The following is a 72,089-nucleotide window of genomic DNA, read 5'->3' on the forward strand; positions in this document are numbered from 1 at the left end:
TGGAACTAGACCTGCCCTTCATGACGATGTCCACAACTGCCGTATTGTCCGTGAGAAATAGTACCGTGCAGTTCCTCCACTGCTCGCCCCATGCCACTGCTGCCCCCACTAAGGGATATACCTCAAACAAGGCGGAACATGAAGAGAAACCTGGAATGGATGCGACCTCCGGCGGCCAAGGACCAGCGAACCAGTGGTTGCCGTGCAGCGCGGCAAAGCCGACTGACGATGAGGCATCAGTGTGGACCACTGGAGACTGGCTCGAGACTACCGGGATGAATAGTGACACGCCATTCCAGTGTGTCAAAAACCTGTCCCACATCATCAGGTCGGCCATAGCCTCTGGACCTAACCGTACCATCTCGTTCTGTGCGCGGGCCTGTGGGAGCAGCGCCAAAAGCCTAGAGATGAAGGACCTGCCTTGGGGAATGATGCGCATGGCAAAATTGAGCATGCCTAACAGGGATTGCAGGTCCGCTCTGGAAGCTACTCTCACTTGAGCCCACCTATGCACGGCCTGCCTAATCCTATCTAATTTATCAGGTGGGAGACTCGCCTGCAGGCGTACTGTGTCTAAACGTATCCCTAAAAAGGTGATGGTGGTGTCAGGGCCTTCTACTTTGTGAGAAGCTATTGGCACATTTAGGTCTGAAAATACTGTCTGCAAGCGCTGTAGGTCCTGAGGCTGCCGTGTCGAGGGCTCGACCAGAAGGAAGTCGTCCAGGTAATGCGTGACATGGCTGACCCTGAAGACGTCTGATAAGACACAATGCAACGCGCTAGCCAACTGATCAAAGAGCCATGGACTTGACTTGGACCCGAAGGTCAGTTTGCTGGCAAAGTAGTACAGCCCTTGCCACTTTATCCCATGCCACTGCCAGAGTTCCGGTTGGATGGGGAGCAGTTTAAAGGCGTCTGTGATATCCGCCTTGGATAACCAGGCCCCTCTCCCGAACTTGAGTATGACCTCAATCGCCTCATCAATAGAGGCGTACCTCATGGAGAATTCTTCCGAGGGGATCAGAGAATTCAGACTGGGGACTGATAAGGAATGTGGGGCCGACAAATCGTACACCAATCTTTTTTTATTGGAAAATTTGCCTGTCACCACCCCGACCGGGTTAACCCTCCAGCAATCAAACGGAGGCTGCCGCACTGGGCCAATCACATAAGCCTTATCCAGCTCGATTTGGATTAATTGGGTGACCGTCTCGGGATCTCGGATAGCCGACGCCAAGTTCCCGCACTCGTGCGGGGCTTGCGGAAGAGCCAGCAAGCCTGTGTGGAAGCCGTACCGCAGACCGTTGAGCACGTATAGTACCCAAGCTGAATCTGGATGACCGGCTAAGAAACAGGCGAGGAGATCCACATTAACCACGCTTAGTCATGCGTGATTCCCCCCTTTTTGCGTGCAAGCGACGCGGGGGTGAGCCCTGAAACACTGGGTACATAAGTGCAACAACCTGCATTGATTGTAATGGCATATGGCATAATTGAAATTATTGCATAAAGGTGACTTACCAAGGTATTTCACCGGGCGCCCCAACTTGTCATTGGACGCGGAAGCCCTGCCCGCCGGCTGGATGGGGAGAACGCCTGACACGGAAGGCGCGGCTGTGCTGCCGCTCTCCGAGCACCATCCGGCCGTGTGGGCGTAGGAACCGCAACCAGCGCAAGCCGGGGCTTTGAGGCCCGCAAAGTGGCGGCAAAATAACTCGGTATCCATCCGAGACCAGTCTACGACATGTTTGCACTGAGCGAGTGTGGCCGCAGCCTTTGCCGAGAAGGAGCGGTGGTACTCATAGAAGGCGGTGCCTCCATATTTATACCCTAGATCGACGACCTTGAATAAATATAGGTCAAGCTCCTCCCTCCTAAGGGGGCTAGCAGAGCACACCACGTCTCGGTAAAGGCTGAATGCCAACACAAATTCGGCAACATTGAGTTTCCTGTTGAGCCTTACGTCCCTAGACTTGAGCACAACAGAGACCTCTCCGCAGGAAATAGTCTTATTGTCCGGGGCTTCGTGTGCCGGCACGAGCAGGGACGCTAAATTAATGTCTTTCCCTTCCAGAATATCCTGCCGGATATTGGGAGGAACAAAATGGGAAGGAGCTATGGTTGCGGAAAGGCTGGACCCACCCGGCGCTGCGGATGCTGATGAGCTGGCGACAGACCCTGTCTGCAACACTGTGTTGAACGCTGCAGGCTGGCCCTCGACAGTCTCCAGTCTAGCCTGCATATCTGACACCGCTGTACCCATGGTGTTGACCGCAGCATGCAGCTCCGTTAGGGAAGTCAGAATGGCACTGAGGGACCCCTCATCTCGGCTAGGAGCCGCGGGTTGTGAAGTCAGAAGGTGGTGAAGTTCCGCCTTCCTCGCGGCGGCCGGGAACGGTATCCCCCTTCTTGATAATTCTGCCGTCAGCCTAGGGACGGTCCACAACCTTATCGGCAACTCTGCCGATCTCACGGACTGCTGCTCCCCGCTGTCCCGAGAAGATAAGGAACCCTCCGGAAGAAACTCCTGAGACATCTCCCTACTAAAAGAAATTCAAACTCAAGTAACCACATCAATGCTAATCGCTACCTACTGGCCGGTCCAGACCGGCTCTGCCCCCGGGGGGACCTAGTGTCTGTGGCCAAGGGCCGACGGCACCCACGGTCGTGACCAGAAGCGCTGACAGGTCTGCCGCCTGGTCGGGCAGGGATTCTGAAGTCCGTAGTCAATGAGCAGGTTTGAGTATCGTAGTATTTGTGACCGTAGCCGGGATACGCGACTCCGCTGTTAACTGCCCGACTGTATATATATATATATATATATATATTTTTTTTTTTTATATATTTTTTATTTTATTTTTTTCGTGGCGTGACTGGGACCCGCTGGAAGACTGAGGCCTGGCCGGCCTAGCCTGTGACCGTGAAGTTGCATACCCAGGCAGTGTCTGGGCTGCGTATGTGGCCCCACCTCCCGCAGCTATCCCCCCCCCGTGCCTGTGGTCAACGGGAGTGCGGCCGAGTCCGTGCTTGTGACCGCCTCGCACCTGCAGCCCCGAGGGGTCCCTGCATCGTAGTAGCGTTACCGGAATCCCTCCTACTGCCGTGGTAGTATAGCTGACTGGTATGCGTATAATCGTGAGGTTACTGCGTGCCGTAGTGGCCGGCCTTGATAATGAGTCTGTAGTCGTAACAGATTTTTGCCTGCAGTCGTGGCAGGGCTTTAGAGCGGGTCTGTAGTCGTGACAGACTGATGCCTGCAGTCGTGGCAGGACTTTATAACGTGTCTGTAGTCGTGACAGACTGATGCCTGCAGTCGTGGCAGGGCTTTATAACAGGTCTGTAGTCGTGACAGACTGATGCCTGCAGTCGTGGCAGGACTTTATAACGTGTCTGTAGTCGTGACAGACTGAAGCCTGCAGTCGTGGCAGGGCTTTATAACGGGTCTGTAGTCGTGACAGACTGTTGCCTGCAGTCGTGGCAGGGCTTTATAACGGGTCTGTAGTCGTGACAGACTGTTGCCTGCAGTCGTGGCAGGGCTTTATAACGGGTCTGTAGTCGTGACAGACTGTTGCCTGCAGTCGTGGCAGGGCTTTAGAGCGGGTCTGTAGACGTGACAGACTGATTCCTGCAGTCGTGGCAGGGCTTTATAAGGAGTCTGTAGTCGTGACAGACCTGGCAAAGCAACATTCCTCTCTGTACAAAATTATTTTAATTAATTTTTATTTTATTTTTTTTCCCTTCCCCCCCAAAGGCCACGACTGTAGGCGCCCCCCTGTAATAGATGCGCCAGCGGCTGGACATAGTAGTCCACCATCCCCCGACCCCCAAGCCTACGTAGGAGAAAAGAGGGGTTCCGCCCATGCATGCCCCACCCCTGACTCACCTGGCGGCCATGACAGCCACAAACCCCACAGTGTCGTAAGTATAGCCAACCACCTGTGGACCTGGATAAACAAGGACAGACATGTGGGTGAGCGCACGCTGGCTGGGTGACCCTTCACTCATGCCGCCGCTCCCTAGCTAACCACCGGACTATGGCGACTGCGCTTTAACCAACCTCCTGCCTCATCGTACGGCCTTACGGACGGCCCGGCTGCGTGCGCAAGTGCAGTGGCCAGCCCCCCCCCCCCCCCTCCTTGAAGCCCACCATGTATTTGCACTTCAACACATCTTCCAAATATATTAAACACACTTTTTTTTTTTTTTCTCCCCTGCCCTGTTACCTAGCCACTGCCTGAGCAAGTGATGCCTGTGCTTGGACTGCAATACCAGTGTGGGCCTGTAGGTGTCGCCCACTGACAAGCCAGGAGCTGCTGGAGCGCAGCAAGTCAGTGAGCTGTGCTGTGGAGCCGACGGCCGGCGTGAACGGACGCAGCTGCGCCACAGGTGAGGGGTGCCCGCCTGGAGCGGGACGGGGTGCCTGTATGGGGGTGCCTAGAGCGGGAGTGTGCAAGTCAGCACGAGTATACACATGGAGAAAAACGGGACATGTCACTGGGGGTGCCGGAAGCGATCGGGAGCGCCACATGTATATACAGTAGTCGCCAGCGCGGCTGGGGACCGGCAGCACGCTCGGCAGCCCCACATGTTAATACATCGTAAGACGGGTGTGCGACCACCCTGCCTACCTAGTCCCGTAGCGACGAGCCCGACGCAACCGATCACCCGATCCTCCAGTGACGCACGCACGCACTTCTCTGGCACCAACCCACAAGCCGATTTGAAAGTGTTCAAACCGACAAGTGGGGGCAGGAGGGCCAGGTTTAAATAGTGCACGCCCCGCCTCCTCCTCACACAAATCCGGCACTCTCAATTGCCTACCACTATATTCGATATAGTGCTATATATTCGTATTTCGAATATTCGTAATCTTCTAAAACAAGAATATATAGCAATATAGCGAATATTCAAGAAAAAACTAATGTAGAACAATTTAGCTAATATAGTGCTATAATCTTTTTTTTTTTAATAGTTGTAATTTTTTTCCAATCTGAACTTCAGATGAGAAAAAAATTATTAGATAAACTATTAGACAAAGAAGATTATAGCACTATATTAGCTAAATTGCTCTATATTAATTTTTTTTCTGAATATTCGCTATATTGCTATATATTCTTGTTTTTTAATATTATGAATATTCTAAAAAACGAATATATTAGTTTTTTAGAATATTCAGCCTTTTTTTTAAAATCTGTTTAATTGTTCCACTTTGGCATACTCCTCCCCGACAAGAGTCCCTGTCACCATGGGAATGCCTGGGGGTTAGAATATACCATCGGATCTGAGTTTTCACGATCTCATTGATTCTCATTACGAAAATTCACATCACGTAAGTTCTCATTACAAAAATTTGCATTACGAAAATTCGCATTACGAAAATTCGCAATCAACACTACTCCTAAAGTCTAAGATATTGCAGCCTTCTCATTGGCCCTCAAGCTAGAAGCAGGGAAGGATCATGTTTACTGATTTAAAATAAATCTTGAATATTTGAAATTACGAATATATATCACTATATTCTAAATATTCGCGAATTCTCGAAGTGCCGATAAAAATTTTCAATTCAAATATTGAATCAACACTAGTTATAATGCCACCAGCAGCACTAAATACACACTCAGACAAAACGCTGGCGACAGGGCAGGCCAGCACCTCCGAGGCATAGAGCGCAAGTTCGTGCCACGTGTCCAGCTTGGACACCCAGTAGTTGTAAGGCACTGAGGGATTATTTAGAACGCTGACACGGTCTGCTATGTATTTCTTCACCATCTTCCAAAACTTTTCCCTCCTTGTACCACTAGGCCGCGCTTCAGGGTGAGGTTGCTGGCGGGGTGTCATGAAAGTGTCCCATGCCTTGGAGAGTGTTGCCCTGCCTTTGTTAGAGCTGCTGTGTGTTCCCCTTGTCTCCCTTCCTCGGTTGCCTAAGGAAGTACGGACTCTGCCGCCAGCGTTGTCAGATGGAAAATTTTGGAGCAATTTTCCAACAAGGACCTTCTGGTATTGCACCATTTTGCTCGTCCTCTCCACCAGAGGAATGAGAGATGAGAAGTTCTCTTTGTAGCGGGGGTCGAGAAGGGTGAACAACCAGTAATCGGTGTTATCTAAAATGCGTATAACACGAGGGTCGCTGGAAAGGCAGCCTAACATAAATTCAGCCATATGTGCCAGAGTACCAACAGGCAAGACATCAATGTCGACATCAGGATGACTCTCCATCTCCTCCTCCTCCTCTTCTGCCCATCCATGCTGAACAGATGGAATTAAAGTTCCATGGGTACTACCCTCTGTAGCAAAGGCAACTGTCTCCAGCTCCTACTCCTCCTCTCCATGGTCCAATTCGCACTGAGAAGATGAACCGAGGGTGGGCTGGCTATCACCCTGTGTAGCGTCCTCCCCCATTTTCTCGTCTGCCACATTCAGAGCGTCGTCCTTAATTGTGAGCATCGGTCGTTTGAGTAGACACAGCAGTTGGATAGTTACGCTGATAATAGCGTTATCGCCACTAACCATATATGTGGATTCATCAAAGTTTTTTAAAACCTCACACAGGTCTGACATCAATGCCCACTCCTCGCTTGTGAATAGTGTCAGTTGACTCGAAAGGCGACGACCATGTTGCAGCTGGTATTCCACAACTGCCCTCTGCTGTTCACAAAGCCTGGCCAACATGTGGAACATAGAGTTCCAGTGCACACAACAGTCGGTTAGCTTGAAGCCGCAAGCACTGCTGCAGCGTTGACAGACCGGCTAAAGCTGTGGACGACTTGCGGAAATGTGCACATACGCGACGCGCCTTCACTAGTAGCTCTGGCAAATTGGGGTAGGTTTTGATAAACTGCTAAAATACTAAGTATAAGACGTGGGCTAGGCATGGGATGTGTGTCAGGTTGCCGAGCTCCAAAGCCGCCACGAAGTTAGGGCCATTGTCAGACACAACCATGCCTGGTTGTAGGTTGAGTGGCGAGAGCCACAGCTTGGTCTGGTCCCTTTATACCCTGCCAAAGCTCTGCGGCGATGTGCTGTTTGTCCCCTAAGCAGATCAACTTCAGCGCAGCCTGTGGACGCTTACCCACAGCAGTGCTACACTGCTTCCAGCTAGCGACTGATGGATGACTGCTGCTGGAAGTGGAGGAGGAAGAGGCAGAAGAGGAGGAGAAGTGGGGGTTGGAGCCAGTAACATATATGCTGGCAGAGACCCTGATGGACGTAGGGCCCGCAATCCTGGGCATGGGTAGCACCTGTGCCATCCCAGGGTACGACTCACTCCCGGCCTCCACAACATTCACCCAGTGTGCGGTCAGGGAAATTTAGCATCCCTGGCCACCAGCACCAGTCCATGTGTCCGTGGTTAAGTGGACCTTCCCAGTAACTGCGTTGGTCAGGGCATGGGTGATGTTCTGGGACACATGCTGATCTAAGGCGGGCACGGCACACCGTGAAAAATAGTGGCAGCCGGGGATTGCGTACCGAGGGATAGCTGCCGACATCAGGCCTCAGTGTCCACAAGCCTAAATGGCAATATTTCCAGGGCCAGTAATTTCTAAAGTTGCGCATTTAGTGCTATGGCCTGTGGGTGGCTGGGTATTTGCGTTTGCATTCAAATCACTGTGTTATGGACATTTGGATGCTGCGCTGGGACAGGGAAGTGGATGTTGTTGCTGCTGGTTCATGTGAAGGCCTAGGTGCAGGGCGAGGGACATCCGGGCCTGCGCCTTTGACAGGGGATTGGCCAGCAGTGCGTAACACAGGGGAAGAGGAGGCAGTGGTGTGACCCGCAGACCCAGATTGTGGACCCAGGCATTCGGCCCACTTCTTAGGGTGCTTGGATGCCATGTGGCGGATCATGCTGGTGGTGGTGAGGTTGCTAGTGTTCACGCCCCGGCTCATTTTGGTACAGCCCAGGTTGCAAACTACAACTTTTTTGGGGTCTGCAATTTCCTCAAAAAACCACCATACTGTGGAACACCTACCCCTTGGCAAGATAGATTTAAGCATGGGGGTGCTCCGTGTAACGGTTGTGGGCCTGTTTGGTGTCGGCCAACTTCTCCCTTTTGCAACTCCACTGCCTCTTCCAGCCTGTTGCGGTGCTGCGGATCCCTCCCCCTCTGTACTGCTGTCCTCGCTCGGCTTTTCACCTTCCCATGTTGGGTCAGTGACCTCCGTGTCCACCACCTCCTCTTCCACTTCTTCACTCTGCTCATCCTCCTGACTTGACCTAACCACAACCTCAGTCATTGGTAACGGTGTCTCATCATCATCCACCTCGTGAACGAATGATTGCCGTTCACCACCGTCATCTTCTTGATACTGTGAAGGCTCAGGAGGTTGGGAATCAGGGCACAATATCTCAGGTCCCTCTTCAAGCGTGCTGGGCGCGAGGGCCAAATGTAATAATGGCGCTGGATAGAGCTCCTCAGAATATCCGAGTGTGGGATCACTCGTTTGGCAGGCCTCTCCATGGTGGGAGGAAGGATGATCAGAGAGAGGATTCGGTTGACCAGACTCTTGGCTACAGAGACTGGACTTGGTGGAGGAGAGAATGGTGCTTAACCGACTGGAAGCATTATCTTCAGCAATCCAACCGACCAACTGTTCACACTGGTCCGACTTGGACAGTGTTGTCCTGCGCCGCTCAGCTAAGTTGGACATAAAGATGGGTACAGTGGATGTCTTTTTTTTTTCTGGTGCACTGGCAGCAGGCAGTTTCATTGCGCCCAGAGCCACGGCCTCTGCGTGCACCATCAGCATCACGCCCACTTCACCGTCCCTTAGTGCTCGCCTTCTTCATATTAATGATTTTGTCCCTAGATGTGACGCAGATTGTTCTACAGTTCGCTAAAGACACTGTTTTCAGATGCAGGACAGTATATGTCACAGAAACACACAGAATATAGACACTAGATTAGGCCCAGATTTTTGGAATTTGAAATACAAACTCAGTTTTCGGATGGCATACTGTAAATGTCACAGAAACACACAAAATATGAACACTAGATTAGGCCCAGATTATTGGAATCTGCGGTACAGACACTGTTTTCTGATGTAGTTTATATTTATATTTTTCCCTATATCTGGGCCTGACAACCACCCAATGTATTGAAACGCAGATCACACAATTCATGGATTACACCGTTGGCAGCAAAAATGTGGATTATGGGAAATAAATTATTGTTTTCACTAATATTCTTCCTATCTCTGCCCCTGACACACAGAAGGTATTGCTGCACAGATGTCACAAGTCACTGCAGACACCTTCTATATAGCAAAAGAATCGCTATTTCAAAAAGTATAACTTTGCACAATTAAATTGCTGCCAACCACACACAATAGTCCTTAAAAGGACTTTTGGGTCTTTGAAACATTTAAAAATTGAATAAATTGCAATCACAAACTCCCTACACTATTAGTCCCTTCCTAAGCGCAGCTCTCCCTGACTCGTAATGAGCCGAACCCGCGTCATCAGGTGCTATATAGCACCCGATGAAGCGTTCCGGCCAGTCAATCACTGTAATGCCAGCGGCCAACATGGCTACTGGTATTACAGTGATGGCAGCACTTACCTGCACGTTTATTGGCTGCTTAGGCCGAGTACCTCCATGTGCTGAGCATAGCGATGCTCGAGCCAAACAAGTATTTGGCCGAGCATGTTCCCTCATCACTAGTCTGTTTTTGTTTATAAGGGGTGATTCTATGAGGTCATACTGAGGTTAGTACTGTACTTGAGGTTATATTGAGGTCATTCTATCATGTCACAGGTCATTTTAGGAGGTCAAACTACGGACATTCTATGAGGTCAATAAGGTCATACTTAGGTCATTCAATGAGATCATACTGAGTTCTTTATCTGAGGTTATAATAAGGTCATCATATAATGTCATGTTAAGTTCAACAATTGAAGTTGGTATGAGGCCATTCAAAGAGGTCATTTTATGAGCTCATATAGAGGTTATTATAATAACGAGGGTGGCTGTGAGGAGAAGCAGGGAGCTGTAGACACTTCCAGCTCCATTCATAATCCCTGCGGTGCATATGGTCTTCCTCCTATCCTCCTGGAGGTCCAGGTTGCAGGCTGTCCTCGTGGCACACCCTGCCATGGTAATGGTCACTGTGGGATAATACAAGACACAGCAGAATTAGATCCAGAAGATCCAGCAGTAACCTAACCAGTAGAATCCAGTGACCACCCAACATTTCTCCACAGAACTGAACCCCAGGACACATCCACTGATAAGTCTCACCATAGTACTATACCTGCACCATTCATTGAGGACAAACTCTGTGGGTGCCATGTGATTGCTCCTCTTTATTGATAATTGGGCGGGAAAGGAGGCATGACTCCAGGGTAAAAAGAGGGAAGAGGCCAAAGGAAAGGATGGCCCATACAATAGTAATAGTGACATCCACAGATCTCCCATAAGAGTGTGTCCTCCACAAATCCCCTATAAGAGCATGTCCTTCACAGATCCCCCATAACTGTGTCATCCACAGATCCCCCATAACAGCGTGTCACCCACAGATCCCCCATAATAGCGTGTCATCCACAGATCCCCCATAATGGTGTGTCCTCCACAGATTCCCCATAAGAGCGTGTCATCCACAGGTCCCCCATAATGGTATGTCCTCCACAGATCCCACATAACGGTGTGTCCTCCACAGATTCCCCATAACGGTGTGTCCTCCACAATAGCGTGTCATCCACAGATCCCCCATTATGGTGTGTCCTCCACAAATGCCCTATAAGAGTGTGTCATCCACAGATCCACCATAACGGTGTGTCCTCCACAGATCCCCCATAACGGTGTGTCCTCCACAGATTTCCCATAACGGTGTGTCCTCCACAGATCCCCCATAACGGTGTGTCTTCCACAGATCCCCCATAACGGTGTGTCTTCCACAGATCCCCCATAACGGTGTGTCCTCCACAGATCCCCCATAATGGTGTTTCCTCCACAGATTCCCCATAACGGTGTATCCACAGATCCCCCATAACGGTGTGTCTTCCACAGATCCCCCATAACAGTGTCCTCCACAGATCCCCCATAACGGTGTGTCCTCCACAGATACCCCATAATGGTGTGTCCTCCACAGATCCCCCATAATGGTGTGTCCTCCACAGATTCCCCATAACGGTGTGTCCACAGATCCCCCATAACGGTGTGTCTTCCACAGATCCCCCATAAGAGTGTCCTCCACAGATCCCCCATAATGGTGTGTCCTCCACAGATCCCCCATAATGGTGTGCCCTCCACAGATCCCCCATAATGGTGTTTCCTCCACAGATTCCCCATAACGGTGTGTCCACAGATCCGCCATAATGGTGTGTCCTCCACAGATTCCCCATAACGGTGTGTCCACAGATCCCCCATAACGGTGTGTCTTCCACAGATCCCCCATAACAGTGTCCTCCACAGATCCCCCATAACGGTGTGTCCTCCACAGATCCCCCATAACGGTGTGTCCTCCACAGATCCCCATAATGGTGTGCCCTCCACAGATCCCCCATAATGGTGTTTCCTCCACAGATTTCCTATAACGGTGTGTCCACAGATCCCCCATAACGGTGTGTCCTCCACAGATCCCCCATAACTGTGTGTCCACAGATCCCCTATAACAGTGTGTCCTCCACAGATCCCCCATAACAGTGTCATGTACTCACCATTGTTATTCAGCTGCAGGGTGTAGGAGAAGCAGTGGTCCTCCTTGCCTCTGCATTGTACAGGTAAGTAGTCTTGACAAGACCCTCGGTTGACCTGGAGACATCCTGGGCAGGTGATGTTGTTCTTGGGGGCTTCAGGAAATCCTGATAATTCAGAGATGCGGAAGAGGCGTTACAACATAGGAAAATGGAGGAGACACTTAAGAAGATCTGTCATCAGCCTGTGATCGTGTCCTGATGTCCAGACTAAGAAATTCACTGAAACCCTTTGTACTGGGAACCCAAACTTCTTCATGTGACCCCAGGAGCAGATCCCGGGTGCTCGGTATGTTTGATTTTATAGTCATGTATGTTCACATTTTACTGACTAAGGCCAAAGTGTCTCCCGACAGTCCTTGGCCAATGTCCCAGGTGTCCCCTGCCTTCACACATGTTGGATTTCACATGGACTTCAGAGCAGATTCTGAGAAGAATCAGAATTTCAGACATGTGAAGCGGAAATCTTTCATGAGCACTACTTATTATAAGTGGAAACTCTGAGGATTAACCCCACTGAATAAAGATGGAAACCGGCAGCATATTCTCAGCAGAAAACTGACAGTAGGCCTCGGATATCTGCTGTGAGTCTTATAAGTTGAAAGGAATCTCATCCCTTACATTATTGTCTTGGGGAGTGCCTCTTCCCTTGCAGCGCAGAACCAGGACCGAGTGTGACTGACTCAGTACACGATTATAATAAAATATGAACCGGACTGTGAACATGACCTTACCAGACCTGCACTATAGTGGTGAGTCAATGAGACTGGAATTTCTGGCTGCGGCCAGCAGAGGGCAGCGTCCCTCTTCAGCTGACTCACTGGGTAAGATTCACATTTCTAGGAATCGATGGAGTGAAGAATTTTTAATTTCTATTTTGAAGTCAAATTAGGAAGGAAAATGAGGTAAGTAGACTGTGTACCTGTTGGCTACATACTGCAATGTGTGCACTGTATGACATTAAGCGGTACTATTTGGCTTTACTTGGGTAACGTAGCATGCATTATGGATCAGGGTATGTGCCATCATGCTCCAGTTCTGATGCTCATGCCATTGCAGGAGCTTTCAATGGTGGACAGAGGTCGGCTTTGGCTCTCTGCTCTGTGGTTATACAACCCCAGCAACCTGTGATCCCCTGCGTGTTCTGACACTTTTCGATCAACCAGTAGGGACTTTTTCAGTAATTTGCTCTACTGCATCTCTTCTGTGGGATCTGTCCAGACGGGCTAGCCTTCACCCCCACACATCAGTGGGCACCCATGACCCCATACCCAGTTGTTCCAACTTATACCAGAACTCTCCACAAGTATGGCCATTTTTGAGTTGTTCTGACCCATCTGAGAAGACAATTTGACTCTAGTCAGAGTCACACTATTGGAGAACTCTTTAGCACACAGGTTTACTTACTTTTCTCGCTGCACTGTGGATGTTTATCAGATGTTCTCAATAAAGGACATGAACGGTACAAATATGAGTGTGTTATCAGCTGAGTTACATAATCAATCCGGAAATCCAGGTCATTCCACCGGGTTCATGATTATTGAACATCTCATTCCAGACCCATCTAAATAGAACAGTCGATGTGTGCCCACTTTACCAACTAACCGGTCTGACTCAGGACTAGTCCTAAGGGTGTTATCCGATTCCTGGCAATTCCCTTGATTTTGACCCTTGAACCCCCTTAGGTTATATTATCTCTTTCACTTGACTGGAGCAGATCTAGCAGGAAGACATGGAGACGTGACCACTTATGACCACTTGTCACCGAGCTCTTTTGAATAACCCATCCAATGTCTATTTCTTGTTGGATGCTAAAATGTCAAATCCATTATTTATTAGGGAGGGGGTGGAAATAATTAACTATTCTGTGTTTAAATGGGCAGCAGCCTGTAGTCCCCAGCACTCACCTGCAGGGGTGTCCGGGGTGCACAGATCTGAATTACAGCACACACTTCTTGTCACTATTTTGCTATCTGGGGTTCTCAGTACAACCACCTCTGTACAATCTTCTGAATATCCACAGCCCCTCACAAAGGTCAATGGGGAAACTGCAAATTATAAAGAAGAGGAGACTGTTATAAGGCTCTATTCATACTTACTGTAAATGACCAGGGCTGAGTACTTATGGGTGACATCTGGGCCTCACACTATTGAAGCATCTATGGATGAGCTGCGCATTGTTATGGGAACTTCTGTGGAACTTCTTCTTAGACACCTCTGTCATTAACCCTCTCCAGACTCCTCTGTCCACTCCAGAGTCATCTGTGCCTTACAGACGCCTCTGTCAACTTCAAAAAACCTATATCAGGTCCAGATTCCTCTGTCCCCCTCCAGACTCTTGTCACTCCACTATTCCCTCCATGCTTCTCTGTTCCCTCCAGTTTCCTCTGTCTGCCTATAGACATCTCTGTCCCCTCCAGACTTCCCATTCCCCTTCCGACACCTTTTTACCTCTGTCCCCTCCAGACCTCTGATTTTGCCAACACTCATCTTATGTGTATGACCAGCCTCTATACCCCACCAGTCTCTTCTTTGCCCTCCTGATTTCTCTGTTCCCTTCTAGACTCCTATATCCTCTCCAGATACATCTATTTCCTCTGCAGACTTTTCTATCCTTTGTCCCTCCTCTGTCTCATCCAAATCTCTCTAAACCCTTAAGATCTCTTTTTATCCCTTTAGAGACTTCTGTTTCCCTCCAGATTGCCCTGTCCTCTCCAGACTTTTCTGATTTCTCCAGACCCTAGGTCACCTCCAGACTCCTCTGTCATCTCCAAACAGCTATGTCAGCTCCAGATACCTCTGTGCCCTCCAGAATCCTCTGTTCCCTCCAGATTCATCTGTCTCCTAGACATTTCTACCCCCTCCAGACTCCCTATTCCTCTTCCATGCTCCTTTGGACCTCCTCTTCTTCCTTCAGACACCCATTTCCCTCCTCTGTCCCCTCCAGATCTCTGGTTTTGCCATCACTCATCCTATGTGTATGACCAGCTTTGGAGTAATTAACCGGAACTGTTGACTCTTTCATGCATTGTCTACTCACTGGTTCCTATATACTGGAGAATTGTCTGGATTTGAGGACTTGTAGAATCTGTAAAAAGTAACAACAAAACGTCATCAGAAGCTACAGAGAATAAACAAGATGTTAGTACTATGAAGTGCAAACCCTAGACTTGGGGTATTTGCAATTGTCTTATATGCATTGCACTATTATGTTTTGTTCTGCTGTTCATTCCAGCAAGAGGTAGTAATGAGGTGATGGTTGGTAGTGGTTGGCAGGAGTGGGGTTAACCACCCTGTTCCTCCCCTCTTGGTGGTAGTGGGCTGGTCCTTCTTCCTGTCAGGAGGGGGAGTTCCAGAGTCGAGTGTGCAGGAAGGAAGCACATTCTGGAGCTCCTACTCCAAAAGCCTGTTACGTTACTCCTGTAAGACCCTTTCTCCAGGAGTATTGTCAGTGCCAAGAGACAGCTTTCCCAAAAGCTACAGCGGATAAAGTCAGCAGAGTGACCAGCAAGATTCAGCTGCGCAGACCCTGCTGCCAGTGAGGGAAAACAGGTCAGACACCCATCATCTAGAACAATCGCCAGACCATACTAACTGAAAAAACCTGTTCTACAGTGGACACCTATCTCCACAAGTGCCTGCAAGTGTCATTAAACTGGTACACAACCAGCCACCATACCTCCTCACCTGGTACCACAAGTTATATTTTACACTTTGTAAAGAGAGAATTTTCAATGTTCACTTCTGGCCTGATTCTTCTTACCACCTTTCCACTGCATTGATCCACAGGGAGCAACGGCCTGAGGGAGTACATCAGCATCTCATCAGGGCCACTACCACTCCCACCCTCTGCACCAGCTCCTCAGGGGTTCGCTGCAGAAGCAGCAATGTACCCTGTAGTTCAGAGCATTTTCTCTCTACACATTATTATGGATCATGGTCCATTGCCGGTGTTCCATTATTTTTTGCTACCCGTGAAATTTTGCTACCCTCATCACTTCCTGTTGTGACGTAGCCGCACCGGAATGTTTGGAAGGAGGTGTGTCTCGCCGCTCGCCACCAGAGTGGCTGAGAAGGAGGCGTGTCAGCGCAGGCGCACAACGATGGGGTAGGCAAATTTCACACTTAGAGTTGCTGTGAACGCGTCGAGGGTAGGTAAAAATTATGGGCCACTGCGCATGCGCGCCAAGCAGTGGCCCATAATTTTTTCCTACCCTTGGCGCCTTTACAGCAACTAAGTGTGAAATTTGCCTACCCCATCGTTGTGCGCCTGCACCGACACACCTCCTTCTCAGCCACTCTGGTGGCTAGCAGCAAGACACACCTCCTTCCAAACCTTCCGAGGCGTCTACATCACAACAGGAAGTGACGAGGGTAGCAAAAAAGAACTGAACACCGGCCCTACAAATTTCTTGAAATGCATTTAGTCTGAATCACCGAACTTTCCAAAAGATTTCATTCAAGTATTGATTCTATCTGAACCAAATATGCTCCAATCGCCCTGGAAATGGACATATGACACTCTATGGTCTCCTAAGACTCAAATATTTTATCTCAAAACTGAGACCCACACGTAATACTCAACTGGAAAAGAGATGTTCAAGCCAGTTCTCCTTCCAAAAGAAAGCTGTCCCCATATTACACTTCTCAAAACATGCAGGTCAGTTCTCTTTTCAAAAGAAATAAAACTGAGAGTCTCAAGAAACAGAATGCTCTGGTTAGCTGAGTGGCCTTTCTCATTAGGGAGACCACCTAATATACACGGGTGGCTCTGTCTTCTAGCCTCCCCTCTCCTGCGGACGCCGCTTCGGCCGGTAGCTGGCGTGCGTGCGTGCTTTCGGGGAAGCTGGTTTTTTTCCCCCTGGAGGCACCGGTACTTACAGGTGTGACGTCACACAGGAACTGTTCTTGGACTAACTCTCACCAGCTTCCCCACACGCACGCCAGCTACCGGCCAGAGCGGCGTGCGCAGGAGAGGGGAGGCTAGAAGACAGAGCAACTGGATTAACACAACCACGGAAGGAATAAGGATCTTACCTGCATTAGACTACCAATGAAAGTCGGGAACACGCTAATTGATTATGAAAAAAGGAGATTAGGTGGTCACTTGGACCTTAGCGTGACTTTGCAGCCTCTCTGACTAGTGATAAAACTAAATCTTTATTGATCACTGCATTAAAAAACATAAACTTCTTGGGAACTTGAAATTTAAAACTCTCAGGAATTATTGGATCAGGGACGTGAACGCTTCTACTTGTACTTGTGTTCACATGTCAGACTCTGCCGACCATGAGGGGTTAACCACCCTCTAAGTCTCCAAATTCTCTCTCTATATATATGCATATGTATATTGCACTCACTGCATTGCATACCCCATTTTGGGGTCCCTGCCTACCATTCCTGACCTAAAACTTAGAATCCTGTATCCCTACATGTTTCGCCGAGAAATTCGGCGTCTTCAGGGGATACTATACAGGTTCTATGTTGGGAGCGGGGTCTGGGCTTTTAAACCCTCGGTTAGCTGGGATATACCGTTCAGCCAATCACTCTATCCTTAGAATAGACTGACATCATGCCCACCAATAGGTTATCCTGTCTGGATATGCATCATCACGTCATCAGCGGCGACGTCATCCTATTGCGCCGTGAGCCGCCTACGACATCATCCGTCGCCAGGGACGTCATCCATTATGCGCCGCGCATGCGTCAGTGCCGGCACTCAAAAAAACCTATTGATGGGCATGATGTCAGTCTATTCTAAGGATAGAGTGATTGGCTGAACGGTATATCCCAGCTAACCGAGGGTTTAAAAGCCCAGACCCCGCTCCCAACATAAAACCTGTATAGTATCCCCTGAAGACGCCAAATTTTTCGGCGAAACATGTAGGGATACAGGATTCTAAGTTTTAGGTCAGGAATGGTAGGCAGGGACCCCAAAATGGGGTATGCAATGCAATGAGTGCAATATACATATGCATATATATATATAGAGAGAGAATTTGGAGACTTAGAGGGTGGTTAACCCCTCATGGTCGGCAGAGTCTAACACACATACAAGTAGAAGCGTTCACGTCCCTGATCCAATAATTCCTAATAGGAAAGAGCACAACCCAGGCCACCACAAAGGCCACTCGACTAACTATAGAATTTTTCTCTTGAGACACTCAGAGTTGATTTGCTAATCTCTGCTGTTATTTGAAGGTAAAATCTAAAGCCATATTGAGGAGTCAATTTTCATCTTTGCTATGCAATCCTATTCTATTTTATGTACGTCATAGTGTAGAAGACTTACTTATCTCATACTGGACCAAACTAGACATGCAAACATTTGAGTCTATAGGACAGGTCACTGATTCCCCAGAGCAGAATCTTCCAGAGAAGTCTGTACATTCAGTGCAATGTAATGTGTCACCTGGGAAGAGACAGAGACAGTTAATCAATACACACAATGCAAACAAAATAGAATTCTGCTGTTTTGAACGTAATGCATAAAACACTCAATGACAAAAAAAATCCTGCACTCGGAAGGAGCTGTTAGAAGGAGACTTTCTAAGTGTGCAAGTAATGAAGATCTCAGCAAGTGACTACAATATTGGAGGAGAGGAGAAGTTTATTGGAGAGTGGAGGCTCCAGATAAGATATGGCCTCTAGCCTGGTTACAAGATAAGATACGGCCTCTAGCCTGGATACAAGATGACATAAGGCCTCTAGCCTGGATACAAGATGAGATATGGCCTCTAACCTGGATTCAAGATGAGATACGGCCTCTAGCATGGATACAAGATGACATAAGGCCTCTAGCCTTGATACAAGATGAGATATGGCCTCTAACCTGGATTCAAGATGAGATACAGCCTCTAGCCTGGATACAAGATGAGATACGGCCTCTAGCCTGGATACAAGATGACATAAGGCCTCTAGCCTGGATACAAGATGAGATATGGCCTCTAACCTGGATTCAAGATGAGATACGGCCTCTAGCATGGATACAAGATGACATAAGGCCTCTAGCCTTGATACAAGATGAGATATGGCCTCTAACCTGGATTCAAGATGAGATACAGCCTCTAGCCTGGATACAAGATGAGATACGGCCTCTAGCCTGGATGCAAGATGACATAAGGCCTCTAGCCTGGATACAAGATGAGATATGGCCTCTAACCTGGATTCAAGATGAGATACGGCCTCTAGCCTGGATACAAGATGAGATATGGCCTCTAGCCTGGATACAAGATGAGATATGGCCTCTAGCCTGGATACAAGATGAGATATGGCCTCTAGCCTGGATACAAGATGAGATATGGCCCTTAGCCTGGGTACAAGATGAGATACAGCCTCTAGCCTGGATACAAGATGAGATACGGCCTCTAGCCTGGATACAAGATGATATACGACCTCTAGTCTGGATACAAGATGAGATAAACCTTCTGCTAAGGAAGTGTTTTAATCTGGAGGAGACATTCCTGGGAAACCCTTGCTGTTTGTGAGCAAGCATCAGCTAGGTCAGAATGGCCTAGATAGTGGCAATTCATGGAAATGACCACCCTGCTTCTCTCAGTCCAATGATGTGCCCTCTATTAAAGTCTGTCAGCCGGGCACAATGTCTTCCAGTGTGTCATAAAGGTATGTCTAGCACTCAATGATCTTTTACCAAGAGGTACACTACCCAAAAGTGGCCTCTGACAGCCCTTTTATAATGCAGTGAGCATTTTTATGCCCTCTTGTGGCAAAACCCAGTGTCTAATCAGACCTCCCCTATAATAATTTACATATCTGCATGAGACATAACCGCAGGATGGGTTCTCCAGCAATCTGACATTTCTCTCCGGGTGCAGATTTTTTATTTATTTTTGTCAGAGTGGATGGTGGCAGAGCCTTACAATGATGTGAGTTCTGTTGATAAATGTTGGGGAATTTGTCTCATAAATAAATTATTACACATATGGTGACCTGACTAGACACAAAGTGATATCAGTAGACACATAGTGACATCACTGGACACATAGAGGACAGGAGGCAGGAAAAACAGTGCACTGCACTAGAGTACTTCAATGGTAAGTGTTTATTGATCGAACCATAAAAAACATTAAAAAAATATGTATGCGTCTCGGTCAGATACCTTCATCAGGCTTCAAAGTAGGACATAGTTATAGCAGGCCAATGTATCCTAAGAAGGAGAAAACAGGAAAAACACACAAAAATGCAGTAGATCCAACTGGTGCACGTGAATAGGGATGTAGCCGATGATACCAGGAAGACCTATAATTATCTAAAAGAAAAGATATGCAAAATTATACCCCGTCACTTGAGCAGTAGCATATACACTCACCTAAAGAATTATTAGGAACACCTGTTCTATTTCTCATGAATGCAATTATCTAGTCAACCAATCACATGGCAGTTGCTTCAATGCATTTAGGGGGGTGGTCCTGGTCAAGACAATCTCCTGAACTCCAAACTGAATGTCAGAATGGGAAAGAAAGGTGATTTAAGCAATTTTGAGCGTGGCATTGTTGTTGGTGCCAGACGGGCCGGTCTGAGTATTTCACAATCTGCTCAGTTACTGGGATTTTCACGCACAACCATTTCTAGCGTTTACAAAGAATGGTGTGAAAAGGGAAAAACATCCAGTATGCGTCAGTCCTGTGGGCAAAAATGCCTTGTGGATGCTAGAGGTCAGAGGAGAATGGGCCGACTGATTCGAGCTGATAGAAGAGCAACGTTGACTGAAATAACCACTCGTTACAACCGAGGTAAGCAGCAAAGCATTTGTGAAGCCACAACACGCACAACATTGAGGCGGATGGGCTACAACAGCAGAAGACCCCACCGGGTACCACTCATCGCCACTACAAATAGGAAAAAGAGGCTACAATTTGCACGAGCTCACCAAAATTGGACTGTTGAAGCCTGGGAAAATGTTGCTTGGTCTGATGAGTCTCGATTTCTGTTGAGACATTCAAATGGTAGAGTCCGAATTTGGCGTAAACAGAATGAGAACATGTATCCATCCTCTGATGGCTACTTCCAGCAGGATAATGCACCATGTCACAAAGCTCCAATCATTTCACATTGGTTTCTTGAACATGACAATGAGTTCACTGTACTAAAATGGCCCCACAGTCACCAGATCTCAACCCAATAGAACATCTTTGGGATGTGGTGGAACGGGAGCTTCGTGCCCTGGATGTGCATCCCTCAAATCTCCATCAACTGCAAGATGCTATCCTATCAATATGGGCCAACATTTCTAAAGAATGCTATCAGCACCTTGTGGAATCAATGCCACGTAGAATTAAGGCAGTTCTGAAGGCAAAAGGGGGTCCAACACCGTATTAGTATGGTGGTCCTAATAATTCTTTAGGTGAGTGTATATGTACATCCGTAATGGATGTAAAAAACCATGAATGAAACATCCCTTTCCTTTCATTGTCAACGTTTGATGGTCTCAATCATCTCATTAAGACCATCAGGAAATAAAGTATAGGTAAGGGATACACTAAAAGCATTGTGACCTAAAACTGGCACTTTCGCCCTATGGAATACCTAATGCCTACTGTCCATTCCTCTCCCACCAGGAAATGTAATCATAGGTTCATCACTGCATACAACTCCTCCCATAGGTTGGTGAAGGTATACCAAACAGACACTGGCATCTATTGATGGGTGACCCTGTTCTTAAATTATTATTGGCATCTCCTGTGGTAACTTTTAGAAGAGCAATACATCTAAAAGGCTTACTAGCACCGAGCGCTCTCAGAGCCTGTCCCACCACTGCCTCCATCCCTTCTAGCCAACCTTTGGGTCGTTATAAATGTAGCAGCCTCCGGTGTGCCTGTTGTGAGACCATCATTCATGGGACTACTTCCTACTCCTCCCAGTCCACTCTATTAGACACCACTTGTCAGGCTCCAGTAGCTTTGTGATTTACCTCCTCTCCTGCAGGTTTGGGCTTAAGTATATAGGACGCACCGCACAATCCATCCGCACCAGATTAAACAAGTTACGGTCGGGGCTCCGCTCCCACAGTGTATCTAGACACGTTGTTCTGTGGCATGACAAGGATCCTAGAGATCTTAGACTAATAGTATCCTGTACCTCACGGTTTAATTTCTTAGCTAATAAGGAATCTTTTAGTTTTTTTTAGTTTTCAAGTCTTAATAAGACGATTGAGATCAGATGTTGAGAATGGAAGGAAAGGGATGTGTCATTCATGTTTTTTTACATCCATTACGGATGTACATATATATGCTACTGCTCAGGTGACCGGGTATCATTTTGCATATCTTTTCTTTTAGATAATGATATGTCTGCCTGGTATCATCGGCTACATCCCTATTTACTTGCACCAATTGGATCTACTACTATCCCTTCTTGGGATACGTTAGTCTGTTATATCATCTTGGTAAGACCCTTCTGGTGTATTAGACCAGCTTTGGGGCTATTATTCACTTGCCGCATCTTTGGTGTCTATGCTCTCCATAGTAACTCTTGGCTCTTTCGGGCACTATCCATTATGCTGGATTCTCAGTGTTTATTGTGACTAATCAAAAGAACCCCCAGAGACCTGGAGTGGCTGAGATGCTGTGATATGGCTCGACCATGGACCTGGCCTATACGTCAAACTGTCGCTGAGGCAGGTTCTCGACTGAAGTACCTGAAACCACAAGTCCCTTGTAACTGTTAGCGCCCATAATCGCAGCTTCACATTGACTGGAGCAGAAATGGCCTTGTGGATGCTACAATTTCAGTTTTTGAGGCGACTATATCTTATCACCGAGTCTCCTGCTTCGGTTAAACTGATCTTTTGTTTCCATGGCTATCACCAGCATGGTGTACTGGCAGGTCACCTTACCAGGGCTCATTTGATGGCCTGGCTCTTTGTCTCTCTTCTGACCCGGCAAAGTAACCTTCCCCTACATATAGCAACCTCAAGCCCTTGACTTTTGTGATATCACATCTTTTTATTATCCTCTGGATCAACTTGCAGGATAACAGGCTGAACTGGATGGACGGAGGTTTTTTTCAGCCTTATAAACTATGTTACTATGTTACTATACTGATCCTCACCTTTATGCACTCACTTACTGCCCAGAGCTGTTACAGGTCTCTGTTTTGGTGATTGCTATTACCCCCCCCCCCCCCCCCCCCCCGCTTCTTTACTATTTTCTTCCCTCCTTTTTTCTTCCAATCGTATGATTGGACATATGGTTGATGTCTATATCCGGTTGCAACGGTATATATCTACCTCTTTTATGTTGTACTTCGAAGCCTGATGAAGGGGGCTGACCACCACCAAAACACATACCTATTTTTTTATGTTCTTTATGTGTTTTTAGCAATAAACTCTTATCTTTAAAGTAGTCCGGTGCAGTGCACTGTTTTCCCTGCCTCCGTTGGAGCTCTCCTGTCCTTTTCCGGCCTCTCCAATGCAGTGTCCGGGTCACAGTGCAGGAGCATGGTCTCTCCTCCTGGCGTGGGAGAGTGTCGCTATGTCCTAGTGTTGTTTTGCACAACACAGCCTGGTAAGGTGTACTCAACGAGGAGAAAACACCAGGCAGCGCCCCCACTCTTGTTTTTATCTATAGACACATGGTGACATCACTAGAAACAAAGTGAGATCTCTAGACACATTGTGACATCAGTAGACACACGGTGCTATTACTACACACAAGATGACTACACACATGGGGACATCACTAGACATATGGTGACATCACATCACTAGACTCACTGTGCTATTACTACACACAAGATGACTACACACATGGTGACATCACATCACTAGACTCACTGTGCTATTACTACACACAAAAGGACTACACACATCGTGACATCACTAGACATATGGTGACATCACATCACTAGACACACTGTGCTATTATTACACACAATATGACATCTCTAGACACATGGTGACATCCCTAGACACACGGTGCTATTACTACACATAAGATGACTACACACATGGTGACATCACATCACTAGACACACTGTGCTATTACTACACCCAAGATGACTACACACATTGTGACATCACTAGACTCACTGTGCTATTACTACACACAAAATGACTACACACATGGTGACATCACTAGACATATGGTGACATCACATAACTAGACTCACTGTGCTATTACTACACACAAAATGACTACACACATGGTGACATGCCTAGACACACGGTGCTATTACTACACATAAGATGACTACACACATGGTGACATCACATCACTAGACACACTGTGCTATTACTACACCCAAGATGACTACACACATTGTGACATCACTAGACTCACTGTGCTATTACCACACACAAAATGACTACACACATGGTGACATCACTAGACATATGGTGACATCACATAACTAGACTCACTGTGCTATTACTACACACAAAATGACTACACACATGGTGACATCACTAGACATATGGTGACATCACATCACTAGACACACTGTGCTATTACTACATACAAAATGACTACACACATGGTGACATCACTAGATACATGGTGATATCACATCACTAGACACACTGTGCTATTACTGCACACAAGATGACTACACACATGGTGACATCACTAGACATATGGTGACATCACATAACTAGACTAACTGTGCTATTACTACACACAAGATGACTACACACATGGTGACATCACTATACATATGGTGACATCACATCACTAGACACACTGTGCTATTACTACACACAAGATGACTACAAACATAGTGACATCACTAGACATATGGTGACATCACATCACTAGACACACTGTGCTATTAATACACACAAGATGACTACACACATGGTAACATCACTAGATACATGGTGACATCACATCACTAGACACACTGTGCTATTACTACACACAAGATGATTACACACATGGTGACATCACTAGATACATGGTGATATCACATCACTAGACACACTGTGCTATTACTACACACAAGATGACATCTCTAGACACATGGTGATGTCTCTAGAAATATGGTAACATCACTGGACATATGGTGACATCACATCACTAGACTCACTGTGCTATTACTACACACAAAATGACTACACACATGGTGACATCACATTACTAGACTCACTGTGCTATTACTACACACAAAATGACTACACACATGGTGACATCACATTACTAGACTCACTGTGCTATTACTACACACAAGATGACTACACACATGGTGACATCACTAGACATATGGTGACATTACATCACTAGACACACTTAGCTATTACTACACACGAGATGACTACAGACATGGTGACATCACTAGACATATGGTGATGTCTCTAGAAATATGGTGACATCACTAGATATATGGTGACATCACATCACTAGACACACTTAGCTATTACTACACAGGAGATGACTACACACATGGTGACATCACTAGACATATGGTGACATCACATCACTAGACACACTGTGCTATTACTACACACAAGATGACATCTCTAGACACATGGTGACATCACATCACTAGACACACTGTGCTATTACTACACAAAAGATGACATGTCTAGACACATGGTGACATCACATCACTAGACACACTGTGCTATTACTACACACAAGATGACATCTCTAGACACATGGTGACATCACATCACTAGACACACTGTGCTATTACTACACAAAAGATGACATGTCTAGACACATGGTGACATCACATCACTAGACACACTGTGCTATTACTACACACAAGATGACATCTCTAGACACATGGTGATGTCTCTAGAAATATGGTAACATCACTGGACATATGGTGACATCACATCACTAGACTCACTGTGCTATTACTACACACAAAATGACTACACACATGGTGACATCACATTACTAGACTCACTGTGCTATTACTACACACAAGATGACTACACACATGGTGACATCACTAGACATATGGTGACATTACATCACTAGACACACTTAGCTATTACTACACACGAGATGACTACACACATGGTGACATCACTAGACATATGGTGATGTCTCTAGAAATATGGTGACATCACTAGATATATGGTGACATCACATCACTAGACACACTTAGCTATTACTACACAGGAGATGACTACACACATGGTGACATCACTAGACATATGGTGACATCACATCACTAGACACACTGTGCTATTACTACACACAAGATGACATCTCTAGACACATGGTGACATCACATCACTAGACACACTGTGCTATTACTACACAAAAGATGACATGTCTAGACACATGGTGACATCACATCACTAGACACACTGTGCTATTAATACACACAAGATGATTACACACATGGTGACATCACTAGATACATGGTGATATCACATCACTAGACACACTGTGCTATTACTACACACAAGATGATTACACACATGGTGACATCACATCACTAGACACACTGTGCTATTACTACACACAAGATGACATCTCTAGACACATGGTGATGTCTCTAGAAATATGGTAACATCACTGGACATATGGTGACATCACATCACTAGACTCACTGTGCTATTACTACACACAAAATGACTACACACATGGTGACATCACATTACTAGACTCACTGTGCTATTACTACACACAAGATGACTACACACATGGTGACATCACTAGACATATGGTGACATTACATCACTAGACACACTTAGCTATTACTACACACGAGATGACTACACACATGGTGACATCACTAGACATATGGTGATGTCTCTAGAAATATGGTGACATCACTAGATATATGGTGACATCACATCACTAGACACACTTAGCTATTACTACACAGGAGATGACTACACACATGGTGACATCACTAGACATATGGTGACATCACATCACTAGACACACTGTGCTATTACTACACACAAGATGACATCTCTAGACACATGGTGACATCACATCACTAGACACACTGTGCTATTACTACACAAAAGATGACATGTCTAGACACATGGTGACATCACATCACTAGACACACTGTGCTATTAATACACACAAGATGACATCTCTAGACACATGGTGACATCACATCACTAGACACACTGTGCTATTACTACACAAAAGATGACATGTCTAGACACATGGTGACATCACATCACTAGACACACTGTGCTATTAATACACACAAGATGATTACACACATGGTGACATCACTAGATACATGGTGATATCACATCACTAGACACACTGTGCTATTACTACACACAAGATGACATCTCTAGACACATGGTGATGTCTCTAGAAATATGGTAACATCACTGGACATATGGTGACATCACATCACTAGACTCACTGTGCTATTACTACACACAAAATGACTACACACATGGTGACATCACATTACTAGACTCACTGTGCTATTACTACACACAAGATGACTACACACATGGTGACATCACTAGACATATGGTGACATTACATCACTAGACACACTGTGCTATTACTACACCCAAGATGACTACACACATGGTGACATCACTAGACATATGGTGATGTCTCTAGAAATATGGTGACATCACTAGATATATGGTGACATCACATCACTAGACACACTTAGCTATTACTACACAGGAGATGACTACACACATGGTGACATCACTAGACATATGGTGACATCACATCACTAGACACACTGTGCTATTACTACACACAAGATGACATCTCTAGACACATGGTGACATCACATCACTAGACACACTGTGCTATTACTACACAAAAGATGACATCTCTAGACACATGGTGACATCACATCACTAGACACACTGTGCTATTACTACACAAAAGATGACATGTCTAGACACATGGTGACATCACATCACTAGACACACTGTGCTATTAATACACACAAGATGATTACACACATGGTGACATCACTAGATACATGGTGATATCACATCACTAGACACACTGTGCTATTACTACACACAAGATGACATCTCTAGACACATGGTGATGTCTCTAGAAATATGGTAACATCACTGGACATATGGTGACATCACATCACTAGACTCACTGTGCTATTACTACACACAAAATGACTACACACATGGTGACATCACATTACTAGACTCACTGTGCTATTACTACACACAAGATGACTACACACATGGTGACATCACTAGACATATGGTGACATTACATCACTAGACACACTTAGCTATTACTACACACGAGATGACTACACACATGGTGACATCACTAGACATATGGTGATGTCTCTAGAAATATGGTGACATCACTAGATATATGGTGACATCACATCACTAGACACACTTAGCTATTACTACACAGGAGATGACTACACACATGGTGACATCACTAGACATATGGTGACATCACATCACTAGACACACTGTGCTATTACTACACACAAGATGACATGTCTAGACACATGGTGACATCACATCACTAGACACACTGTGCTATTACTACACACAAGATGACATCTCTAGACACATGGTGACATCACATCACTAGACACACTGTGCTATTACTACACAAAAGATGACATCTCTAGACACATGGTGACATCACATCACTAGACACACTGTGCTATTACTACACACAAGATGACATCTCTAGACACATGGTGACATCACATCACTAGACACACTGTGCTATTACTACACAAAAGATGACATGTCTAGACACATGGTGACATCACATCACTAGACAAACTGTGCTATTACTACACACAAGATGACATGTCTAGACACATGGTGACATCACATCACTAGACAAACTGTGCTATTACTACACACAAGATGACATCTCTAGACACATGGTGATGTCGCTAGAAATATGGTAACATCACTGGACACACAGTGACATCACCATACAATGTGACATTACTGGATATATGGTGACATCTGTAGACTCATAGCGATATTCCTAGACTCTTGTTGCCATTTCTAAATATACGGTGACATCACAAGAAACATTCACATTACTACACACAAGGTGACATCAGTAAACACAAATTTACATCACTAGACACAAGATGACATTAATAGACCCATGTTGTGATATACAGTCAGGTCCATAAATATTGGGACATTGACACAATTGTAACATTTTTGGCTCTGTACGCCACCACAATGGATTTGAGATGAAACAAACAAGATGTGCTTTACCTGCAGACTGTCAGCTGTAATTTGAGGGTATTTACATCCAAATCAGGTGAACGGTGTAGGAATTACAACAGTTTGCATATGTTCCTCCCACTTGTTAAGGGACCAAAAGTAATGGGACACTTGGCTTCTCAGCTGTTCCATGGCCAGGTGTGTGTTATTCCCTAAAAGGTCCAGAGTTCATTTCCAGTCTGCTATTTGCATTTGGAATCTGTTGCTGTCAACTCTCAAGATGAGATCCAAAGAGCTGTCACTGTCAGTGAAGCCATCATTAGGCTGAAAAAACACAGCAAACAAATCAGAGAGATAGCAAAAATGTTAGGCCTGGCCAAAACAACTGTTTGGAACATTCTAAAAAAGAAGGAACGCAGCGGTGAGCTCAGCAACACCAAAAGTCACAGAAGACCACGGAAAACAACTGTGGTGGATGACCGAAGAATTATTTCCCTGGTGAAGAAAACACCCTTCACAACAGTTGGCCAGATCAAGAACACTCTCCAGGAGGTATGTGTATGTGTGTCAAAGTCAACAATCAAGAGAAGACTTCACCAGAGTGAATACAGAGGGTTCACCACAAGATGTAAACCATTGGTGAGCCTCAAAAACAGGAAGGCCAGATTAGAGTTTGCCAAACGACATCATAAAAAGCCTTCACAGTTCTGTAACAACATCCTATGGATAGATGAGACCAAGATCAACTTGTACCAGAGTGATGGGAAGAGAAGAGTATGGAGAAGGAAAGGAACTGCTCATGATCCTAAGCATACCACCTCATCAGTGAAGCATGGTGGTGGTAGTGTCATGGCGTGGGCATGTATGGCTGCCAATGGAACTGCTTCTCTTGTATTCATTGATGATGTGACTGCTGACAAAAGCAGCAGGATGAATTCTGAAGTGTTTCGGGCAATATTATCTGCTCATATTCAGCCAAATGCTTCAGAACTCATTGGACGGCGCTTCACAGTGCAGATGGACAATGACCCAAAGCATACTGCAAAAGCAATCAAAGAGTTTTTTAAAGGAAAGAAGTGGAATATTATGCAATGGCCAAGTCAATCACTTTACCTGAATCCGATTGATCATGCAATTCACTTGCTGAAGACAAAACTGAAGGGAAAATGCCCCAAGAACAAGCAGGAACTGAAGACAGTTGCAGTAGAGGCCTGGCAGAGCATCACCAGGGATGAAACCCAGCGTCTGGTGATGTCTATGCGTTCCAGACTTCAGGCTGTAATTGACTGCAAAGGATTTGCAACCAAGTATTAAAAAGTGAAAGTTTGATTTATGATTATTGTTCTGTCCCATTACTTTTGGTTCCTTAACAAGTGGGAGGCACATATGCAAACTGTTGTAATTCCTGCACCGTTCACCTGATTTGGATGTAAATGCCCTCAAATTAAAGCTGACAGTCTGCAGGTAAAGCACATCTTGTTCGTTTCATTTTAAATTCATTGTGGTGGTGTATAGAGCCAAAAATGTTAGAATTGTGTCCATGTCCCAATATTTATGGACCTGACTGTATATGAGGTCTTCTGCTGTCCCACTGAGGTCCTCACCACCAAATAATTAGCGGAAGGGTAAAGCCACAAACTGGTGTTGACCTCGGGGAGGATAGCCTTTTTGGTCAGTAGCACTATAAATTAGGCAATAATTAAACCTTCAGTGTCCCTGGTTCTGATGATCTAGACCCTAAAACTGTCCCATTTACACATAGAAATATACAATACATTGTAAAGAAACAATATCAGTAATCCACACTATGTATGAGGACATATCTGCACTATGGTTGTCCATCACTGATGACTGCTGGACTACCACTGCTACATGTCAATCAAATGCAGAGATCCTAAATCGTTCCCAGTACTGGGACTAATATCCCCTGAGAAAGAAATTCACCTAATCATATTGTAAGTCCTACAGGAACCAACACTGACCTGCAGAGATGAGGAGCGCCAGGACACAGAGCAGGCAGGTAGTGGACATGACAGCTCAGGCACAGATTGCTGACACCAGAGATGACAAAAAATACCAAAGAGCAGAAGTGAGATCCTTCCTGGGGAAGTAAAGTGACAATTGTGAGAGAGTCTATGAGAATCCTCACAAGATGTGACAGGTTAATGAGAGGTAAACCAGTTTCTTCATGGTGGGGCATGTTACTGGTAAGTTCTCGATGGATGACGTGTAGGAGTCTCAGGTAGCTATTTATACTTATGAGTTACTCGCTGAGGAGTGGATTATTGAGAAAGCTTCTGCTGACAAACACTGACTTACACTCATTGTGCATTGTGACAAGCACAAGGCGGGAAACAGCATAGTGCAGGCGTCAAGATGGTGGCGTACCCATGAAATGTATCATCAGCATGAAGACCTCATGGCCAGCATGCCTCGTAAATCTTAAGGACTGAAGTTACCACTAGAAATAAGCAAAACTGTTGAGATTTGTTTTGGTTCACACAATTTTTGAAAAAGTTCGGTTCGGCCGAACCAAAGTTGCTCCAATTGTCCTGTCTGTTGGTATATAACCCCCTCTGGCCTAGGACTTTTTAGGAAAACTTGTTTTCTCTTTTATTTATATTTTTTTATGACATTTTCCCTCTCCCCAAGCTCTGGAACACAATAATAGCAGTAGTAAATGATGTCTGAGTGACATGAACATACATAGCTCTGGGGAAACAAACATTTGGCAGTGTCATCACACAGCGTGTTTAGTATCACACCGCACCAGCACGTGTCTCATGTTTTTTCATATTCCAAAGCTTTCAAAAATTGTCCCTTATTGGAGGCAGATGATGTTTAAACACACGCAGTGTTATGGGATACAAAACATTAAAAAGTGGCTTGGGGGACCAAGCGTCCAAAAATTAGGCCTTGACAGGGTCAGAATGCTGCCCGTACAACACACAGACGGGTTGTCAGAAGAAAAAGTGGCTGGTTGTGAACTAGCCTAAAAAAATATTTAATTGGGAGCAGCAGCCGTGCAGTGTGGATGTGGAAAGGGTACGGATATAGTGGCAGCAGCAGCAGAATAGCATGGAACATACAAGGCTGTATACAAGGAAAACGTTGGTATTGCTGTAGTAATCACATATATATATATATATATACACTGCTCAAAAAAATAAAGGGAACACAAAAATAACACATCCTAGATCTGAATTAATTAAATATTCTTCTTAAATACTTTGTTCTTTACATAGTTGAATGTGCTGACAACAAAATCACACAAAAAAAAAAAAATGGAAATCAAATTTTTCAACCCATGAAGGTTTGGATTTGGAGTCACACTCAAAATTAAAGTGGAAAAACACACTACAGAATGATCCAACTTTGATGTAATGTCCTTAAAACAAGTCAAAATGAGGCTCAGTAGTGTGTGTGGCTTCCACGTGCCTGTATGACCTCCCTACAACGCCTGTGCATGCTCCTGATGAGGTGGCGGACGGTCTCCTGAGGGATCTCCTCCCAGACCTGGACTAAAGCATCTGCCAACTCCTGGACAGTCTGTGGTGCAACGTGACGTTGGTGGATAGAGCGAGACATGATGTCCCAGATGTGCTCAATTGGATTGAGGTCTGGGGAACGGGCGGGCCAGTCCATAGCATCAATGCCTTCGTCTTGCAGGAACTGCTGACACACTCCAGCCACATGAGGTCTAGCATTGTCTTGCATTAGGAGAAACCCAGGGCCAACCGCACCAGCATATGGTGTCACAAGGGGTCTGAGGATCTTATCTCGGTACCTAATGGCAGTCAGGCTACCTCTGGCGAGCACATGGAGGGCTGTGCAGCCCTCCAAAGAAATGCCACCCCACACCATTACTGACCCAATGCCAAACCGGTCATGCTGGAGGATGTTGCAGGCAGCAGAACGTTCTCCACGGCGTCTCCAGACTCTGTCACGTCTGTCACATGTGCTCAGTGTGAGCACAGGGCGCAAGTGGCGAATTTCCGAATCTTGGTGTTCTCTGGCAAATGCCAAACGTCCTGCACGGTGTTGGGCTGTAAGCTCAACCCCCACCTGTGGACGTCGGGCCCTCATATCACCCTCATGGAGTCTGTTTCTGACTGTTTGAGCAGACACATGCACATTTGTGGCCTGCTGGAGGTCATTTTGCAGGGCTCTGGCAGTGCTCCTCCTGTTCCTCCTTGCACAAAGACGGAGGTAGCGGTCCTGCTGCTGGGTTGTTGCCCTCCTACGGCCTCCTCCACGTCTCCTGATGTACTGGCCTGTCTCCTGGTAGCTCCTCCATGCTCTGGACACTACGCTGACAGACACAGCAAACCTTCTTGCCACATCTCGCATTGATGTGCCATCCTGGATAAGCTGCACTACCTGAGCCACTTGTGTGGGTTGTAGACTCAGTCTCATGCTACCACTAGAGTGAAAGCACCGCCAGCATTCAAAAGTGACCAAAACATCAGCCAGGAAGCATAGGAACTGAGAAGTGGTCTGTGGTCACCACCTGCAGAACCACTCCTTTATTGGGGGTGTCTTGCTAATTGCCTATAATTTCCACCTGTTGTCTATCCCATTTGCACAACAGCATGTGAAATTGATTGTCACTCAGTGTTGCTTCCTAAGTGGACAGTTTTATTTCACAGAAGTGTGATTGACTTGGAGTTACATTGTGTTGTTTAAGTGTTCCCTTTATTTTTTTGAGCAGTGTATATATACAGCTTATTAAAATTTTGAACCCCCCCAAAAAAAAATGTAAATTAAACTAACAATTGAGGCTAGACCCTCAATTTCACCTTATTGCACAAACTGGTGGATGTCTGCCACACCTTGGGTATTGCTGCAGTAATCATATATATGCTGCTTAATTATATTGAACCCTACAAAAAAAAAAAAAAGGATTTCTGTGAAAATGGGGGGATAGAAATATTTGCTTTTAGGTAGCTGCTTTTGAGGTGCACATGACCGACAGACAGACAAGTCGAGCACCGAGTGATCAGCTCGGCGCTCAAGGCAGACCTAGGAGCAGGGAGCCTCCCAGCTAGCAAAGCCACCCTGGGAACGAGGCCAAAGATAGATCCTCGCTCCCAAAGCTAAGCAGCAGGTCTGCGGCTGATGGGAGATCGAGTTCACCTTTGACGCCCCGTGACAGTACCCCCTCTTTTACGAGGGGCCACCGGACCCAAGACTTCAGGCGATGGCCTTTCAGGGTGTTCTAAATGAAATTTTCTAACAAGTCTAGGAGCATGAACCTCCCTGGCGGGTACCCAAGATCTCTCTTCGGGTCCATACCCCTTCCAGTAAATCAGGTACTGTAAGGAATTACGCACTCTCCTGACATCCACTATCTTAGACACCACATACTCGACAGCATCACTAACAAGAACCGGCGGAGGCGAAGCTTTCAACGGTACAACAGGTTCAAAATATTTTTAAGTAGAGATTTATGAAATACATTATGGATGTGGAACAACTCGGGCAGCTCGAACTTAAACGATACAGGATTAATCACCACTGTGATCTTATACGGTCCAATAAAACGAGGAGCTAAATTTAGAAGCTACCTTTAGAGATAGATTCTTGGAGGACAACCATACTTTATCCCCAACCTGAAAGTTCACCCCCTTGGAACGTCTTCTATCAGCCTTGAGTTTGAGAACTTTGAGCCTTTTCTAGGTTCGATTGAACCCGGGCCCAAACTGTGCACAGTTCGGAGGAGAGTTTATCTGCTTCAGGGTTAGAGGTGGAGACGGACGACCCAGAATGAAAACGGGGATGAAAACCATGGTTACAAAAGAAAGGGGAGACCCCAGCAGAGGAATTGACACGGTTATTCAAACAAATTCAGCCAACGGAAGGAATTTGACCCATAATTGCTGGTCATCAGCAACATACAACCTCAAGAATTGTTCCACAGACTGATTAAGGCTACTTTCACACTAGCGTTCGGAGCGGGTCCATCTGATGTTTCATCAGACGGATCCGTTCCTATAATGCAGACGTTTGTATCCGTTCAGAACGGATCCGTCTGCATTATAACTTAGAAAAATTTCTAAGTGTGAAAGTAGTCTGAACGGATCCGTCCAGACTTTACATTGAAAGTCAATGGGGGCGGATCCGTTTGAAGATTAAGCCATATTGTGTCATCTTCAAACGGATCCGTCCCCATTGACTTACATTGTAAGTCTGGACGGATCCGCTTGCCTCCGCACGGCCAGGCAGACACCCGAACGCTGCAAGCAGCGTTCAGGTGTCCGCTCGCTGAGCGGAGTGGAGGCTGAACGCTGGCAGACTGATGCATTCTCAGCGGATCCGCGTCCACTGAGAATGCATTAGGGCTGGACGGTTGCGTTTGGGGCCGCTTGTGAGCCCCTTCAAGCGGAGCTCACGAGCGGACACCCGAACGCAGGTGTGAAAGTAGCCTAAGGCGTTCAGTCTGCCCATTACTCTCAGGATGGTAGGCGGAAGAAAAAGACAATGAAATTTTACATCTTTGACAGAAGGCCCTCCAGAATTTGAACACAAACTGCACACCCCTGTCAGAAACAATATTTTCCGGGATGCCATGTAAACGAACAATCTCTCTCACAAAAATAGATGCCAGGGTTTTAGCATTCGGAAGTTTAGACAGGGGAATGAAATGAACCATCTTGCTAAACCTATCGACCACTACCCAAACCACAGTCTTACCCTCCGCCAGCGGTAGGTCAGTTATAAAGTCCTTCGAGATATGGGACCAGGGTCTACTGGGAATGGGTAGGGGTCGTAGGTTACCAGCAGGGCGAGTCCTAGGTGTCTTAGACCTGGCACAAACCTCACAGGCTGACCAGGGCCACCAATAAGATCTAGAAACCAGATCCTTAGTGCCCTCAATACCCGGATGTCCACAAAAGGCAGAATCGTGACACTCCCCCAACAGCTGGAGACGAAATTGTACGGGAACAAACAACTTATCTGTTGGGGTGGATGCCGGTGCCAGATGTTGTTCAGCCTTAATGCGAGCCGAGATATCCTGGGTTAGAGCCACTAAGAAGATGTTTGCTGGTAGGATGGATTTAGGCGGTGCCTCAGTGGGTTGAAAAGCATGGAAGCTCCGAGATAATGCGTCTGCCTTCACCTTTTTACTTCCCGGCATGAACATAATGGAGAAATCAAAATGGGTAAAAAACAGATCCCAGCGGGCTTGCCGGGGATTCAACCTCTTAGCAGACTTGAGAAACATTAGGTTTTTATAGTCAGTGACAACAGTTACCCGATGCCTTGCCCCCTCCAAAAAATACCTCCACTCCTCAAATGCCCATTTAATAGCCAGCAGCTCCCTATTCCCTATGTCGTAGTTTCTCTCCGTGGGAGAGAATTTCCTGGAGAAGAAGGCACACGGTCTCAGGTTAGTGAGGCTAGAAGGACCTTGTGAAAGGACTGCTCCTGCGCCGTCCTCGGACGCATCCACCTCCACAATAAAGGGTCTCTCCTGATCAGGCTGGATCAGAATAGGAGCGCTACTAAATGCCTTTTTTAATGTTTTAAATGAAGAAATGGCTTTAGTAGACCAATTCTCAAAATCCGCCCCTTTCTTAGTAAGGTCGGTCAATGGTTTAGCAATTACAGAAAAATTCATGATAAATTTACGATAGTAATTAGCGAAACCCAAAAACCGTTGTAAGGCCTTTAGGGAAGAAGGCCTTACCCATTCCTTAATTGCCAAAACCTTACCAGGATCCATCTTAACCACCTCAGCTCCCCTAGCTTAAACCCCCTTAATGACAGACCACTTTTTACAATTCTGCACTGCACTACTTTCACAGTTTATTGCTCGGTCATACAACTTACCACCCAAATGAATTTTACCTCCTTTTCTTCTCACTATTAGAGCTTTCATTTGGTGGTATTTCATTGCTGCTGACATTTTTACTTTTTTTGTTATTAATCGAAATTGACCGAATTTTTTGCAAAAAAATGAAATTTTTCACTTTCAGTTGTAAAATTTTTCAAATAAAACTACATTTCAATATAGATTTTTCTCTAAATTTATTGTTCTACATGTCTTTGATAAAAAAAATTGTTTGCAGCCTAGGTGGGCAAAGGGGCCCACATTCCAAAGAGCACCTTTAGGATTTCACAGGGCATTTTTTTACACATTTTGATTTCAAACTACTTCTCACGCATTAGGGCCCCTAAAATGTCGGGGCAGTATAACTACCCCACAAGTGACCCCATTTTGGAAAGAAGACACCCCAAGGTAATTCGTGATGGGCATAGAGAGTTTATGGAAGTTTTTATTTTTTGTCACAAGTTAGTGGAAAATGATGATTTTTTTATTTTATTTTTTTCTTACAAAGTCTCATATTCCACTAACTTGTGAAAGAAAAAAAGAAAAGAAAAAAATCATCAATTTCCGCTAACTTGTGACAAAAAATAAAAAATTCTAGGAACTCGCCATGCTCTTCACGGAATATCTTGGGGTGTCTTCTTTCCAAAATGGGGTCACTTGTGAGGTAGTTATACTGCCCTGGCATTTTAGGGGCCCTAATGCGTGAGAAGTAGTTTGAAATCAAAATGTGTAAAAAATGCCCTGTGAAATCCTAAAGATACTCTTTGGAATGTGAGCCCCTTTGCCCACCTAGGCTGCAAAAAAGTGTCACACATGTGGTATCGCCGTACTCAGGAGAAGTTGGGCAATGTGTTTTGTGGTGTCTTTCTACATATACCCATGCTGGGTGAGAGAAATATCTCTCTAAAAGACAACTTTTCCAATTTTTTTATACAAAATTGGCATTTGACCGATATATTTATCTCACCCAGCATGGGTATATGTAAAATTACACCCCAAAACACATTGCCCTACTTCTCCTGAGTACGGCAATACCACATGTGTGACACTTTATTGCAGCCTAGGTGCGCAAAGGGGCCCAAATTCCTTTTAGGAGGGCATTTTTAGACATTTGGATTCCAGACTCACGCTTTAGGTCCCCTAAAATGCCAGGGCAGTATAAATACCCCACATGTGACCCCATTTTGGAAAGAAGACACCCCAAGGTATTCCGTGAGGGGCATGGCGAGTTCATAGAAGTTTTTTTTTTTTGGCACAAGTTAGCGGAAATTGATTTTAATTTTTTTCTCACAAAGTCTCCCTTTCTGCTAACTTGTGACAAAAGGTTCAATCTTTCATGGACTCAATATGCCCCTCAGCAAATACCTTGGGGAGTCTTCTTTCCGAAATGGGGTCACTTCTGGGGTATTTATACTGCCCTGGCATTTTAGGGGCCTTAAAGCCTGAGAAGAAGTCTGGAATATAAATGTCTAAAAATTTTACGCATTTGGATTCCGTGAGGGGTATGGTGAGTTCATGTGAGATTTTATTTTTTGTCACAAGTTAGTAGAATATGAGACTTTGTAAGAAAAAACAAAAAAACAAAAACAAAAAAAATCAATTTCCGCTAACTTGTGCCAAAAAAAAAAAATCTATGAACTCGCCAGCGATTTTACAGTGTTTTTGCAGTGATCAGAAAAAAAAATTCTGTCACTGCGGTGGGGCGGACTGAACGCAAGTGTGCGCACAAGACCAGGCCTGATCGGGTGAACACTGCGTTTTTTGTAGAGCCTATAGAACATGTCCTATTCTTGTCCGCAATTGCAGACAAGAAAAGGCATTTTCTATATAGTTCTGGCAATGTGCGGATCCGCAAAATGCGGAAAGCACATTGCCGGTGTTTGTGTTTTGCGGATTCGTGGCCTCTGTGTTTTGCGGATCCGCAAAACACATACGTACGTCTGAATGGAGCCTTACAGGGGGGTGATCAATGACAGGGGGGTGATCAGGGAGTCTATATGGGGTGATCACCCCCCTGTAAGGCTCCATTCAGACGTCCATATGTGTTTTGCGGATCCGTGGGTCCGCGGATCCGCAAAACACATACGGACGTCTGAATGGAGCCTTACAGGGGGGTGATCAGGGAGTCTATATGGGGTGATCACCCCCATGTAAGACTCCATTCAGACGTCCGCATGTGTTTTGCGGATCCGTGGATCCGCAAAACACATACGGACATCTGAATGGAGCCTTACAGGGGGGTGATCAATGACAGGGGGGTGATCAGGGAGTCTATATGGGGTGATCAGGGGTTAATAAGTGACAGGGGGGGTGTAGTGTAGTGGTGTTTGGTGCTACTTATTACTGAGCTGCCTGTGTCCTCTGGTGGTCGATCCAAGCAAAAGGGACCACCAGAGGACCAGGTAGCAGGTATATTAGACGCTGTTATCAAAACAGCATCTAATATACCTTTAAGGGGTTAAAAAAAATCGGATCTACAGCCTGCCAGCGGATGATCGCCGCTGGCAGGCTGCAGATCCACTCGATTACCTGCAGTTCCTGTGCGCGCATTCACAGGAAATCTCGCGTCTCGCGAGATGACGCGCCGGTGCGTCCACTCGGAATAACAGGGCCGCCGCAAAGACGCAATCCTGCGTACGGCGGTCCTGTGGTGGTTAAAGGCGTGAGGAATCAGAAAATGCCCTAGAAACAGTATCTCCTGTACACCAAAGACACATTTCTCTTGCTAGAGATGTCCCGAACTATTCGCCGGCGAACAGTTCCCGGTGAACACAGCTTGTTCGCGTTCGCCGCGGCGGACGAACATATGCGATGTTCGGTCCGCCCCCTATACATCATCATTGAGCAAACTTTAACCCTGTACCTCACAGTCAGCAGACACATTCCAGCCAATCAGCAGCATACCCTCCCTCCCAGACCCTCCCACCTCCTATTAAAAAGCAAGGAGCTTGATATGGGGCTCAAAATGTGGACTGGAGGGCTGAGGAGTGGAAGAACCTTGCCCTAACTCAACAGAATGGAGTTTCTCTCCTAGCTCCTGCACCAGCTGTGTCAGGTTAGAGACATGGTCAGTCAGGGTCACAATAGGATTCATGATACAGTGGTTATTGGGCCTGTTAATCTGTAACGGTCACGTCCACACACAAACAGGGGGGAGGATAGTGACCACTGCACTCCACCTTCACCCCTGGCCCTGCCTACTTGCCTCACGAGTCCTGATGACAGGGGACAACTGGACGACAGTCCCTTATTTAGGATATGTGCAGGAAAGACAGACAAGACAAAATACGGAACGTGAATGGACCGGGTCAGAACCAAGACAGCTACGCAGTACAAAGGGTTAAGCAAAGAATGGTCAGGAGAAGCCGGGGTCAAATACCAGGAGAGTAGAGAAGGACCAGAGGAGTCCGCAAAGAGTAGTCAGATGGGAGCCGAGGTCACAATACCAGGAGGGATGCGCAGTACAGGAGGAGCAGGCAAAGGATTATCAGGGAACAGGATCAGGTGAGAATTCAGTAGTCCAACAAATAGGCAGGAACCTAGAATTAACAGGCAACCTGTGGCCAGCAGGCTGCCTGTATTTATAGTGGGGTCTGAGGGTCATGTGACGTGGCCAGCGTCACATGACTGACAGACAGACAAGTCGAGCACCGAGTGATCAGCTCGGTGCTCAAGGCAGACCTAGGAGCAGGGAGGCTCCCAGCTAGCAAAGCCGCCCTGGGAACGAGGCCAAACACAGATCCTCGCTCCCGAAGCTAAGCAGCAGGTCTGCGGCTGATGGGAGACCGAGTGCGCCTTTGGCACCCCGTGACAACAGCTCATGATAAATAAACTCGTCAGAGAAGCTTTCTGATGGATTCACTGAGGAGGAGGAAGCACCAGTCGGCACATGAACTGAAAGTGAACTCTGTAGAGGAGAAACTGCTGAAAAGACGGTTGAACAAAAAAATATTTTTAGCTCAAACCAATAAAATGTAATAAAAAAACAGCTTCCAAAGGAGTCCATAGTCTTTAAGGATCGTATAACCACATTCCAAGAAATTTAATTATTTTTACATTTTATTTGGTTCAACTTGGATTTACAGGACATGTCAGCACAGTGACTCAGTGGTTAGCACTGGTGCCTAGCAGCCTTGGGGTTCTAGGTTTAAAACCAACCATGGACAACATCTGCAAAGAGTTTGTATGTTCTCCTGGTGTTTGCGTTGGTTTCCTCCATTTCTTCTCACACCCACAGATATACTGAAAGGGTATTTAGAGTATGAGCTCCTCTGGGGATAGCGAATAATGAGAATGTGTGTAAAGGAGTCAGGACCAACCTATTTCTGGTCTGGTGGGAAAAGAAGATTGTGTTTGGGGACTTGATGGAAAAATGGTCTTCATTGATCCTCTTGTGGCTCATTCTTTGTAGAGGGGTGAACAGGAGTTTTCTGAATTTGTACCTGTCTTAATACACTGCGTGCAGAATTATTAGGCAAATGAGTATTTTGACCACATCATCCTCTTTATGCATGTTGTCTTACTCCAAGCTGTATAGGCTCAAAAGCCTACTACCAATTAAGCATATTAGGTGATGTGCATCTCTGTAATGAGAAGGGGTGTGGTCTAATGACATCAACACCCTATATTAGGTGTGCATAATTATTAGGCAACTTCCTTTCCTTTGGCAAAATGGGTCAAAAGAAGGACTTGACAGTCTCAGAAAAGTAAAAAATAGTGAGATATCTTGCAGAGGGATGCAGCACTCTTAAAATTGCAAAGCTTCTGAAGCGTGATCATCGAACAATCAAGCGTTTCATTCAAAATAGTCAACAGGGTCGCAAGAAGCGTGTGGAAAAACCAAGGCGCAAAATAACTGCCCATGAACTGAGAAAAGTCAAGCGTGCAGCTGCCAAGATGCCACTTGCCACCAGTTTGGCCATATTTCAGAGCTGCAACATCACTGGAGTGCCCAAAAGCACAAGGTGTGCAATACTCAGAGACATGGCCAAGGTAAGAAAGGCTGAAAGACGACCACCACTGAACAAGACACACAAGCTGAAACGTCAAGACTGGGCCAAGAAATATCTCAAGACTGATTTTTCTAAGGTTTTATGGACTGATGAAATGAGAGTGAGTCTTGATGGGCCAGATGGATGGGCCCGTGGCTGGATTGGTAAAGGGCAGAGAGCTCCAGTCCGACTCAGATGCCAGCAAGGTGGAGGTGGAGTACTGGTTTGGGCTGGTATCATCAAAGATGAGCTTGTGGGGCCTTTTCGGGTTGAGGATGGAGTCAAGCTCAACTCCCAGTCCTACTGCCAGTTTCGGGAAGACACCTTCTTCAAGCAGTGGTACAGGAAGAAGTCTGCATCCTTCAAGAAAAACATGATTTTCATGCAGGACAATGCTCCATCACACGCGTCCAAGTACTCCACAGCGTGGCTGGCAAGAAAGGGTATAAAAGAAGAGAATCTAATGACATGGCCTCCTTGTTCACCTGATCTGAACCCCATTGAGAACCTGTGGTCCATCATCAAATGTGAGATTTACAAGGAGGGAAAACAGTACACCTCTCTGAACAGTGTCTGGGAGGCTGTGGTTGCTGCTGCACGCAATGTTGATGGTGAACAGATCAAAACACTGACAGAATCCATGGATGGCAGGCTTTTGAGTGTCCTTGCAAAGAAAGGTGGCTATATTGGTCACTGATTTGTTTTTGTTTTGTTTTTGAATGTCAGAAATGTATATTTGTGAATGTTGAGATGTTATATTGGTTTCACTGGTAAAAAAAAAAATTGAAATGGGTATATATTTGTTTTTTGTTAAGTTGCCTAATAATTATGCACAGTAATAGTCACCTGCACACACAGATATCCCCCTAAAATAGCTAAAACTAAAAACAAACTAAAAACTACTTCCAAAAATATTCAGCTTTGATATTAATGAGTTTTTTGGGTTCATTGAGAACATGGTTGTTGTTCAATAATAAAATTAATCCTCAAAAATACAACTTGCCTAATAATTCTGCACTCCCTGTATAAATGATGTTGGCCTTTTGTTAACCTCAGAGATCAACCCTTCCCGTATTACTTTTCTGGATTTTTGGATAACTAAGTAGACAGATGGAAACATCACCAGGTACGTGATCAGAAAGAGCACCACAACTAATAGTTTACACCGGTGGGAGGGCTGTCACCCTGTGGCACTGAAATGAGCTTGGCACTGAAGGGACCGTTTTTAAGAGCTTGATGCAATTGCTCAAGAATTACAGACTTCAAGAGAACAGTGGATAAAGTAAGAAGCCACTTCCCTATAGGTCAGCCTCCAGTTCTTCCATCTGTAAGCCGTGTACCAGGGTGAGCTCACCAGGATACAGCAAAGTCACGAATGAGGAAAGCAACTCCAAAACCAGTTTTGCCCAAACCGTAATTTACTTAAACGTGGAAATGAACGCGACCACAGATGCTGGTTACAAACAAATAAATTTACATACACCCAGCCAGGAGGCTGAGACCCTTGTGCTGCACAGTGCGGCGCCCTCTGGTGGATGCTAGAGGTTACATAGTTTTTAAGGTTGGAAAAAGACAAAAGATCATCAAGTTCAACCTGTAATCCTGCTGTATTGATCTACGGAACAAATCCCTGGATCAATGTCCATCTTCCTTTTATAAAGGGGTTGGTCCAAATGGAAACGGTGTGTAGAACAAGATTTCTATTAGTGTTGATCGAGCACCAAAGTGCTCGGGTGTTCGGGTACTAGGGTCAAACACCTCGGGATGCTAGGGTGCTCTACCGAGCACCCGAGCACAATGAAAGTCAACGGGAGAACCCGAGCATTAAACCAGGCACCCCCTGCTCTGAAGAGGGGAGGGTGTCTGGTTGATAGGAAAAGGTCAGAAATTGATGGAAACACCACCAAAATGGTTTGGGAACAGCATGGGGAGGATGTCTGGATGCATCTTGGACTCCCAGGTCGCTGCTGGGAACGATTTTGTCTGAGTAGTACGCCACTTTTACAGACTGACAATAATGCACAAAATGCACGATTTTAGAGGAAAAATTGTTAAGAAACATTCTTTCCTGTATATTTACTTGTATATAAAGTGCAAGTGCTGACAAAAATTACAAGGAAGAGGCACACATAAAGATATTACACATAAAAGGAGGGCATCAAACACCCTTGAAAAATTATGATTGATGGCCTGCTGGGGACCCTCAAAAACATTAGGAGCAACGGCCTGCATGTGACCCTCTAAAACATTATGGGCGAGGGCCTGCTGCTGAGCTGACCATCTAAAACATTAGGAGCGAGAGTCTGCTGCAGAGCTGACTCTCGAAAACATTAGGGGCGAGTGCCTGCTGCTGATCTGAGCATCGAAAAAATTATGGGCGAGTGCCTGCTGCTGAGCTGACCATTGAAAACATTATGGATGAGGGCCTGCTGGTGAGCTGACCCACTAAAACATTACATGCGAGGGCCTGCAGGTGAGCTGACCCTCTAAAAGATTGTAGGTGAGGGCCTGCTGGTGAGCTGACCCCCAAAAAACATTATATGCGAGGCCCTGCAGGTGAGCTGACCCTCTACAACAATAGGAGCGAAGGCAGACTAATAAGCATGTTGATATGAAGGAAGAGGAGGAGGACGAGAAAAGGAAGATTGAACCATATACCTTTTTTGCGGTGGAAGTACATTATAAAAAACACATTTAAAGTGCCTTTATGTTCAGCCGCTTTCCTCTGGTGGAGTAGAGAAGTCAGGGGCAATTCAGGCCTTGTTCATTTTTATAAAAGGTCAACCTGTCAGCATTTTCAGTTGACAGTCGGATGTGCTTATCAGTAATGCCACCAGCAGCACTAAATACCCGCTCTGACAAAACGCTGGTGGCAGGGCAGGCCAGCACCTCCAAGGTGTAGAGTGCCAGTTCGTGCCACGTGTCCAGCTTGAACACCCAGTAGTTGTAAGGCACAGAGGGATCATTGAGGAGGCTGACACGGTCTCCTACGTACTCCTTCACCATCTTCCAAAACGTTTCCCTCCTTGTGACACTAGGCCGCGCATCAGGGTGAGGGTGCTGGCGGTGTGCCATGAAACTGTCCCAGGCCTTGGAGAGTGTTGCCCTGCCTCTGTTGGAACTGCTGTGTGTTCCCCTCGTCTCCCCTCCTCGGTTGCCCAAGGAACTACGTACTCTGCTGCCAGCGTTGTCAGCTTGAAATTTTTGGAGCAATTTTTCCACAAGGACCTTCTGGTATTGCACCATTTTGCTCATCCTCTCCACCACAGAAATGAGAGATGAGAAGTTCTGTTTGTAGCGGGGGTCGAGAATGGTGAACAACCAGTAATCGGTGGATCACAGGAAAGGCAGCCTAACATAAAGTCAGCCATGTGTGCCAGAGTCCCAACAGGCAAGACTTCGCTGTCGTCATCAGGAGGATGACTCAAAATCTCCTCATCCTCCTCTTCTTCCCATCCACTCTGAACAGATGGAATAAAACTTCCATGGGTACTACCCTCTGTAGCGGAGGCAACCGTCTCCTGCTCCTCCTCCTCATCATCATCCAATTTGCGCTGAGAAGACAAACTGAGGGTGGTCTGGCTATCACCCTGTGTAATGTCTTCCCCCATTTCCACCTCTTCCACATGCAAAGTGTCGTCCTTAATTGTGAGCAGCGAGCGTTTGAGTAGACACAGAAGTGGGATGGTTACGCTATTAATAGCGTTATCGCCGCTCACCATCTGTGTTGATTCCTCAAAGTTTCTTAAAACCTCACAGAGGTCAGACATCCATGCCCACTCCTCGCTTGTGAAGAGCAGAAGCTAACTGGAAAGGTGACGACCATGTTGCAGCTGGTATTCCACTACTGCCCTCTGCTGCTCACAAAGCCTGGCCAACATGTGGAACGTGGAGTTCCAGCGCGTGCTCACGTCGCACAACAGCCGACACTGCTGCAGCGTTGACAGACTGGTGGAAGCTGTTGATGACTTGCGGAAATGTGCACACACACACGGCACATCTTTACCAGTAGCTCAGGCAAATTGGGGTATGTTTTAAGAAACCGCTGAACCACTAAGTTGAAGACGTGGGCTAGGCATGGGATATATGTGAGCTTCCCGAGCTCCAAAGCCGCCACCAAGTTACGACCAATATCAGACACAACCATGCCTGGTTCTACGTTGAGTGGCAAGAGCCACAGCTCAGTCTGGTCTCTTATGCCCTGCCACAGCTCTGCGGCGGTGTTTGTCCCCTAAGCATTTAAGCTTCAGCACTGTCTGTTGACACTTCCCCACTGCAGTGCTACACTGCTTCCAGCTACTGACTGGTGCTGCACGTGGATAATTCGGAGGTGGAAGTGGAGGAGGAGGAGGAGAAGTGGGGGTTGGAGCCACCAACGTAGGTAGTGGCGGAAACCCTGTTGGAATTAAGGCCCACAATCCTTGGTGTCAGTAGCACCTGTTCCATCCCAAGGTACGACTCGCTCTTGGCCTCCACAACATTCACCCAGTGTGCCGTCAGGGAAATATAGCATCCCTGGCCGAAAGCAGGTTTTTAAGTGTCCGTGGTTAAGTGGACCTTCCCAGTAACTGCGTTGGTCAGGGCACGATTGATGTTACGGAACACATGCTGGTGTAATGCGGGCACGGCATACTGTCAAAAATTTTGGCGGCTGGGGAATGTGTAAAGAGGGACGGCCGCCGACATCAGGCTGCGGAAGGCATCAGTGTCCACAAACCTAAATGGCAACATTTTCAGGGCCAGTAATTTGGAAAGTTGCACATTTAGTGCTATGGCCTGTGGGTGGGTGGCTGGGTATTTGCGCTTGCGTTCTGGGGTAGTAGGGCATGTCACATTTTTTTACTTTGTTTTTCAAAAAATGAGGGTGGTCAAAAAGTTGTGTTTTGGTTAGCAATTCACAATAATATACTTCTGCTCTAAGGTTAAGAATATACTTATATTATACTATAAAATATGTAAAAGAAAAATATGCCATTCGTAAAAGTTTTTAAACTAGCAATATTCATTTGCAGCAGAGAGTCTTTTTAATAATTTTTACTAATGTCATACTTTGACAATAAAAGTCACAATAGGATATCAACAAAAATGAAAAAAACAGCAGATAAAATGTTAATACCAACGATGGGATAGGTGGTAGGTTTTTTAAACCTACCACCTATCCCATCGTTGGTATTAACATTTTATCTGCTGTTTTTTCATTTTTGTTGATATCCTATTGTGACTTTTATTGTCAATTTTATTATTAATAGTGTTATATATAATAAAAGATCCCTGTATTTTTAGAGTGTGCCCCACTTCTATTCTCTATTATATTTATTCTCCTCAGACTGGGTGCTGTCTGTTAGTGGGTGCACCTCTGTTGGATCTCCACCTCATTTATTAATGTCATACTTTGTCAATTTTTATCATAGTATCATACAAATAGTAAAATTTTCTTGTCTTTTTCCAGGCACGAATAGTTTCTTCCACTTGCACAATCTGAAAATTCTGAACCATGGCTAGTAAAAGGAAGACAAGACTGGCAACTTCCACTCACATGAGTAACTTCATTGGAACTGGTCGAGAAATGCTGCCTTCTGAACTCCCAACTCTGCGTGATGTTCTAAGATATGGCCTTCTGCTAAGAGAGCAGAGTGGAGAGAATGTCAGAAATTACCCAGCAGCCACTCTTGCAAAGGATATTTATCCAAAAGGGCTTGAAAAGTGGGAGCTAGCAAACAGTTGTTTTGTGGTGCCAATTTTAAATTTTAGAGTCACAGTCCTGAAGAAGATAGAAGAAAACTGGGAAAAGGCCAAAAACATATCACTTGGCAGAGGCAAACTGGAGGTGAAAGAGGCTTTCATTGCAACGTTAGACAAGCTCTTTGACATCCTCAATTGCAATTGTGAGATTAAGCTATGTTCAGAATTTGAGGGTCCATGTCCAGGTGGTGCTGACTCTAAACATGAAGTGCACATCTCATACTCTTGTTCTAAGGACATGAAGAACTAGTGTTTATTAATGGTCAAAGAGAGAAGGTTGGATCTGTTGGACAGCATCAAATTGGATTACCAGATCTACCTGAGCACAGAAGACAAATTAAAAAGCAGAAGAGGCAATAAGATGAAGTAAGAAGAATTTCTGAATATAAGCAGAAAAGGAAGGAAGAGTTAACATTACAGTCATTACAACCAATTGAAGTTCTTTTCTCCGAAGAAGATGAAGAGCCAACTGATGCTGAAGATGAAGATTCTGAAGAACCTTTGCAGATACCATGTGATGATTCTGATGTACCTTCTACTTCAAGTACAAGTCAGTATATTAGATTGCAATTGCACAATGTTGCATTGCAAAGTATTAGGTATGATGCCTAATTCTACATGCTACAGCTGCCATTACAACAGCTGCATTTTTGGATGCTGGATTAATTACTGAAGGAGACAGGAGACTTGTGGTTGATCACAATAAAGTTAAAAGGGCCCAAGAAAAGTCATACAATCACTTGATTTCATGCTCGATGCCGAATAGGCAAGAATTTCATGCTCGATGCCGAATAGGCAAGATTGAATGTATCTTCTTTGATGGACGCCAATATTCCACTAAAGTTCTGTTGCAAGCAGATAACCAAAGTCATCAGTTTTCAAGTATTGTGAAAGAAGAGCATTACACTGTTTGCAGTGAGCCAGGTGGAAGGTATCTTTGCCATTTTACTCCAGAGAAAGACTTAAAGGGGTTGTCCCACTTTGCTTTTTCAGTCTTACGAACAGTAAATGTCCTGATAACTTCCTGGTTTGGCTCAGGCAGTTGAGTGAAGGCCGGCCATGCCTCCTCATGACTCACCCTGAGAGCTCAGTCCTTGCGTGCTCGTTCATGTTGATGAGTCATCCTTCTGGAGCCTGCAGAGTATGTAAAGCCCATCCCCCTGCTGGGGAATCACTCAGTGACCACTGACCAATGCTAGTGAACTAATGTAGTATCTTGTGGCTGTCCTGCATTCGAATAAACTTTTACACATAAAACCTGTGTTAGGCTACTTTCACACTTGCGGCAGGACGGATGCTGTTCACCATGTCGGATCCGTACTGCGGCTATTTCGCCGTGCCGCCGCTCCGTCCCCATTGACTATAATGGGGACGGGGTGGAGCTCCGGCGGTGCACGGCGAAAAGCCGCCGGACTAAAATTACTGCATGTCAGGCTTTTTATATCTGAGACCGGGAAAGCTGGGTAATAAGTCAGTGATATTACCCAGCTTTCCCGGTGTCTGATATTATCACTGACTTATTACCCAGCTTTCCCGGGGTCTGATATTAAGTCAGTGATAATATCAGACACCGGGAAAGCTGGGTAATATTATCACTGACTTATTACCCAGCTTTCCCAGTCTCAGATATTATCACTGACCTATTACCCAGCTTATGGGGGGGGGGTGCATCTGTGGATGGCACTTATGGGGGGGGCATCTGTGAATGGCACTTATGGGGGGGGCATCTGTGAATGGCACTTATGGGGGGGGCATCTGTGAATGGCACTTATCGGCTGGGGGCATCTGTGAATGGCACTTATGGGGGGGCATTTGTGGATGGCACTTATCGGCTGGGGGCATCTGTGAATGGCACTTATCGGCTGGGGGCATCTGTGAATGGCACTTATGGGGGGGCATTTGTGGATGGCACTTATCGGCTGGGAGCATCTGTGGATGGCACTTATGGGGGGGCATCTGTGGATGGCACTTATGGGCTGGGGGCATCTGTGGATGGCACTTATCGGCTGGGGGCATCTGTGGATGGAACTTATGGGCTGGGGGCATCTGTGGATGGCACTTATCGGCTGGGGGCATCTGTGGATGGAACTTATGGGCTGGGGGCATCTGTGGATGGCACTTATCGGCTGGGGGCATCTGTGGATGGCACTTATGGGGGGGGCATCTGTGGATTGCCGCCTGGACTCCTGGGCGCCGGAGCACACGGCGTCCTCGGTTGCTATGATGCCGTGCGCTCCCTCCTGCCGCCGGAATACAGTAATACACTGCTATGATCTAAGAGTGTATCACTGTATTCCGGCGGCAGGAGGGAGCGCACGGCGCCCAGAAGGGGATCATATCAATCACTAACCTCTGCCACTGTGGTCTTCCAGGGCCCTCCTTCCTCCTCTAGCATCTGCAGGCAGACCGTTTCTCTCCCCGGCACTATTTCCAGCAAGCAGGACACGGCTGTTTTACAAGCTGGTGAGGCATGCGTGCGCGTTCTCGAGCGGCTGGCTGGGGAGAAGGTAGGACATTGTGCGCAGGTGCGGCACATACAAGCCCCGCAAGTATGTGGCCGTAACCAGGGGATACAGGTAGACAACACAGGCGCAGATGAAGGCATTTTTCAGGAGAACGGTGCAAGTTAGGAAATAGAAGTTATTTAGAAGATTATTCAAGGACACTTGGGGAAACTGATTAACAGCAATTAATGAAATGGGACAACCCCTTTAACGACAAAGAAACCTGCTAAAGTTATTGCTAACCATCGTGTGGATTTTTTATAAAAAAAACAGCATTGATAAAAGTTTGCAGGCTATTGGTGGTGACTCAACGAATGTTAACACTGGTTGTGAAGGAGGAGTCATACATTGAGGCAAAGCTGAATCATAAACTCATCTGGTTGGTTTGTGCTCTTCATACTAATGAGCTACCTTTGCGGCACTTGATCAAACAGTTGGATGAGAAAACTTTGTCTAACAACAAGTGGAGTGGTAAAATTGGCAACATGCTTGATAGAGAGTTCCAGCAGAATTGACCCTTTAAAACATAATTTTTACTAATTTAATCAAATAAAATTATACCACCTTTGTGATTCAACATGCTTGATAGTGCAACTGAACTTGAAATCAATCCCTCATTTGTCAGAATATCCTTTCCAGAGCCTTTGGTTCCATTGAGTGACACTGTTGTTAAAGATCTCTCTACAGATCAGGCTTATGGTTACAGGATAACTCGGGCCATAAGGACAGGTGTACTTCCAACTGATCTGGCATTATTCGAAATTGGTCCTGTAAGCCACTCTCGGTGGGTAACAACTGCAAATAGGATTTGTCGCATATGGGTTTCAAAACATGGCCTTAAAGGCAACAACTTGAAGATGTTGCAAATGCTTGTGGAATACACTGTTGGCGTATACCAGGGGTAGGCAACCTCTGGCACTCCAGGTGTTGTGAAACTACAACTCCCAGCATGCATACTTGCTCTGCTCTTCTCAAATCTCTCATAGAAATGAATAGAAAATGCTGGGAATTGTAGTTTCACAACAGCTGGAGTGCCAAAGGTTGCAGACCCCTGGCGTATACTATCCCTGCTGGCTTACAATAAAATCAAAATTCTCTTGGGTGGAAGGACCCCGCCACATTCTTTATCGAGTGAAGCTCCTAAAACCCCAGAAGAAGGCAGTAGCAGATATTGTTTTGAAAACGTTCATCGTGGTTCGCATTTAGTGAAATGGTGCTTCAGACACTTTTATGCTCAGAAGACCAAGAAGAAAGGAAAGCAGGGGTCCAGAAGATAATTAAATTAAGGAATGAAGATGATGATACACCAGGAGACCTATCTGTTCGGCCTAGGAAAACACCTGCAGTAAATCCAAATGCAACTTCACTTTTGGAACTGATAGACTGGTCAGAAAAAGTATATGAACCTTCACTTACTTGTAAACTCAAAATATCAGAAATACGAAAGTTTGTTCAAGAGCCAATGCAAGTTCCAAAGTGGCCATGTCATGGACAGTCCATAGAAAGGTGTGTGAAACAAGTAACAGAGGCTTCTGGCAAAGTGTATACTCGTGAGAAACGAGAAGGATTCATTAGAGGACAGGAAGCAAGCAGAAGAATATCTAGGAATGAATCGAAGCAAAATTTAATGAATATTGTTGGTTGAAGCTTTTAAAAAAAATTTACAATGTGTTTTTTTAGTGTTTGATAATAGAGGCAGAATATAAATAAAATTGTTTTACTTCATTAAACAACTTTTTGAGCAAATTCTTGTGGAGTTTATATTAATTTATTCCCTTTTTTCGGGAATTTCAATATATTTTATAATAAAGCACAAAGTTACCAAGGTAAATGTTTATCAATAACGAAAAACCTTTTAAATTAGGATATTACATATCAAAAGGCACATTTTTCTCCTCTAAATTTACACGCCCTACTGGGGTAAGGACATTTGTACGCTGCGCTGGGACACAGAAGTGGATGTGGTCACTGATGGTGCTTGCGAAGGTCAGGTGCTTGCGAAGGCGGTAGGCATAAGGGCCTGTGCCCTTGACAGGGGATTGGCCAGCACATAACACAGGGGAAGAGGAGGCAGTGGTGTGACCCGCAGACACTGATTGTGGACCCAGGTGTTTGTCCCACCTATTAAGGTGTTTTGATGCCATGTGGCGGATCATGCTGGTGGTGGTGAGGTTGCTAGTGTTCACACCCCTGCTCATTTTTGTATAGCACAGGTTGCAAATGACAATTCTTTTGTCATCCGCACATTCCTCAAAAAAGTGCCAGACTGAGGAACACCTACCCCTTGGCAAGGGAGATTTCCACAAGGGTGTGCTCCGGGGAACAGTTACGGGCCTGTTTGATGTGGCCTGCATTCTCCCTTTTGCCACCCCACTGCCTCTTCCAGCCTGTTGCGGTGCTGCGGATCCCTCCTCCTCTGTACTGCTGTCCTCGCTCAGCTTGCCACCTTCCCAGGTTGGGTCAGCGACTTCATTGTCCACCACATCCTCTTCCACTTCCTCACTCTACTCATCCTCCTGACTTGTTGACCTAACAACCTCAATTATTGACAACTGTGTCTTATCCTCATCCTCAACCTCTTGAGACACTAATTGCCGTTGACTTATTGGCAACTGTGTCTCATCATCATCATCCACCTCGTGAAACACTAATTGCCGTTCCCCACCGTCATCTTCTTGTGACTGTGGATGCTCAAGAGTTTGGGAATCAGGGCACAAGATCTCATGTCCCTCTTCAAGCAGGCTCATCGAGAGGACCAAATGAAGGAATGGTGCTGAAAAGAGCTCCTCGGAATATCCGATTGTGGAATCACTTGTTTGGCAAGACTCTTCATGGTGGGAGGAAGGAGGATCAGGGTGAGGATTGTGTGGACCAGACTCCTGGCTACTGAGACTGGACTTGGTGGAAGACAGGGTGGTGCTTAGCCGACAGGAAGCATTATCTGCTGCAATCCAACCGACCACCTGGTCCCACTGGTTTGACTTCAAGAGCGTTGTCCTGCGCTGCCCTGCGCTGCCCTGCAAACTGGGACATGAAGCCAGGTATCGTGGATGAGTGTGTTTCTTGTGGTCTGGCAGCAGGCACAATTTCACCGCTCCCAGGGCCACGGCCTCTGCGTGCACCATCAGCATTACGGCCACTTCCCTGTCCCTTACTGCTCGCCTTCTTCATATTAAATGTTATATATGCTTAAAAGTATGTCACACGTACAGTAGTGTAGGATTTGGAAGTGTAAGTGCAAAAAAATAAAAAAAGGTATTTGGGATGCGCACACGTTACACAGGAGAAATACCGCAGATAATGTCGCTGATGTCACCAGCTGCTTATATAAAAGTACACTGGATGTCACAGATATTTTTGGGATGTCCACACTTTACACTGGAGATGTGGCGCAGCTAATGTCACTGTCCGCAGCGGACACCATCTACGGAAAAAGTACACTGGATGTCTCTGATATTTTTGGGATGCGCACATGTTACACAGGAGAAATACCGCAGATAATGTCGCTGATGTCACCAGCGGCTAATATAAAACTACAGGGAATATCACAGGTATTTTGGATGTGGAAACGTTACACAGGAGATGTACCCCAGGTAATGTCACTGTCCGCAGCAGACACTGTCTACTGAAAAAGTACACTGGATGTCACTGAGGTATTTGGGATGCGCACACATTACACAGGAGATGTACCCCAGGTAATGTTGCTGATGTCACGAGCGGCTAATATAAAAGTAAACTGGATGTCACTGATATTTTTTGGATGTTCACACGTTACACAGGAGATGTACCCCAGGTAATGTCACTGTCCGCAGCGGACACCGTATACGGAAAAAGTACACTGGATGTTACTGATGTTTTTGGGATGCGCACACGTTACACAGGAGAAATACCGCAGATAATGTCGCTGATGTCAGCAGCGGCTAATGTAAAAGTACACTGGATGTCACTGATATTTTTTGGATGCGCACATTTTACACAGGAGATGTACCCCAGGTAATGTCACTGTCCGCAGTGGACACCGTCTACGGAAAAAGTACACTGGATGTCACTGAGGAATTTGTGATGCGCACACGTTACACTTTTTTTTGCTGCTGCTGTTCCCCGATCTTGTACGGTCACTCTGTATCAGCACATTTTGTTGTAGATTTTGCTGTATGGTCTGTCTTTCCAAGGATGTTCTTCTCTGTCTGCATGGAGGAGGGGTGGACTGCACACCTGCAGGCTGCAATGAAATCTGCTTCACCTTATACAAACTCTGCTGTCCTCTTGCTTCTGAGTATTCCTGCACTTTGGTTTTTCCTTCAGGACGCTGCACATTCACACTGATAGGTGGATTTATCACACTCTTCTTGCTCCACTGGGACTGCTGACACCATGACTGGGATTACTGACACCATGACCGCTGAGATTCTGCTCATTCATCTTCTTCCAATTTACCTTGGGAATTTCATCCACGGATTGAGATGTCTGGGAATTGTTTTCCACAATAGGCCTTGGAGCCTGGGCCTTGCCAGGGGAGCTTCACTGCCCAGGGCAGCCCCTCCCTGGGCTTGCTACAGACATGAGGAGAGCTACTGAGACACAACATCTCAGCTAGGAGGCAGTATTATAGTAGTAATATTCTTGTACATAGGAGGCAGTATTATAGTAGTTATATTCTTGTACATAGGAGCAGTATTATAGTAGTAATATTCTTGTACATAGGAGGCAGTATTATAGTAGTTATATTCTTGTACATAGGATCAGTATTATAGTAGTTATATTCTTGTACATAGGAGCAGTATTATAGTAGTTATATTCTTGTACATAGGAGCAGTATTATAGTAGTTATATTCTTGTACACTGGAGCAGTATTATAGTAGTTATATTCTTGTACATAGGAGCAGTATTATAGTAGTTATATTCTTGTACATAGGAGGCAGTATTATAGTAGTTATATTCTTGTACATAGGGGCAGTATTATAGTAGTTATATTCTTGTACATAGGAGCAGTATTATAGTAGTTATATTCTTGTACATAGGAGCAGTATTATAGTAGTTATATTCTTGTACATAGGAGCAGTATTATAGTAGTTATATTCTTGTACATAGGAGCAGTATTATAGTAGTTATATTCTTGTACATAGGAGCAGTATTATAGTAGTTATATTCTTGTACATAGGAGCAGTATTATAGTAGTTATATTCCTATACATAGGAGGCAGTATTATAGTAGTTATATTCTTGTACATAGGAGGCAGTATTATAGTAGTTATATTCTTGTACATAGGAGCAGTATTATAGTAGTTATATTCTTGTACATAGGAGCAGTATTATAGTAGTTATATTCTTGTACATAGGAGCAGTATTATAGTAGTTATATTCTTGTACATAGGAGCAGTATTATAGTAGTTATATTCTTGTACATAGGAGGCAGTATTATAGTAGTTATATTCTTGTACATAGGAGCAGTATTATAGTAGTTATATTCCTGTACATAGGAGCAGTGTTATAGTAGTTATATTCTTGTACATAGGAGGCAGTATTATAGTAGTTATATCCCTGTACATAGGAGCAGTATTATAGTAGTTATATTCTTGTACATAGGAGCAGTATTATAGTAGTTATATTCTTGTACATAGGAGGCAGTATTATAGTAGTTATATTCTTGTACATAGGAGCAGTATTATAGTACTTATATTCTTGTACATAGGAGGCAGTATTATAGTAGTTATATTCTTGTACATAGGAGCAGTATTATAGTAGTTATATTCTTGTACATAGGAGGCAGTATTATAGTAGTTATATTCTTGTACATAGGAGGCAATTTTTATTGGTATAAAACAAACATAAATGCAGAAATACTTTTTCATCATAATAAATCAGACTTTTTCATCATTCAGTATAAATTATACATGTTCATCAGGAAATAAAATGCATATTAACTGTAACTTAAAAGCACATTTTAGCTAAAGCAGAAAAAGAATAAAAGTAAAATAAAATAAGAAACAAACACAGTTACATCGTACACTTGAACCGTCAGTCTAGATGGACGTTCCTCTATAGTTTTATATTTTCCCCTTTTTTCCTGACCTCTAATGACCGGATCCACCTGAGTTCTGACATGATGAGGGTTATAGCTGTGGTATGATGGAATGGTTCGTTATGGATGGACACTCGGGTTCTGGTTTGCCAGTGGTAATATTTGATGACGGTGATTATCAGATACATGGTCCCCCGGTCGATGTTATTCACATGAGATGTGACACCATAAATAATTTCTGGGTATTTTAGGGACTGTAATGATGGGATTTTTAGCTTGGCGGATATGTCATGCCAGATTGTCCGCCCACCCCAGCACTCTGATATAAAATGGAGCATAGTCTCCTCCTGCTGACAACCTAAGGGACACATGCGATCTGACACACTGAGGAATTTTAGATTCCCCCTGACAAAGAGTTTTCCCTGCAATGAGAGCCAGCCAATATCACAGAACTTAGGGGGCAGCCTTGGTCCATTCAGAAGCCTCAGACTATCCTGTAAGGTTGAGGTTGGACAGTCTGGAAGTGCTAGCTGTAAACAGTAGAAGGTCCTACATACTCTGGAGTATAGATCTTTCCTGGTTTTACTCTCAATGAAAGACTTGTCTATACCCCATTTCTTCAGACATCTTACACCATAGTCCAGGTACTGGGGGAGGAAGTCACGAGTCAATCGGCCCCTCTTGAGACTGCCGCCTCGCATCCAAGGTTCTGCAAAAGGCAATATCCAATCCCTGATACTATTCACCCACAGGGAGCTGTTGTTTGAGTCCAGGTCACCAAAATTAACTTTAAGAAACATGGAGTCAAAGAAAACCCTTGGATTTAACATATCCAGCCCACCCTCTCTCCTCTGTAGGTAGGTGATCCCTCTTTTTACTGGGTTCAACCTGTTCCCCCATAACAGCTGGAAGAACAGGCTAAAGAGCCTAGCCGAGAAAGATTCTGGCAAAGGAAAGACGACAGAGATGTACAAGAAGACAGGGACCAGGTAAGTCTTCAGCATAGTAACCCTTTCTCTATAGGTCAGCCTCCAGTTCTTCCATCGCTGAACCTTTATATTTCCGGCATCCAACTTTTCCTCCCAATTTAGTTTGGCATTATCTTCCCTACCAAATTTAACCCCAAGGATTTTAATATGGGTGGAGGCTTTCGCAAACTGTGGCAGATCAAAATCAGGGTCAGTATCCGATGTCCAAAAAGCTTGACTCTTCTCAAGGTTGACCAGAGACCCTGAGGCCTCCGAGTAGCTTCTGATGGCTGCCGACAACATCTCCACCTCACGAGGCTCAGATATGACCACAGTCACATCATCCGCGTAGGCAACAATACTCAGGGGCAGGCAATGGGGGACTGGCACCCCCTGAAAATCACACTCCTGCAGTGACCTCAGGAACGGGTCCAAGGCAAACACATACAGCAGTGGACTCAGCGGGCAACCCTGTCTCACCCCAGCCTCAACCCTGAACGTGTCACCCTGCCAACCATTGATTAGAGGAAAGCTCTCAGCCTCTCTGTACAAAGTTCTCAGCCAATCTACAAATTGTCCCGGAATGCCGTACTTTGATAAAGTGGCCCATAGATACTCGTGGTCTACTCTGTCAAAGGCTTTAGCCTGGTCCAGACCTACAACATATCTCCCACACCTCAGAGCTTTACATCTCTCAAACATCTCCCTTATCGAGATGACTGCTCCAGAGATGTTCCGCCCTTTTACTGTGCCGAACTGACAGCCTGCCAACAGTGCCCGGGACAAACAAACTAACCTAGAGAACAGAATTTTTGCCAAAATCTTCCTGTCGACATTCAAGAGGGCAATTGGCCTCCAGTTCTTGATGTCACTAGGCTCTTTCCCTTTAGACAGCAGAATTAACGAGGACACCCTCATGGACGGAGGCATCAGGTGATTTTCTAGACAATTTTTGTACACATCCACGAGGATTGGAGCTAAGTGGTCTCTGAACTTCTTATAAAATTCTGCAGTAATACCGTCTGGACCTGGTGCCTTCTTCAGATGTAATTTATCAATGGCCACTTTAACCTCCTCCACCGTTATTTCTGCTGTTAAAGGAGAAAAGTCCAAATCTCTAGTATCAGGCCCTGGAGTTGCCTCCAAAAATTGGGTCACTTTTTCCTTATCCAAAGCCTTCCTCTGAAACAAGTCAGCATAGTAGCATCTCACCACCCCCAGGATACCCTCCCGAGATTCTTGTAAAACACCCTGGGAGTCAGTGAGACCTGTGATCAGTTTTTTAGCTACGCGCTCCCGGCAGTTCTCAAAGGGATCAGGAGCCCCTAAGGACCCATAATCCCGTTCAGCTACCAGGGAGGTGTACCTGCTGTACTGATGCTGCCTTATCTCAGATTTCAGCCGGTCAATCCTTTGTTGGTCATCCCCACCCATCGAATAGAGTGACTCCAATTCTTTGCGCAGTCTCAGATACTGGCCATACTTACTCTTCCCCTTCTTAACTGACAGTCTCTGTAAGAGGGACCTGATCTCCTTCTTGACATCCTCCCACCAGTCAGCCATGTTCTCATAGAAATCCACTCTGTCAAGTTGGTTCTGAAAGAAAGAGTAAATGTATTCCTGGACAGAGCTATCATCTAAAAGACTAGCGTTCAGTTTCCATAGCCCTCTACCAAGATCTGGATGCTTAGTGGCGCCCAAACAAAAGTACAAGGCCAAATGGTCAGAATAAGGGACTGTCTTTTCCCCTCTTTCACTGATGGCTTCAGTAGGACTCACCAGAGCCAGATCTATCCTACTACTGCGTCCTGCACAGGTGTAAGTGAACTTTGGACGCCTACCACCCTGTACAAAAACATCAGACAGGCCGGCATGCAGAATAATGTTGTTTAGGACCTTACAGTCCCTAGTAAGGGGTCTACCACTAGGCCTGTCACTGGTTGTAGTGGTGGCATTAAAGTCTCCAGCCATGATAATAGGAATAGATGTGAATAAGTATGGCTTAACATCATTAAAAAGCTGAGTCCTTTCGCTCACTGTCTGTGGCCCATAGACGTTAATAAGCCGGAGTCTTCTACCTCGGATGGTAATCTCTAGCAGAAGGCACCTTCCCATCGAGATCTCCGTTAGTCTATGTACAATTACATCATGGGTGTTAAACAAGATAGAGACCCCGGCATAAGGCTCCACAGACATCGACCAAAAGGACGGACCAGACTGCCACTCTCGCTCTGCCTCTCGTATGAGACCTGAGGTGTTTAAGCGTGTCTCTTGCAAGAAAAACACATCGGCCTTGAGGTATCTCAGGTGTTCGTAGACGGCATGTCTGGTCTTTCTAGCTCTAATACTATTCACATTGCTGGTGACCACTTTAAGATGGAAGTCTGCCATCAGGAGAAGAAGAAGAAAGATAACCCCCATCATCATAAATCAGGGTCAGAGTTTTCTTGCTGACTACCAGTTTCCATATCCCATACAGACTGTGACTCGGCATGAAGAGGTCTCCTTTTTGTGGGAGGATCCCCTCCTGGGTCGTCATCACATTCCGCCATCATACGCTTCAGCTCTCTCTCTATTTCTGCCTCTCCATCTGACTCGGAGAGCACACCGTATCTGTTGGTTGTTACAGTTCCATCAGCCTGCCTGTCCACTCTCATTTTAGTGGGTTTTTGGACTGTGGTCCATTCACCCTCAGGCCTGCGGCTGGACTTATCTTTTTTCCGTTTAAGGATTTTATTTTCCCCAGTGGTGGGTGCTGGGGCAGGGGAGGAGACAGACACTGGATGCTCTACAGGCTGCTCCACAACCTCCATGTCCCCCTCGGTGTTACCTGCCTGTGGGTGGTCCGGCACAGTATCATTCATGTGTGGGGTCTCTGGCACTGTGTATAATGACCCTGACAATAGCGCCTCCTCCTCCTCATCTGGGACATCTGCCCCTTCCACCAAGTCCTCATCAGGGAGATTTCTACAGATGTTATGCCACGCTTCAGGACAGTCTCTATGGCGGTGACCGATGTTACCGCACAGGTTACACCTTATGTTCTGGCAGGTGGCGCTCACATGGCCGATGTCCCCGCACAGGCTGCACTTCATCATGGTGCAGACACTCGCCACGTGACCTGATTTCCCACACTTGAAGCATAGCCTGGGCTGACCAGCATAGAAACAAACCCCTTTCTCCCGGCCAATGAAGAAGGAATTGGGAAGGTGATGGGTGATGTTCTGGTGCTGGTGTAATGTAACCAGGACCCTCCATCCCCCAGTCCAGATTCCATCCTCATCCCTGGTCTTGGTCAGGTTTGACTTGAGGTCGCAATGCCTCCTGAGCCAGATAATAATATCCTGAGGGGGGACAGACTCGTTCCAGAAAATGATGGTGACATTTACAGTGTCAGGCTTAGAGATGGGAATGAAGCTGAACTTGTTCCACCCCTCAGTATCTCTGACCCGGGTGTAGAGAGCCCAGAACCGGTCCAGATCAGACATGAGCTTGAAGCTAATATCATAGCCCTGTCTGTCTGGGAGGTTTATTACTGCCAGGATGTTGGCTGGCAGGAAGCCCATCTGGGTGCACAACATGTCTCTGACCACACACTTTCTGTCAGGGAGATCTTCTTTTGCCCCTTTATGTCTAAACCTGACAACGTTCCTTCTCTTGAAGGCCTGGCCTGTGTATCTGGCGTTAGAGGGAAATGATGGAGAACCCCGACTCCAAGCATTCCCAGATGTCTGACCAGTACCAGTATCCTGCGGGGGGCGACGTGTTGGCTGCTGACCGCCCGTACTGTGGGACTCTGCTGCCTGTGGTGTAACTAAAGGGGGGAACTCCTCAGCCTGAGACTGCACTGCCCCCTCCCCACCATCAATACCAGGGTTCTCTATGTTCCCAGCAGCCATAGATGACTCCTCCGCTGGAACATTATCACCCACAGAGACATCAGCAACATCAGACATGGCAGCCATAGAGGACTCCTCCACTGGGACATTATCACACACAGAAATATCAGCGACATCAGACATCTCAGCAGCCATAGAGGACTCCTCAGCTGGGACATTATCATCCACAGAGACATCAGACATCTCAGCAGCATTACAGTCCTCAGTATTAACCCCCTGCACCCCACAGTCCTGAGCGTCCTGCTCAGACACACCCTGAGGTGCTGCTACAGTGTTACCTGTAGGTGTCAGTCCACAGTCCTCCTGCAGTGCACTGCCTCCTGGGACTTGTGGTGTCTGCACTGCCACTTCATTGCTGTCCTCAGGTAAGAGTCCACAGTTTTCATTTTGTGCAGTACTTACTGCTGGGACTTGTAGTACCTCACCGGGGGCTGATGCAGGACTTGGCTCTTGTTTCTTAGATGTACTTTTCTTGTACAACTCTCTCTCCTCAAAGGGAAGAGTTGCTGGCTGTAATATGGGTCTTACGTGGGACTGCAGGGTTTCAGACCTAGATGTTGATTTGGTCCCAGAGTTTTTGTCCTTCTCAAACCTCTGCTGGTTCTGGTATGTCTCTCCCACTGGTCCCATTTTCTCCAAGACAGAGTCGATCTCCTGCGCATTGTCAGCGAGTTCCTTGGCCAGTGAGTCCAGCTTCTTGTCCAGTAAGGCCTGCTTCCCTGGGTTTGCAGCCTTTAGTTTGTATGTGCAGTTTATCTGTTTCTGCAGGTACAGCTTATGTTTCTTCAGCGTCTCCATTCTCCTCACCAGTGCTGGGATCTGCTCAGCCAGGTGGAGCTCAGGTGGCTGCTCTGGAGGCCTCTGATTGCTGCTGGGGAGTTTTGCAGGCTGTTTGTTTGCAGTACAGGTTTCTGTCTGTCCTGGAACAAGAATCTGCATTTTTGGTGCAGAGCCTCGCAGTCCCTGGAGTTTTGCGGCTGCTGTCACTGCTCTTGGGTCACAATCTCCTGGTGGGCGACTGGATCCCGGCTGTGTAGCAGAGACGGTACTGGTAGCACCTTGAGGTCTTCCTCCATTACTGCCTTTGATCTCCTTCACAGCTTGCATGCCCCCAGACTTTCTGCGCTCAGAACCTATCACCACACGCTGCTGCAGATTCTCCTGGATGGTTTGCTTTTCCAGAGATGTCCTCCTCTGCCTCCCCGGGGTGGAGGTGGATTGTCCACCTGAGGCCGGCAATGGAGATTGTCTCAGCTCCTGCACACTCTGCACGGTTCTTACTTCTGGACTCTCCAACACTTTGGTCTTGCACACAGGTGACCCTTCATTCACACTGGCAGGTGGTTTCACCGGACACTTACTTTTTCCTTCTTCTTCTCTTACGCTGGAACTGGTACTGCTGACATACTTTCTGTCCATAGAAACTTTGGGATTTACATCCCCTGACGGAGTTGTCTGGGTGCTTCCCAGATTTGGCCTAGAAGCCTGGGCCTTGCTTGGGGAGCTTCCCCCCCGGGGGTGGCCACTCCCTGGACTTTCTCCAGACATCAAAAGCCTCAGGAGAGCTCCTGACACACAACCTCTCAGCAAGGAGGCAGTATTATAGTAGTTATATTCTTGTACATAGGAGCAGTATTATAGTAGTTATATTCTTGTACATAGGAGCAGTATTATAGTAGTTATATTCTTGTACATAGGAGGCAGTATTATAGCAGTTATATTCTTGTATATAGGAGGCAGTATTATAGTAGTTATATTCTTGTACATAGGAGCAGTATTATAGTAGTTATATTCTTGTACATAGGAGCAGTATTCTAGTAGTTATATTCTTGTACATAGGAGCAGTATTATAGTAGTTATAGTCTTGTACATAGGAGCAGTATTATAGTAGTTATATTCTTGTACATAGGAGCAGTATTATAGTAGTTATATTCTTGTACATAGGAGCAGTATTATAGTAGTTATAGTCTTGTACATAGGAGCAGTATTATAGTAGTTATATTCTTGTACATAGGAGCAGTATTATAGTAGTTATATTCTTGTACATAGGAGCAGTATTATAGTTGTTATATTCTTGTACATAGGAGCAGTATTATAGTAGTTATATTCTTGTACATAGGAGCAGTATTATAGTAGTTATATTCTTGTACATAGGAGCAGTATTATAGTAGTTATATTCTTGTACATAGGAGCAGTATTATAGTAGTTATATTCTTGTACATAGGAGCAGTATTATAGTAGTTATAGTCTTGTACATAGGAGCAGTATTATAGTAGTTATATTCTTGTACATAGGAGCAGTATTATAGTAGTTATATTCTTGTACATAGGAGCAGTATTATAGTAGTTATATTCTTGTACATAGGAGCAGTATTATAGTAGTTATATTCTTGTACATAGGAGGCAGATTATAGTAGTTATATTCTTTTACATGGGAGCAGATTATAGTAGTTATATTCTTGTACATAGGAGCAGTATTATAGTAGTTATATTCTTGCACATAGGAGGCAGTATTATAGTAGTTATATTCTTGTACATAGGAGGCAGTATTATAGTAGTTATAGTCTTGTACATAGGAGCGGTATTATAGTAGTTATATTCTTGTACAAAGGGGGCAGTATTATAGTAGTTATATTCTTGTACATAGGAGCAGTCTTATAGTAGTTATATTCTTGTACATAGGAGCAGTATTATAGTAGTTATATTCTTGTACATAGGAGCAGTATTATAGTAGTTATATTCTTGTACATAGGAGCAGTATTATAGTAGTTATAGTCTTGTACATAGGAGCAGTATTATAGTAGTTATATTCTTGTACATAGGAGCAGTATTATAGTAGTTATATTCTTGCACATAGGAGGCAGTATTATAGTAGTTATATTCTTGTACATAGGAGCAGTATTATAGTAGTTATATTCTTGTACATAGGAGCAGTATTATAGTATTTATATTCTTGTACATAGAAGCAGTATTATAGTAGTTACATTCTTGTACATAGGAGGCAGTATTATAGTAGTTATATTCTTGTACATAGGAGCAGTATTATAGTAGTTATATTCTTGTACATAGGAGCAGTATTATAGTAGTTATATTCTTGTACATAGGAGCAGTATTATAGTAGTTATATTCTTGTACATAGGAGGCAGTATTATAGCAGTTATATTCTTGTATATAGGAGGCAGTATTATAGTAGTTATATTCTTGTACATAGGAGCAGTATTATAGTAGTTATATTCTTGTACATAGGAGCAGTATTATAGTAGTTATATTCTTGTACATAGGAGCAGTATTATAGTAGTTATATTCTTGTACATAGGAGCAGTATTATAGTAGTTATAGTCTTGTACATAGGAGCAGTATTATAGTAGTTATATTCTTGTACATAGGAGCAGTATTATAGTAGTTATATTCTTGTACATAGGAGCAGTATTATAGTTGTTATATTCTTGTACATAGGAGCAGTATTATAGTAGTTATATTCTTGTACATAGGAGCAGTATTATAGTAGTTATATTCTTGTACATAGGAGCAGTATTATAGTAGTTATATTCTTGTACATAGGAGCAGTATTATAGTAGTTATATTCTTGTACATAGGAGCAGTATTATAGTAGTTATAGTCTTGTACATAGGAGCAGTATTATAGTAGTTATATTCTTGTACATAGGAGCAGTATTATAGTAGTTATATTCTTGTACATAGGAGCAGTATTATAGTAGTTATATTCTTGTACATAGGAGCAGTATTATAGTAGTTATATTCTTGTACATAGGAGGCAGTATTATAGTAGTTATATTCTTTTACATGGGAGCAGATTATAGTAGTTATATTCTTGTACATAGGAGCAGTATTATAGTAGTTATATTCTTGCACATAGGAGGCAGTATTATAGTAGTTATATTCTTGTACATAGGAGGCAGTATTATAGTAGTTATAGTCTTGTACATAGGAGCGGTATTATAGTAGTTATATTCTTGTACATAGGAGGCAGTATTATAGTAGTTATATTCTTGTACATAGGAGCAGTCTTATAGTAGTTATATTCTTGTACATAGGAGCAGTATTATAGTAGTTATATTCTTGTACATAGGAGCAGTATTATAGTAGTTATATTCTTGTACATAGGAGCAGTATTATAGTAGTTATAGTCTTGTACATAGGAGCAGTATTATAGTAGTTATATTCTTGTACATAGGAGCAGTATTATAGTAGTTATATTCTTGCACATAGGAGGCAGTATTATAGTAGTTATATTCTTGTACATAGGAGCAGTATTATAATAGATATATTCTTGTACATAGGAGCAGTATTATAGTAGTTATATTCTTGTACATAGGAGCAGTATTATAGTATTTATATTCTTGTACATAGAAGCAGTATTATAGTAGTTACATTCTTGTACATAGGAGGTAGTATTATAGTAGTTATATTCTTGTACATAGGAGCAGTATTATAGTAGTTATATTCTTGTACATAGGAGCAGTATTATAGTAGTTATATTCTTGTACATAGGAGGCAGTATTATAGTAGTTATATTCTTGTACATAGGAGCAGTATTATAGTAGTTATATTCTTGTACATAGGAGCAGTATTATAGTAGTTATATTCTTGTACATAGGAGCAGTATTATAGTAGTTATATTCTTGTACATAGGAGCAGTATTATAGTAGTTATATTCTTGTACATAGGAGCAGTATTATAGTAGTTATATTCTTGTACATAGGAGCAGTATTATAGTAGTTATATTCTTGTACATAGGAGCAGTATTATAGTAGTTATATTCTTGTACATACGAGCAGTATTATAGTAGTTATATTCTAGTACATAGGAGCAGTATTATAGTAGTTATATTCTTGTACATAGGAGCAGTATTATAGTAGTTATATTCTTGTACATAGGAGCAGTATTATAGTAGTTATATTCTTGTACATAGGAGGCAGTATTATAGTAGTTATATTCTTGTACATAGGAGGCAGTATTATAGTAGTTATATTCTTGTACATAGGAGGCAGTATTATAGTAGTTATATTGTTGTACATAGGAGCAGTATTGTAGTAGTTATATTCTTGTGCATAGGAGGCAGTATTATAGTAGTTATATTCTTGTACATAGGAGGCAGTATAATAGTAGTTATATTCTTGTACATAGGAGCAGTATTATAGTAGTTATATTCTTGTACATAGGAGCAGTATTATAGTAGTTATATTCTTGTACATAGGAGCAGTATTATAGTAGTTATATTCTTGTACATAGGAGCAGTATTATAGTAGTTATATTCTTGTACATAGGAGCAGTATTATAGTAGTTATAGTCTTGTACATAGGAGCAGTATTATAGTAGTTATAGTCTTGTACATAGGAGCAGTATTATAGTAGTTATATTCTTGTACATAGGAGGCAATTTTTATTAGTATAAACAAGCAAAAATACAATAATACATTTCAAAATAAGAATGAACAAACAATTATTAAACTGAAATCATACATATCATCAAAATAATAAATTTATAATAATAACTTTAACTTAAGAGTCCATTGCAAATAAATGGGAGAAAAGATGAATAAATAACATAATTTCAGGATACATGAACCAAAAATTACTCCAAATATACATTCCTCCATAATTTTTCATTCTCGCCCTTTCTCCTAACTTCTATAGATCTGATCCACCTTAGCTCCGACAGGATGAGGTTTACGGCTTTCTCATGATTGAAGGGCTCACTGTGGATGGACACTCTTGTTCTTGTATGCCAGTGATAGTATTTAACGATGGTAATAATCAGATGCATGGTCCCCCGGTCAATGTCAGCTACCTGTGATGTCACACCATATACAATGTCTGGGTAGGTCAGAGACTGCAGTCTTGGGATTTTTAGCTTGCTGGTTATCTCCTGCCATATCTGTCGCCCTCCCCAGCACTCGGTTATAAAATGTTCCATAGTCTCCTCCTGCTGACAGCCCAAGGGACACATGCGATCTAGAACACTCAGGAACTTTAAATTGCCTCTGACAAAAAGCTTCCCATGGAATGACAGCCAGGCAATGTCAAACAACTTTGCAGGAAGCCTTGGTCCGTTGAGGAACCTAAGACTTTTCTGCAAGGTGGCTGTTGTGCAGTCTCTCAGTGCTGGCTGCAAGTTATAGAAGGTCCTACAGATCCTTATATAGAGATCCTTCCTGGTCTTAGTCTCCAGATACACCTTGTCTATTCCCCATTTCTTCACACACTTTAGACCATATTCCAGGTACTGGGGGAGGAAGCCACGAGTAAACCGACCCCTCTTGAGACTGCCGCCTCGCACCCAAGACTCTGCAAAAGGCAATATCCAGTCCCTGACACTGTTCACCCACAGGGAGCTGCTGTTTGAGTCCAGGCAACCAAAATTAACTTTCAGAAACATGGAGTCAAAGAACACCCTTGGATTTAACATATCCAGCCCACCCTCTCTCCTCTGTAGGTAGGTGATCCCTCTTTTTATTGGGTTCAACCTGTTCCCCCACAAAAGTTGGAAGAACAGGCTAAAGAGCCTAGCCGAGAAAGGTTCTGGCAAAGGAAAGACAACAGAGACGTACAAGAAGACGGGGACCAGGTAAGTCTTCAACATAGTAACCCTTTCTCTATAGGTCAGCCTCCAGTTCTTCCATCGCTGAACCTTTGCATTTCCGGAATCCAACTTTTCTTCCCAATTTAGTTTGGCATTATCTTCCCTCCCAAATTTGACCCCAAGGATTTTAATATAGGTGGAGGCCTTTGCAAATTGTGGCAGATCAAAGTCTGGATCAGTACTTAAAGTCCAGAGAGCTTGACTCTTCTCAAGGTTGACTAGAGACCCTGAGGCCTCCGAGTAGCTTCTGATGGCTGCAGACAACATCTCCACCTCTCGAGGCTCAGATATCACCACAGTCACATCATCCGCATAGGCAACTACTTTCAAAGGCAAGCAGTGGGGGACCAGCACCCCCTGAAAATCACACTCCTGTAGTGACCTCAGGAACGGGTCCAAGGCAAACACATACAGCAGTGGACTCAAAGGGCAACCCTGTCTCACCCCTGCCTCTACTTCAAAAGTGTCCCCTTGCCAACCATTGATTAGAGGAAAGCTCTTCGCCTCACAATATAAAGTTTTCAGCCAATCTACAAATTGTCCTGGAATACCGTACTTTGACAAAGTGGCCCATAGATACTCGTGATCCACTCTGTCAAAGGCTTTAGCCTGGTCCAGACCTACAACATATCTCCCACACCTCAGAGCTTTACATCTCTCAAACATCTCCCTTATCGAGATGACTGCTCCAGAGATGTTCCGCCCTTTTACTGTGCCAAACTGACAGCCTGCCAACAGTGCCCGGGACAAACAGACTAACCTAGAGAACAGGATTTTTGCCAGAATCTTCCTGTCGACATTCAAGAGGGCAATCGGCCTCCAGTTCTTGATGTCACTAGGCTCCTTACCTTTAGACAGCAGAATTAGCGAGGACACCCTCATGGACGGAGGCATCAGGTGATTTTCTAGACAATTTTTGTACACGTCCACGAGGATTGGGGCCAAGTGGTCTCTGAACTTCTTATAGAATTCTGCTGTTATACCATCTGGACCTGGTGCCTTCTTCAGATGTAACTGATCAATGGCCACTTTAACTTCCTCCACCGTTAATTCTGCTGTCAAAGGAGAAAAGTCCACATCATTAGTATCAGGGCCTGGAGTTGCCTCCAAGAATTGAGTCATCTTCTCTTTATCCAAAACCTTCTTCTGAAATAAGTCAGCATAGTAAGATCTCACCACCCCCAGGATACCCTCCCGAGATTCCTGCAAAACACCCTGGGAGTCAGTGAGACCTGCCACCGATTTATTAGCCACACGTTCCCTGCAATTCTCAAAGGGATCAGGAGCCCCTAAGGTCCCATAATCCCGTTCCAGAACCAGGGAGGTGTACCTGCTGTACTGATACTGCCTTATCTCAGATTTCAGTCGGCCGATCTTTTGTTTTTCATCCCCACCCGCCGAATACAGTGACTCCAATTCTTTCCGCAGCCTGAGATACTGGCTATACTTACTCTTCCCTCTTTTAACTGACAGTCTCTGTAAGAGGGATCTGATCTCCACCTTGACATCCTCCCACCAGTCGGCCACGTTGTTATAAAAGTCCACTCTCTGTAGCTGAACCTGGAAAAGAGAGTGGACACAATCCTGGACATAGACATCATCCAGGAGGCTGGAATTAAGCCTCCATAGCCCTCTACCAATATCAGAGCGTCTAGTGGCTCCCAAGCAAAAAAACAAAGCCAGGTGGTCAGAGTAGGGGACGACCTTCTCACTTATCCCGCTAACAGTCTCTGTGGGGTTCACAAATGCCATGTCGATTCTACTGCTTCTGTCAGCACAAGAATATGTGAAGTTTGGCTTTCTGCCACCCCATGTGAAGACATCACTTGGGCCAGCCTGCGATATTATGTTACTTAAGACTCTGGAGTCTCTGACCACCGCTCTGCCCGAGGACCGGTCACCTGATGACAAAGTGACATTAAAGTCCCCCGCCATTACCACAGGTATAGAGGTAAAAAGATACTGCTTCACATCATTAAACAGCTGGATTCTCTCAGCCACTGTCTGTGGGCCGTAGATGTTAATAAAGCGGAGCCGTCTACCATGGATGGTCACTTCCAGCACCAGGCACCTTCCCATAGCTACCTCCGTTAACCTGTGCACAGTCACGTCATTAGTGTTAAACAATATGGCCACCCCGGCATAAGGCTCCACAGCCAGCGACCAGTAAGAAGGACCGGACCGCCATTCACTCTCAGCCTCACGTAGATGCCCCAAGGTGTTCAAACGTGTCTCCTGCAGAAAGATGACATCTGCATCCAGGTATCTGAGGTGATCGTATACCGCGTGTCTGGTCCTTCTTACTTTGATGCTGTTCACATTGCTCGAAGCAACTTTTAGAAAAAACCCAGCCATCACAAGACAACAGAGAAAGAGCAGATAAGTGACTCCCATCATCATAGGTCAGGATCAGAGGCTTCCTGCCTACCACCGGTCTCCATATCTGACTCTACAGGGGCTTCTACAGGAGGGGGCTTCTTCTTTGTTGGGGGGTCCCCTGTGCCTGCCTCACCCTCATTATCTATTCTCTGTTGCTCTTCCTCATAATCCCCATCAGACTCTGATAACGCCTCATATCTGTTTGATAGGACCATGACGCCTGCACCGGTACTGACTTTTTTCCTGGTGTTTTGGCCCAGGTTATGTTCCTCCTCAGACTTACGGGAAGACTTATCTTTTTTCCTCCTTTTGTTCCTCTTGGCCTCTTCATATACAGAAGGTGATACAGAGGCGGCTGCCTGAGACTGGTCCTGAGTGACCACCTCCATGGTGCCCTGTGTGTTCTCTGAAGGCTGAGGTTCGGGTGTTGTCTCACCTGACCCCTGTTGTACCTCGTGCCTCGCCAGTATGGTCCCTGACATCAAAGCCTCCTCCTCTATAGCGTCTGCGGCCTCCACTAACTCCTCATCTGGAAGCTCCCTGCATACGTTATGCCAGGCATCTGGGCAATCCTTATGTGAGTGGCCTATCTGTCCGCAGAGATTGCATCTAACGTTCTTACACGTGGCACTCAGATGGCCGAGCTCACCGCACAGGTTGCACTTGACCACTGTGCACACATTTGCCACATGACCGACCTTGCCACACTTGAAGCACTTTCTAGGTTGCCCAGGATAGAAACAGACGCCCTTCTCTCTACCGATAAAGAAGGAGTTAGGGAGATGTAAGGTGATGTTATTGTGCTGGCGCAGCTTCACCAGCACCTTCCACCCTCCAGTCCAGACACCATCATCGTCCCTGTTCTTAGTGAGGTCGGACACGAGGTCACAGTGCCTCCGGAGCCACACCACAATGTCCTGGGGAGGAACAGATTCATTCCAGAAAATAACATTCACAATAACAGTGTCTGGCTTGGAAATGGGAATGAAAATGAACTTATTCCAGCCCTCGGTGTCTCTAACCCTGGCAAAGTTTGCCCAGAACCTATCCAGACTAGACATAAGCTTAAAGCTGACATCATAGCCCTGCCTGTCTGGTAGATTTATCACCGCCAGGATGTCCTCTGGAGCAAACCCCATCTGGTGGCACAGGAGTTCCCTCACCACAAACCTCCTATCGGGGAGGTCTTCTTTGGTGCCTCGGTGTTTAAACCTCACCACGTTCCTCCTCTTAAACGCCTGGCCTGTATAGCCTGCACTGGAGGTGAAGGATGGAGCGCCGCGGCTCCAGGCATTTCTGGGAGGATCCTGACGGGGCTCACTACCCTGAGTATTGGGGCGAGTGTCTCCACTAGAGGGGCTTGACGGGGGGGCACTACCCTGAGTATTGGGGTGCGCGTCTGCACTAGAGGGGACAGTCTCATCCGATGTGGGTTGTGTTAAGGGGGGGAAATTACAGACATCATTCTGTACACCTTCCTGACCGCCATCCACCTCTATATCCCACACAGACTGTACAGTATCCCCAGCCCCCAACCCCTCAGGTACAATATCAATGTCCCCGGTCTGTGCCCCAGTAACAGAGCTCTCCTGCGTCTCCGCATCACCCTGACCCATGGATACATGTCCACTGTCCTGCTGTTGGGCTGGCTCTGCTGGGACTTGTGGTGCCACATATCCAGGATGTTGCTCAGGGACAACTGAAGGTTCTTGCGGCTGCACTTGCCCACCTCCCTTCTGGAAAGAGAAACTTGCAGGCTTCAGTATTTGTTGTATCACTCGCCGGGGCTCATCTGGGGACACGGACCCTGATTGTGCTCTAGAGGAGCGGGATCCAGAGTCACTGTTCTGTCTCTGCTGTGAGAAGCGTTCCTGGTTCCCGTAGGACTCGGCCAGGGGCCCCATCCTCTCCAGGACACAGTCCATCTCCTTCACCACCTGTGCCAGCTCTATGCTCAGTGAGTGCAGCTTGGTATCATACAAGGTGTTACTATCGGGGTGCGCAGTTTTCAGGTTATATACACAGTCTATCTGCATCTGCAGCAGTTGTTTGTGGTGCTTTAACTCCCCCATTCTCCTTACCAGAGCCGGGATCTCCTCCGCCATCTGCAGCTCAGGTGCTCGCGTGGTCTCCTTCACCTGCTGTCCTGGTCGGGGCAGGGGTCCAAGCTGTTTGGATTCACCGGTCTCCTGCAGCTTTGCCTTTCCAGCTTTACTGCTAGTACTTGCAGTTGCATCTGCTGAGGCCTGTTCACACTTTGCACTGTTTGTAGACATGGCATTCCTGGTTACCTGTAGAGGCATTGCTGCAGATCTGGTGCGGCCTTGGCAGGCCATGCTGGAAGCCACAACTTGCTGTTT

General features: G+C 45.4%; 1 protein-coding gene and 1 long non-coding RNA gene across 2 annotated transcripts; one reads left to right on the forward strand and one right to left on the reverse strand.

The window, feature by feature from the left end:
- Positions 1-9,935: 9,935 nt before the first annotated feature.
- Positions 9,936-22,386, reverse strand: LOC121001646 (phospholipase A2 inhibitor and Ly6/PLAUR domain-containing protein-like). Its single transcript, XM_040432819.1, has 6 exons — positions 22,350-22,386; positions 17,985-18,104; positions 14,733-14,780; positions 13,600-13,740; positions 11,657-11,800; positions 9,936-10,105 (listed from the first exon to the last, which is right to left on the reverse strand). The coding sequence occupies exons 1-6, from the start codon at positions 22,384-22,386 to the stop codon at positions 9,936-9,938; spliced, it is 660 nt and encodes a 219-aa protein (XP_040288753.1).
- A 9,808-nt stretch (positions 22,387-32,194) lies between these two features.
- Positions 32,195-47,366, forward strand: LOC121002312. The gene is made up of 3 exons (XR_005779282.1): positions 32,195-32,204; positions 41,822-41,827; positions 47,065-47,366. It is a non-coding gene; the product is annotated as an uncharacterized LOC121002312 (long non-coding RNA).
- Positions 47,367-72,089: the final 24,723 nt, after the last annotated feature.

This window comes from Bufo bufo, chromosome 5 (assembly GCF_905171765.1).
Source record: "Bufo bufo chromosome 5, aBufBuf1.1, whole genome shotgun sequence".
Taxonomy (NCBI): domain Eukaryota; kingdom Metazoa; phylum Chordata; class Amphibia; order Anura; family Bufonidae; genus Bufo; species Bufo bufo.

What these genes read in the sequence shown, in the direction of transcription:
- LOC121001646 (XM_040432819.1), bottom strand. Translation starts at nt 22,386, where the DNA reads ATGGGCGCTAACAGTTACAAGGGACTTGTGGTTTCAG. An exon ending in CACCCCGGACACCCCTGCAG is followed by an intron (nt 11,801 to 13,599) that starts GTGAGTGCTGGG and finishes CTGAATTATCAG; the next exon opens with GATTTCCTGAAGCCCCCAAG. An exon ending in CCTGCAGCTGAATAACAATG is followed by an intron (nt 10,106 to 11,656) that starts GTGAGTACATGA and finishes ATTATCCCACAG; the next exon opens with TGACCATTACCATGGCAGGG.